Source organism: Aquarana catesbeiana, linkage group LG01 (assembly GCF_042186555.1).
Source record: "Aquarana catesbeiana isolate 2022-GZ linkage group LG01, ASM4218655v1, whole genome shotgun sequence".
Classification (NCBI taxonomy): domain Eukaryota; kingdom Metazoa; phylum Chordata; class Amphibia; order Anura; family Ranidae; genus Aquarana; species Aquarana catesbeiana.
The window spans coordinates 133136136-133208224 of NC_133324.1; the positions used below are offsets into that span (position 1 = coordinate 133136136).

Sequence of the window (72089 nt, forward strand, 5' to 3'; positions counted from 1 at the left end):
GGACGTGAATGGTGGTGTGTGTGTGGGGGGGGCGGCATTGAAGGACTCAGCCTTGGGGCGGCAAAGGGAATAAATCCGGGCCTCTCTCTCTCTCTCTCTCTCTCTATCTAGGCAGTGTCAAGCGGTCTCTCTCTCTGTACAGGCAGTGTCAAGCGCTCTCTCTCTCTCTCTCTCTCTCTCTCTCTACAGGCAGTGTCAAGCAGTCTCTCTCTCTCTCTCTCTCTCTCTCTACAGGCAGTGTCAAGCGGTCTCTCTCTCTCTGTACAGGCAGTGTCAAGTGGTCTCTCTCTCCCTCTGTACAGGCAGTGTCAAGCGGTCTCTCTCTCTACAGGCAGTGTCAATCGGTCTCTCTCTCCCTCTGTACAGGCAGTGTCAAGTGGTCTCTCCCTCTGTACAGGCAGTGTCAAGCGGTTTCCCTCTCTCTCTCTCTGTACAGGCAGTGTCAAGCGGTCTCTCTCTCTCTGTACAGGCAGTGTCAAGCGGTCTCTCTCTCTCTCTGTACAGGCAGTGTCAAGCGGTCTCTCTCTCTGTACAGGCAGTGTCAAGCGCTCTCTCTCTCTCTATAGGCAGTGTCAAGTGGTCTCTCTCTCTGTACAGGCAGTGTCAAGCGCTCTCTCTCTCTCTCTACAGGCAGTGTCAAGTGGTCTCTCTATCTCTCCCTCTGTACAGGCAGTGTCAAGCGGTCTCTCTCTCTCTACAGGCAGTGTCAAGCAGTCTCTCTCTCTCTACAGGCAGTGTCAAGCGGTTTCTCTCTCCCTCTGTACAGGCAGTGTCAAGCGGTCTCTCTCTCCCTCTGTACAGGCAGTGTCAAGCGGTCTCTCCCTCTGTACAGGCAGTGTCAAGCGGTCTCTCTCTCTCTCTCTCTACAGGCAGTGTCAAGCGGTCTCTCTCTCTCTCTCTACAGGCAGTGTCAAGCGGTCTCTCCCTCTGTACAGGCAGTGTCAAGCGGTCTCTCCCTCTGTACAGGCAGTGTCAAGCGGTCTCTCGCTCTCTCTGTACAGGCAGTGTCAAGCGGTCTCTCTCTCCCTCTGTACAGGCAGTGTCAAACGGTCTCTCTCTCTCTCCCTCTGTACAGGCAGTGTCAAGCGGTCTCTCTCTCTCTCTACAGGCAGTGTCAAGCGGTCTCTCTCTCTCTCTCTACAGGCAGTGTCAGGCGGTCTCTCTCTCTCTCTACAGGCAGTGTCAAGCGGTCTCTCTCTCTCTCTACAGGCAGTGTCAAGCGGTCTCTCTCTCTCTCTACAGGCAGTGTCAAGCGGTCTCTCTCTCTCTCTCCCTCTGTACAGGCAGTGTCAAGCGGTCTCTCCCTCTGTACAGGCAGTGTCAAGCGGTCTCTCGCTCTCTCTCTGTACAGGCAGTGTCAAGCGGTCTCTCTCTCCCTCTGTACAGGCAGTGTCAAACGGTCTCTCTCTCTCTCCCTCTGTACAGGCAGTGTCAAGCGGTCTCTCCCTCTGTACAGGCAGTGTCAAGCGGTCTCTCTCTCTCTCCCTCTGTAGAGGCAGTGTCAAGCGGTCTCTCTCTCTACAGGCAGTGTCAAGCGGTCTCTCTCTCTCTCTCTCTACAGGCAGTGTCAAGCGGTCTCTCTCTCTCTCTACAGGCAGTGTCAAGCGCTCTCTCTCTGTACAGGCAGTGTCAAGCGGTCTCTCTCTACAGGCAGTGTCAAGTGGTCTCTATCTCTCTACAGGCAGTATCAAGCGGTCTCTCTCTCTCTCTCAACAGGCAGTGTCAAGTGGTCTCTCTCTCTCTCTCTCTCTCTACAGGCAGTGTCAAGCATGCTCTCGCTCTCTCTCTGTACAGGCAGTGTCAAGCGGTCTCTCTCTCTCTCTCTACAGGCAGTGTCAAGTGGTCTCTCTCTCTCTCTCTACAGGCAGTGTCAAGCACTCTCTCGCTCTCTCTCTCTACAGGCAGTGTCAAGCGGTCTCTCTCTCTCTCTCTACAGGCAGTGTCAAGCGGTCTCTCTCTCTCTCTACAGGCAGTGTCAAGCGCTCTCTCTCTGTACAGGCAGTGTCAAGCGGTCTCTCTCTACAGGCAGTGTCAAGTGGTCTCTATCTCTCTACAGGCAGTGTCAAGCGGTCTCTCTCTCTCTCTCTACAGGCAGTGTCAAGTGGTCTCTCTCTCTCTCTCTACAGGCAGTGTCAAGCACGCTCTCGCTCTCTCTCTGTACAGGCAGTGTCAAGCGGTCTCTCTCTCTCTCTACAGGCAGTGTCAAGTGGTCTCTCTCTCTACAGGCAGTGTCAAGTGGTCTCTCTCTCTCTCTACAGGCAGTGTCAAGCACTCTCTCGCTCTCTCTCTCTACAGGCAGTGTCAAGCGCTGTCTCACTCTCTCTCTCTCTGTACAGGCAGTGTCAACACTGTCTCGCTCTCTCTCTCTGTACGGGCAGTGTCAAGCGGTCTCTCTCTCTCTCTGTACAGGCAGTGTCAAGCAGTCTCTCTCTCTGTACAGGCAGTGTCAAGCGGTCTCTCTCTGTACAGGCAGTGTCAAGCGGTTTCTCTCTCTCCCTCTGTACAGGCAGTGTCAAGCGGTTTCTCTCTCTCTCTCCCTCTGTACAGGCAGTGTCAAGCGCTCTCTCTCTCTCTGTGCAGGCAGTGTCACGCGCTCTCTCTCTCTCTCTCTCTGTACAGGCAGTGTCAAGCGGTCTCTCTCTCTCTCTGGTTCAATGGGCCACTTGACTGAACTTGCCCCCCAGGCCTAAGGCTGCCAGCCCTCCCCTGGGAAGAAGGTTTACCTTCCAACATGACAATGACCCAAAGCACACAGCAAAAATGACCACACAGTGGTTGGAGGAGAAAAAGGTGAATGCCCGTGCATGGCCTATTCAGAGACTAGACTTAAAGTGTTATTCCTTTTATTGAGGAAAAAAACATTCCACCTTGAGTGATCTATGTACAGTGCAAGGATTTTAACAAACTTTGTTGCATATTCCAATCTGTTGTTATTCTGAAGAAATCCCTGTGTGTTTCTTTGTGTCCATGTGGAAAAGTGAGTCTAATAGGAGTGGTTTCATAATTATCAATCAGCTGTCCACCTGCAGCGCACTAATGAGGAAAGTGGCAGGGTCTGTATCCCTTTAGATGTGTTCCTATTGGGAGTATCTCACCAAAAATGACGTTTTTGTTGCAGGGGATGCCTGGAATCTGATTTGTATCTTAGTGTAGACTTATAGGAATATCAGTGAGCCAATCACACAAGCAGGAAATTATGTTTCTGGGGGGCATTCTGTGTACAGAACACCTCCAGGTAGTGATATTGCATTGCATTTTCAGAAAATTACAGCGGCTGCAGATTGAAAAGGAAAGGTCATTTTTAATAACATTTAATTACAATATGGATTGTGTTGCAATTGTATACGCTATATTATTTTCTCTTTGTTTGCTATTTTTTTACCCTTTAAACTAGGCTTGCACCAATACTAGTATCAGTATTGGTGCTGATACCGAGTATTTGCACAAGTATCAGCACTCATGGAAATGCACCGATACTTGAAACCAATACTTTCAGGCTCGGTTCTTTGAGCTGTCATTGGGTCTCCCCTGTTGACAGCCGAAGTCTTAAAGAAGTCTGGTAATTGGAGCTGTCAAAAAAAAAAAAGCAGCCAGCAATGTTTATTAACAACATTGTTCAGCCAAATAAAAATAAACATTGTTTCTTTTTGTATCTTTCTGCAGATCAAAGGGATGAACAAATGTTCCTCTTTTTAACCCCTTTTTTACCCTTAATTTACTCTAATCAGCCTTAATTAACTCCCTATTCTCCTCCATTTAATTAATATTTTCCTGCTTTTTTTTTTTTTTGGTGTTCACGTCTATTTTATAAACGATAAACAATTAAAACTTTTTTTTTTTGGCTTTGTTAGTGAATATTTTTTTATATATGTATATTAACATATATTTACACATTTCACTGACAGCTGAAGTGAAAACAAAACAATTGCGGTAGGTATCGGTAATTGGTATTGGCGAGTACTAAAAAAAAAGTATCGGTACTCGTAAAAAAAATGGTATCTGTGCATCCCTACTGTAAACCGCATTGAAAACCCGTGGAATGACTTGAAGACTGCAGTCCACAAATGGTCACCATCAAATTTACATGAACTTGAGCGGTTCTGCAAAGAAGAATGGACAAATATTGCAAAGTCTAGATTTGCAAAGTTAGTAGAGACATATCCCAACAGACTAAAGGCTGTAATAAAAGCAAAATGTGGTTCAACAAAGTACTGACACAAAGGGGTGATCCTTTTTCCAACTCAGTGATTCAATGTGATTTATTTTTCCTGACATGTTGGTGTTATATCTTTCTCTTGGATGTTATAAGTTTCAATAGTAAATACAGCTGAATAAAACAAAAACTGCCTTCATTTCAGGCTGCAAAACAACAAAATGTGATTATTTTAAAGGCGGATGATTCTTTTTAATACCCACTGTATATATATTTTAGCATGACTGCATAATTTAATTGAATAGTGCTTGCTCTTAGAATCAGGCATAAAGATAATATTGGTGCTTTGTTAGAATGTGGTGCTTGCACAGTAATTATTCTTTGCTGATATATGATATATAGGTGCATAACAACTATGCTTACTGTAGATCTGTGAATAATGAAGCTGGCTTACCTAACAGTTAACAGGGAGGATTTTTTCTGCGATATGGTGGCTGGTGTCAATGAAATCTTGTTGCATTTTATAAATATACCACTAGGTGTCGCCAATTCATTAAAAAAATGTAGATATACAACTTATTAGTAGACAGCTTCAGCCATAGTACAATGCTAGCCACCATGAATTGGCAGGATCATTTTGTCCATTCTATTGAACAGATATACCAGAATGCTTTCAAAAGTATATTTAACAGACCCACATGTATGTGAAACTTAAAAAAATATATATATTTATTGTATATATGGATCTTAATTATATGTTATGTAAGTAAAAATAGCACCTCTGGGTATTCCTCCTGCATACCTAGTGATACTTCAGTTCTCCTTTTCATTATGACTACAAGCATTGAATCAGATTCAGGCTGGAGGAGACTATGTATACATGGTGTGCCTGTATCCCCTTTTTACACAACCACACTAGCCCCAATAATTCTGCACAACAGAAACTGGCCATGCAAACCTATACTCGGAGATATATATGTATAAATGAAATTTTAGGTGCTGAAATTATTGATAGTATGTTATTGTCACCGGAGCACCAACACAAAATTGGTCAAAAATCAGTGTGCTTACCTCGTATTATTCATTGCAGGACCTGAAGGCTGGGCAGAGCACTTTGTCACACATGCGCACTCACCAGAATTGTAAGGATTGGGGAGTGGGGGGCAAAAAGAAAGGTGACTACAGTTTTTAAATTCTTGTATGAGCAATAGTTTTATGCGGTTATAATTTTTGTCTGTTAGATTGTTTTGCTTTGTTGATTTAATATCTTTTATCCACTTGACCTCTGGAGGATTACCCCCCCCCCCCCCCCCCCCTTCATGACCAGGCAGTTTTTTGCAATACGGCACTGCATTACTTTAACTGACAGTTGCGTGGTCATGCAATGCTGTCCATCAATCACATTTATATCCTTTTTTCCCACAGCACTCGCTGTTCGGCTTCTGCTGTGACTAATCACAGCAGAAGCGCTCCATTGGCACACGCGCCCCCTGTGGGTAAATGCAGAATCACACATATATATATATACACAGAATGTCCACCCTGTAGCAGTGAATCTGCTATAGGGCAGTCTTGAAGTGGTTATATACAGGCGGTCCCCGGGTTACAATCATCCGACTTAAAAACAACTCCTACTTACAAACAGAAGGAGACAACAGGAAGTGAGAGGAAATCTACCACTAGGAAGAGAAATTCTCTCCTGTAAGAGTTAATATGGGAAAAAGGTGTCTCCACTGATGCGTTATCACCAATTCTCATTTCTCCAACAACCCAACATTTTCAAAATCCAATTGTCACAGGGAAAGAAAGTGATGTGAAATCTTCTTTAGGGGGCACAGACAGTAAAACAAATGTTACAGGGGTGTTACCTTTCTCTATGCTATCCAAAAAACGTTAAAACATTTTTTTTTTTGTCTGGAGTACACTTAAAAAATGTACCTGTTCCAACTTACAAACATATTCAACTGAAAGCGGAGTTCCACCCAAAAATGAAACGTCCGTTTTAAGGGAGGGTGACCCCCTGACATGTCACATTTGGCATGTCATTAATGTGGCATGTCATTTTTTGGGGGAGGGAGCCGGTACCCTCTTTTTCGTGGGTCCCAAGTCCGACTTCCTCCCGGCACACCGCGGCACCGGAAGGAAGATCACTTCTCCCGCCTCCCTCTCGGCAATCATCTGGGACATGTCACAGGTTACCTCGTTGCACTACAAGAGCAAACTACAAGTACAAAGTGCACTTGGAGGTGCAGTCGCTGTAAATCTGAGGGGAAGATCTGAAATGAGGGGAAGCTCTGTTTTCCTTGCATGTCCGCCTCGGACAAATAACACTGAAACAGGTTGGGTTTCCTGAATTTCATATGATTCATTTTGGCCTCTTACTGTGAGACCTTTCGTATGATTCAGAAGCTAGCTGTATATATGTTATAGCATGACCATATTCTTTATCTTTTTATAACCAAGATTTTATGTGAAGTATGTCTGTATAATAAAATTTTTTAATATTTTCTTTTTTCTAAGAGTTTCCTACTTGGTTTTATCCCTCGCCCATACAATCCCTGGGGCACACTCTTCCATTTTTTCTCCAATAATTTGGGATGTGGCTTGAGTTCCCTATTCATAGACTGTTCATGATTTTTTTTATTAGATTTCTTGAGCTTGGTCACTTTTTCTTGATGTAATCTGGTAAAATGGACATTTCAAATTCCAAATCAAAGTAGCTTATGGGGCATAATTATTGCCGTGTGTCCAATAAACCCTAACATTGGCAGCTGCCCAAATCAATGTATTACTAGCAACGAAAAAGGGGCACGTAGATAGAGAAATACACTGAACAAAGCAAAAATTCCCCAGCACTCAGTTCAGTTAGTCAACAGAAAAAAATAAACATTTAGAAATAAACTGAAGTTTTTGTTGCATCATACATTACCAAAAAAACATAAAGCCACTCTGCCACACACACACGTTTATATACAGTACCTGTATATACACACATATTTATATACCTGTATATACACACATATGTATATACCTGTATATACAGTATCTCACAAAAGTGAATACACCCCTCACATTTTTGTAAATATTTTATTATATCTTTTCATGTGACAACACTGAAGAAATGACACTTTGCTACAATGTAAAGTAGTGAGTGTACAGCTTGTATAACAGTGTAAATTTGCTGTCCCCTCAAAATAACTCAACACACAGCCATTAATGTCTAAACTGCTGGCAACAAAAGTGAGTACACCCCTAAGTGAAAATGTCCAAACTGGGCCAAATTAGCCATTTTCCCTCCCCGGTGTCATGTGACTCGTTAGTGTTACGAGGTATCAGGTGTGAATGGGGAGCAGGTGTTTTAAATTTGATGTTATCACTCTCATGCCCTGTACACATGGTCAGATTTTCCGATGGAAAAAGTGCAGATTGTGTTGCCAGAAATTCCGATCGTGTGTGGGCTCCATCGGACTTTTTCCATCGGAATTTCCGACACACAAAGTTTGAGAGCAGGATCTAAAATTTTCCGACAACAAAATCCGATCGTTTAAATTCTGATCGTGTGTACACAAATCCGACGCACAAAGTGCCACGCATGCTCAGAATAAATTAAGAGACGAAAGCTATTGGCTACTGCTCCGTTTATAGTTCCGACGTACGTGTTTTACGTCACCGCGTTCAGAACGATCAGATTATCCGACAACTTTGTGCGACCGTATGTATGCAAGACAAGTTTGGCCCAAAATCCGTTGGAAAAAATCAGATGGATTTTGTTGTCGGAATGTCCGATCAATGTCCGATCGTGTGTACAGGGCATTACGCTCTCATACTGGTCACTGAAAGTTCAACATGGCACCTCATGGCAAAAAACTCTCTGAGGATCTGAAAAAAAGAATTACTGCTCTAGATAAAGATGGCCTAGGCTATAAGAAGATTGCCAAGACCCTGAAACTGAGCTGCAGCACGGTGGTCAAGATCATATCGGTTTAACAGGACAGGTTCCACTTAGAACAGGCCTCGCCATGGTCGACCAAAGCAGTCGAGTGCACGTGCTCAGCATCATATCCAGAGGTTGTCTTTGGGAAATAGACGTATGAGTGCTGCCAGCATTGCTGCAGAGGTTGAAGGGGTGGGGGGGTCAGCCTGCCAGTGCTCAGACCATACGCCGCACACTGCATCAAATTGGTCTGCACGGCTATTGTCCCAGAAGTAAGCCTCTTTAAAGATGATGCACAAAAAAGCCCCCAGTTTGCTGAAAACAAGCAGACTAAGGACATGGATTACTGGAACCATGTCCTGTGGTCTGATGAGACCAAGATAAATGTATTTGTTCAGATGGTGTCAAGTGTATGTGGCGGCAACCAGGTGAGGAGTACAAAGACAAGTGTGTCTTGCCTACAGTCAAGCCTGGTGGTGGGAGTGTCATTGTCTGTGGCTGCATAAGTGCTACTGGCACTGGGGAGCTAAAGTTCATTGAGGGAACCATGAATGCCAACATGTACTGTGACATACTGAAGCAGAGCATGATCCCCTCCCTCCGAAAACTGGGCTGTAGGGCAGTATTCCAACATGCTAATGACCCCAAACACACCTTCAAGATGACCACTGCCTTGCTGAGGGTAAAGTTGATAGATTGGCCAAGCGTGTCTTCAGACCTAAACCCTATTGAGCATCAGTGGGGCATCCTCAAACTAGAGGTGGAGGAGCGAGGTCTCTAATATCCACCAGCTCAGTGATGTCGTCATGGAGGAGTGGAAGAGGACTTCAGTGACAACTTGTGAAGCTCTGGTGACCTCCATGCCCAAGAGGGTTAAGGCAGTGCTGGAAAATAATGGTGGTCACATAAAATATTGACACTTTGGGTCCAATTTGGACATTTTCACTTAGGGGTGTACACACTTTTGTTGCCAGTGGTTTAGACATTAATGGCTGTGTGTCGAGTTATTTTGAGGAGACAGTAAATGTACACTGTTATACAAGCTGTACACTCACTACTTTACATTGTAGCAAAGTGTTATTACTTTAGTGTTGTCACATGAAAAGATATAATAAGATATTTACAAAATTGTGAGGGGTGTACTCACTTTTGTGAGATACTGTATATATATATATATATATATACACACATACTATGCCCAGTGCTGGATTAAACTCTGTGGTGGCTCCTAGGCAGTTGTAACATTGGGGTCCCCCTCGCAGGCTTCTGGAGGTTTCTTGTGCGCATGCTGTAGTGAGATAACATTAAACTAATGTGCAGGTCGGCTGCTAGATGGAGATGACCATCACTACTGTACATTACACAGACGTAGGTTGTACCAACATTTTTTTTACAATCTGATAACTGAAAGAAGATAAGAGGCCAATAAGTTGGCTCAATGACACCTGAATTCCTGCACTGCGGAAAGGCCACACAGCAAAGGTTCCACCCGGGAGCTGAGTGAACCAAGGCGGGGCACACAGAAGGAGCCCCCTCTGCAATGCCCCTTGTTAGAAAGAGATCACCACCAAAACCTAGGAAAAGCAGCAGCCAAGGTGATGGCTGCAAACACCCAAAAGTTTTACATCTGAAAAAGGAAAGATGTGAGCGTGTCCCATATGAAACCATGTTAAATGGGCTGTAGTGTGTAATATTCATTGTAATATTCATTCACGATCAAATCAATATTATTTTGATCCGTTGGTGCGGGGCCCTTAAACAGTATGGGGCCTATAGACTGATGTCTAGTCTGCCTTTGCTTTCTTTCATTTATCTCCCCTCCTCTGGGTACTCTACTGCGCATGCACCACACACAGCATTATGAGGAGGGCTGGCTGTCTCTGCCTGGCCTTTGCAGCCAACGCCCTAATGGCATGCTGTGGTGCATGTGTGCCAGTGGCGCCTGATGCTCACTATTTTTTGGGGGGGTGGTACAAACAACACTACCCACACCCCCGCGGGAGACACAGGCGGTGGCGATCACCCCCCACCCTTCCGCGACAAATAGTGGAGGTCACCCAAAGAGTGCCTTACCTTGTGGAGGCATGTAAGAGGCACAGCGGCAGGGAGAAGGAAGAGCCGGGCCGCACCGGTGAACACACAGATATTCTCCTTCTGGCCAATTGGAAACCAGAAGTGTGTCCTGTGACACGATTGGCCAGGGAGTCCGAAGACTCCCCGGCCAATAGGGGCTATCTGATTGGCCAGGAGGAGAATGAGGAAGAATAGCGAATATTCATTCGCTAGTGTCACACAACTGGGTGGGATTGGAGCGCAGTGCTCTGCGCCCCGAGGCCACCCTGTCTTGAAGTCTATTAGAGCCTCTGGCTCTAATCATGTGCATCAAAAAAATACACCCTCGTCATTGGAATCCATAGTCCAGCATCCCTGCATGTAGATCAGGGGGCCAGACCCATGGATGGGGGGGGGGCAACGCCCCTGATGGAGTGGCCACCACTGGGCTGGCTGCAAGACATCAAAAGAGAAAACCGGCCCCTTATGGTGCCAGAATAAGATGGGGCATGGAACTGGGAAGCAGCAATCCCTACAGAACATTGCTGGATTGCGGGGAATGTGGGTATGTTTTTGTGTGGAGGACCCAGCAGACAGAAGAGAGGGTAAAAAGGACAGGGGGGTTGTTTTATTACTTCCTTTTATTCCCTCATTTTTTTGTTAGCCCAAACCAAACATAGGAACATTATGGAAAGACGGTCCAGCCCAAAAGAAACATTTGATATTCTTACCAAACACATTGAAAGTTGCTCATCAACTATTGCTGACCTTTGGGTAAACTCAAACTGACTATTCTGTTTATACAGTTGGCAAAATTAGATTAATTGCCAGGAAATCGGATTGATACGTGTGATCACTAATAAAGTAATACTCAATAAAAACAAACACTGAATGGTACATTACTTTATTTGAGTAAATGCATCAGAGGATTTGAGACAAAAGGTATGCAGTATATTAAATAGACACACAATACAAAATGTTCTGAAAACAAAGTATTTACATACTGTATATTTACAGAAAACCTGTGCAAACATAAACCTTTCATATACACTAAATACAATGTAACAAACAGTCAGTAAAGACAGTTGGTGATGGGAAATAATGATGTGAATACCTGATGTATAAAACGTTCAGATTAACGGAATTACAATACATTGGAGGACATTTAAAAGGAGGGGAAAAAACGTTTCAATGCACCATAAATAATATGCAGTTTTAATAATGAATATTTTAAAGCAGTATTAAACCCAAAACCAAACATTTATTTTATTGTAGCTTACCAATTATTTTTTTTTCTTTTCCCTGTGCTCCTTCATCCAGAGTGGGGGCACCCTAATACACCCTTAATTACTGGCCAGATCACCAGGTGAAAACAGAACGGAAAAGACCTAAAAAAGAAAAATGAATGCAGCCACCACATCTAATGATTGGTAAGCTGCAATACATTACATTTTTGGTTTGGGGTTTATTACCACTTTAACTTCCAATGAAGTTTTTAGATTCAGTACCTTTTTTATACTGTACATTTCCTTGATTTTATTAAGAGTCACAACCTCTTATCTCAAAGCAGAAGAATGGAAGATAAATTACTTAACAACACTGGGGTTCAAAAGTCAGTCCAATCCTCATTATTCTAGATCAGAAAAAAAGGAAATGTTAGAATACCACTTTCCATGGACCTCCAAAATCTTTATTATTCTGGGATCCCACATAAGTTGTTTCACTTTAAGAACAGTTAAGAAGTAAGAAACTACCTTGCAAGCCCAAAAATACATTCATTGGAATCCCGGCTAGCAGGTTGCACAGCTAATTCTATTTATTTCCTGCCCTTATTTAGTGGTAACATACTAAGCAACATAAAGATAATTTCACATGAGTCACAGTTTACCAATGCCCTACTGTCCTCCAATGTCTTTCACAGACTCATGCCACTAACTTCTACCTACACCAGAGGGATTTAGGAGCAATGCAATTACCATAACAGTAGTAGGTTTTTGGATTGTGGGAGTAAAACCGATCACCTTGTGGAAACCCAAGCAAACATGGGGAGAACCTTCAAACTTCATACAAGGCATGTCAGGTTGAAAAAAAAAAAGTACTTTCCAGACCAGTACTTCCCAATTGTACTGCTCAGTGGCTGCTAACACTTGTTTAAGACCCCTTTCACACTTTACCGCTGTGTAAGCGCCACTTTTCGGCCACTAGCAGAGCGCTTTTAACCCCCTGTGATGTGGCGCTTCAGAAGCGCAGCCCATTCATTCTAATGGGCAGGGCGTTTTGGGAGCGATAAATACAGCGCTCCCAACCCACCCCAAAGATGCTGCTTGCAGGACTTTTCAGAATGTCTAGCAAGCGCACCGCCAGAGTGTGAAAAGTCACACTTGAATGAATGGGAGGGGGTTTTCAAGCGCTTAGCAGAGGCTATTTCCAGCGGTAAAGCGCCTGAAAACCACCCCAGTGTGAAAGGTGTCTTAGGGTTCTTTTCACTTAATCACTCCAGAGTTTATACACAGATATTGATGATTACTACACCTGCGCTGCCCCAATGGGAGCAGATACATTTATACACATACTTTATTAGTGGTCCATTAGAAGAGCATGCATGTGCTGCCTTGAGATTAAGGTGCTCTTCAGCTTCTTGTACCTACAAGGGTGGTCAGATGTGCATGCATGATTGACAGCTTTAAGGCATCAGAAATAAGAGGGTGGAGGAAATGAGTGGACCTGGTGGGTGATTTGTCACTGCTTAAAGGGTAACTCCACTTTTCTGGGGGGAAAAATAGCCAATAAAAAAAAATAAAATAATACAGCATATACAATTGTGACACAAGTCACAATATGGCTGTGTACAGAACACTCCCCAGGTATGTAGTTTCCTGCTTGTGTGATTGGCTCACTGATTTTCCCAGAAGTCTGCACCAAGTCAGATTTTAGGCATCCCCTGCAACAAAAATGTCATTTTTAGTGAGATACTCCCAATAGGAAATCAGGTCTAAAGGGATGCAGATAACTTGGAAACCATTCCCATTAGACTCACTCTGAACATGGACACAGACAAACGCACTGGGATTTCTTCAGAATAACAAAATGTAGGAATCTGCAACAAAGTTTGTCAAAATCATTGTAATGTAGATGTAATGTACATAGATCACCCAGAGGGCAATGTTTTTTTTCTCAACAAAAGTGGAGTTACTCTATGGTGGAGTGGAGGCAACAACAATTGTAGATTTTCTGACTTCACCATAGACAGCAGGTCAGTGGGGGCTACATCAAGCCACAAAATCCAGATTTGATGATCATCATCTAATATCTTTGGGTCCCTTAAAGTAGATGTACATGGCTCTCTGCTCTGACCCTGCCCTTCCTCTCCCCCACGCTCACTAGAGGGGTGGGAGCGGCCAGCTCAGGCTCTCAGAGGCTTGCTGAAAGCCAGAGCCAGGTGCCAGTCCAGGCATTTGGGCCAATCCTGACCATATATTCGCAATCCTTCCCAAGCCTGGACCGGCTCTGTGACATCAGCTGACAGCGAGCTTTAGCCCGCTGTCTGCTGTAAACACATCACAGGAGTGCAAAACAAACTACACTGATCCACAGTAGAAGTACAGACACACTAGCTTTGGCTGTACTTCTCCTTTAAGATAGGCATAGCTTCATCATTGAGCACATTACCTGGGAAGTAATGTTGTCTAGAAATCCCATTATGGTAGGGATAGCTTTATCATCGAGAAGGGGAATTGGGTAGTAAAGGGGTTGTAAACCCTCACGGTTTTTCACCTTAATGCATTGTATGCATTAAGGTGAAAAACCTTCTCTCATGCTGCAGCCCCCAGAGCCCCCCGTTTTACTTACCTGAACCCAGTCTTTTTCTCCCTGGGGACAAGCACACCAGCTCTAGCTGGTGTCTCATGTCCTGATTGGATAGATTGATAGTAGCGCAGCCATTGGCTCCCGTTTCTGTCAATCAAATCCAATGATGTGGGCACAGGGGACAGGGCCGAGTCCGGCATTCGTGTCTGTGGACGCAAATGCTGGACTCGGGAGCGTGCCCACAAGGTAACCCCCTCGGGAAAGCGCTTCTACTAGGGGGTTATCTGATGCGAGGAGGAGCCACGAGAGCCACCGGGGTATCCCAGAAGAGGATGTTCAGGGCCACTCTGTGCAAAACGAGCTGCACAGTTGAACTAAGAATGATATGTTTGTCATTTAAAAAAAAACGATCCTTTACAATCACTTTAATGTTCCATGTAAACCCCCATACGGTAAGGATAACTTTATCATTAAGCGCAGGAATTGGGGAAAAAATTTCCATTTGGAAGTAGGCTTATCTTCAATTCAGCATTCTTATCTTGCAGAGACCAGCTCTGAAGTGGATTCTAAAATCTACACAGAACATTGACACAATGCCATCCCAGAGAGGACAGAGTATGTGTGGGCTATAGATACATTTTGTACCTCATACTGTTTATAATACAGGAAATAATGATATAAACACCAAGCCACAACTACGTGAATAGAAGATAAATGAGTACAGCAGGATACAATACAATACGTGGTTTGTGGTTTTCATTTTTCATTAATAGTCATAACATATAGAAGAATTTGCATTAATTATTACTCGGTCACAGCTTCACATAGCTTACATTACAATGCCTCGCTAGATACATTTCACACAATAATATTTAGAAAAGGTGACAGTGAAACATGTAACTTTACTAAGAGACACTCATACTGTACACAACACATGATATATTTTCTGTATATTCATAGAGAAAAAGTCCTTCATGGAAAGTTTTGAAGAAAGAACATGAGGTTGATTAGGTAAACTTTGATTCATATACAGTCAGAGCAGTTATATAAACTCACTTTTCAGGGTAGCTGTGTTAAACATTATCTGAAAGGTGTCATATCTATTTGTAATTACTGAGAAGGGAAGGTTCAGATTTTCTACTGTTGTCAATATAAAAAAATTTGACTTGGGATGCAACGCTGGTAGGAGGGGCTCCCATATATTTTTATACTGGCTCCACAGAGATCAAATAATCAGGAGCCCATTTTACCAGTTCCCAATCACTGGTAGTTGACCATGAGATATCGGTGACAGGTCGGCCAAGGTTATGGGGCACCAACTGAGTGCGCTCCAGAAGATGTTAGTGACACATATACACTAAATTACCAAAAGTATTGGGACACCTGCCTTTACACACACATGAACTTTAATGGCATCCCAGTCTTAGTCTGTAGGGTTCAATATTGAGTTGGTCCACCCTTTGCAGCTATAACAGCTTAAACTCTTCTGGGAAGGCTGTCCACAAGGTTTAGGAGTGTGTCTATGGAAATGTTTGACCATTCTTGCAGAAGCGCATTTGTGAGGTCAGGCTCTGATGTTGGAGAGAAGGCCTGGCTTGCAGTCCCCGCTCTAATTCATCCCAAAAATGTTCTATCGGGTTGAGGTCAGTCACTGGTTCCAGTGAAGGGAACTCTTAAGGCGTCAGCATACAAAGACATTTTGGACAATTTCATGCTCCCAACTTTGTGGGAACAGTTTGGGGTTGGCCCTTCCTGTTCCAACATGACTGTGCACCAGTGCACAAACAAAGTCCATAAAAACATGGATGAGTGAGTTTGGGGTGGAGGAAGTTGACTGGCCTGCACCGAGTCCTGAACTCAACCCGATAGAACACCTTTGGAATTAATTAGAGTAGAGACTGCAAGCCAGGCCTTCTCTCCAACATCAGTGCCTGACCTCACAAATGTATTACTGTAAGAATGGTCAAACATTCCCATAGACACACTTCTAAACCTTGTGGACAGCCTTCCCAGAAGAGTTAAAGCTGTTAAAGCAGCAAAGGGTAGGCCAACTTAATATTGAACCCTATGGACTAACATTGGAATTACATTAAAGTTCATGTGCGTGTAAAGGCAGGCGCCCAATACTTTTGGTAATCTAGTGTATGTGGTGGCTGCGCATTAAGGCCCATCAGCTGTGCTATGCATAATGCTGTTGTAAAGGGTTTAAAGTACCTGATGACTTTAATATTGGACTTAATGGTTCCTGCATTCTACATCCACTCCAGTATACTAGCCCAATGTTTATATATAGTTGTGACAATTGGAAGGATGAAATGCAGATTTCGTGCTAAAGTGTATCTAAACATAGAAACAAACGTGTAATGCCCTGTACACACGGTCGGACTTTGTTCGGACATTCCGACAACAAAATCCTAGGATTTTTTCCGACGGATGTTGGCTCAAACTTGTCTTGCATACACACGGTCACACAAAGTTGTCAGAAAATCCGATCATTCTGAACGTGGTGACGTAAAACACGTACGTCGGGACTATAAACGGGGCAGTGGCCAATAGCTTTCATCCCTTTATTTATTCTGAGCATGCGTGGCATTTTGTCCATCGGATTTGTGTACACACGATCGGAATTTCCGACAACGGATTTTGTTGTCGGAAAATTTTATATCCTGCTCTCAAACTTTGTGTGTCGAAAAATCCGATGGAAAATGTGTGTTGGAGCCTACACACGGTCGGAATTTCCGACAACAAGGTCCTATCACACATTTTCCGTCTGAAAATCCGACCGTGTGTACGGGACATAATACATAGCAGCTTTCTATTCGTTTTTTTTTTTCATGCTATGGACTTTTTTTTTAGCAAGTACAGTCTTATTAGACATGTATTGTCTTGGTCACTTCTTGCCATCTCTCTTGTGCAAACTACTAGCCCTATCAAACCACCAGGTAATGGAGAAGAACAAAGGCAGGTATACAGTGGGGCAAAAACGTATTTAGTCAGCCACCAATTGTGCAAGTTCTCCCACTTAAAAAGATGAGAGAGGCCTGTAATTGTCATCATAGGTATACCTCAACTATGAGAGACAAAATGTGGAAACAAATCCAGACAATCACATTGTCTGATTTGGAAAGAATTTATTTGCAAATTATGGTGGAAAATAAGTATTTTGTCAATATCAAAAGTTCATCTCAACACTTTGTTATATACTGTATTTATACTTCAGTATATAAGCAAATATCACTCCTAATGGCAATTCAGTCCTATTTTTTTCTCCATCAGACACTATTCTGGTTTCCCCATTCTGCTTGATCCATTACCTTTTGGTACTATACTTCCCTACTAGCATAACTTTAAATAGTCTGTAAACTTTAAGGGGAACAATAGTCTTTAAAGCTTTGTAAACATGAGATAAATGTAAATAATTTGTTACTAAAAGAGTTTCTATGTTTATTTCATAATACATAGCATACAGTAGAGTAGTGCACATGTAGATGAGACCAGGCATCTTTGTTAACGGTTTGATACACTAAATAGCTCTTGGTAGCCAAACTAGGACAGGAAGCCAGTTGTCTTTGTCCACGCTTTTTAAATGAAAGTGATATGGTAGTGCCCTATTAATTCATATGGTGTGACTTTTACTGCACTTAAAATCACTTTAACACCATTTTGAAATGTATCAATGCTCGTTATACCATCCTTACAGAGCCCCTATTCGTTTAAAAAACAACATGTTAAATAAGTTCAGTTCCTAGACAGAAAATAAGACTCATTCAATATGTTTATTTCATGAAAGTAGTTCTTATAAAAGTGAGGTAAATATTAGGATGTGGCTGATAGCTTAGCAGTGCATCCATGCCCATATTCTCTTCTATCATCATTAGCTAGAAGACTCTTCTTACACATACACATAGTGGAATATGGAACCTCCCTAGGGTTGTTGTCCCTTGAAAGACTAGATGTTCAGAAATCTAGAAGCTCCTTTCTGAAATATCTTACACAGGTGTCCCCTAGGAGGCCCAAAGCTAAATCCAGAATACAATCTCCCATTACACATTCCATCTGGCCTGGGAACACAGTGGAATCCCAATGGGAAGTCCTTCATCTGTAGCCTAAGAAAGGTATGCTGGGTTAACCATCTCACCCTGTCACCCACAAACTAGGGTAAGGGGAATGACATATGATGATTGTAATAGGTAACTGTAAAATTACTCCTGCTTCAAAATTAACTACATCAGCCTTTCTCAGCCTTTTTAACACAGAGGAACCCTTGAAATAATTTTCTGGTCTCAGGGAACCTGTTTATAATGACTAATTCTGCAGCTTACAGTACATTAGCATGATGGTGAGAGGGAAAAATGCTCCTTACATTTGGTGTCATTGGGAAGAATACCCCCATTACAGATAGATAAAAAGATATTTGCTGTCGGTGGTTACTTATTGGAGAGGCAGAAACAGGTCATTGCTCTAGGAATCCCTAGCAATCTCTTTAGGAAACCTAAGGTGCCATGGAACCCTGGTTGAGAAAGGCTGATCTACACTGAAAGCACTTTCTTAACACAAACTCCAACTGGGTGGTTTTTAAATACATTTTTTAACCTGATCTTTTGTATTAAACTTATCTACACAGGTGTGTTGATCATGTGAACTGAAAACATCTGATCTATAAGGACCAGCCCAAGCAACACAGTCACATGAAATAAGTTATACTGTGCATAAAGGAAAGTGCAAGTCTACAACTGTTCAGCAAAACCAGGTAAGTAAAATTTATGTCAGAAGTTTTCGGTAGATGCTATTTTTTGCACTGCTGACGCCTGTCTCATTTTTGCCTGATGTGCTCATTAACTGACCACTGCTGCTTACAGGCTCAGCTAACTTCTTGCAGCACACCAAACTATACAAGTACTTTTGACATTGGGTGGAGCCATAGTAATATATAATCGGGTCCAGACAGCAGTTGATACTGCTAATGCAGGCACAAAGGATGTAGGCAAAATACAGAGACTGGTTGGCTCCATGACTGAAGTACAAATAATGTATTAGGAAGATGAGATTGCTGGGCCCAAAGCACATGATGAAAACACAGAGCACCACAATGGCCAAGACTAAGGCTCGGGTCTTCTTGCATGAGGTCCCAATGCTTTTACTGCTCAAGCTGCGAATGATGCCAATATAACAGATTGTTGTAATGATTAATGGTAATACAAAGAAGACTATGATGAAAGTGGTAAAATAGTACAGGTAAAAACCCCTGAGGTCCTTCAGGTCTTGTACATCATGGCAGGTGGTGATGCCAAATAAGGCAACATGTTTAGTCTGCTCACTTATTAAAAGAGGTGCACTGCTGGCAATGGATACAATCCAGATGAAGATACAGACTAGCCAGGCTCTACCCATCGTGCGCCAGGAAAGAGAATGCATTGGATAAACAACCGCTAGGAACCGATCCACACTGATACTTGTCATGAGTAGGATGGAGCAGTACATGTTAAAGTAAAATGCTGCAGTGACAAACTGACACATGGCAGGTCCAAAATGCCAATCATTTCCTGCAAATCGGTAAGCAATGTTGAAGGGAAGAACACTGACGAAGAGGACATCAGCCATGGCCAGGTTCAGCATATAGACAATGGCTGGCTTTCTGACCTTCATTTTAAACAAGAATATGATGACAGCCATGACATTGAGAGGAAGCGCCACAACGAATACCAAGGTGTACATCGATGGTACAAATCTGGTCAATAGTGGGCTAGTCAGATACAGATGAAACTGCTTTGTAATGTTTGTTACTTCCTTAACGTTACTGCGGGTGCGAGGCTGTGTGGGCTCCATTCCTGATTCTTCTCCAGATGCATCTATGGCCTCATCCGGAAAATCGTCAATGTTATCTATTGCATCTTCTGGAAAGCCTTCATCAACATATTCATCAACAGACTCTCCAGGATTGTAAAAAGTTCGTGGATTGCCACTGTTATTACCTGAAATGAATTAAGGATAAGTTAATAAGAATTGAAAAGAATGGGGGTCCATTCCAATCATAGAAGAATATTACATTAAAAAAAATATAATAATAATAATTATCTACAGTGTGAGTATAGTCACTTTTTTTTTTTAGTTGTAGTAGAGGTAGGAAGGACCAAAACCCCTGTCAGTTTATTTTTTGCTATTTGTGTCTCACTTGGGGAAATTTGCCTTTCTTTCCTGTCCTGGAGAAGCAACAGGAATGAGAGAAAATCTCACCAAGTGGTTTGGGCCCCTTTCCACACGGGGTGGGCTCCGCTGGAGTTGGGGAGGGGGGGATCTGTCCGCTGATCCTGGCTGAACAGGCAGAAGGCTGGTCCATGTCCACTCACGCAGAGCGGACACAGACACAGCCCGCTGTCCTCTATGGGTGGTTGGATGTAAACGGACTTGCCAGATCAATGGGGAACTGACCCCCATTAGTCTGTTTTTAGCGGACAGGATCAGATGTCGGTGGATGTCAGCGGACACATGTCCATTGACACCTGCTGCACCATAGAGGGCAACGGATGGTCCAATAGGGTCTGCCTGAAAAACTGACAGTTGGAACCTATCGGTGGGCCGTGTGAAAAGGGCCCTAAGACACTTGTCATAAGACTAAAAAGTTCACCAGTGTTCCACTGACAACTCTAATATTTTGGATTTCCCCTCACTTTCCATCTTGACAGAGGTCACTAGGACAATAATAGTAAAAAGGACTAATAGAGGTGAGTCTCCCTAATGAGGGCACAGACAGCAATAAAAAATTCGACAGGTGTTCCAATCCCTCTCCACTCTATCCAAGAAAGAACTTTTACTTTAAAGCGGAACTTTACCAAATAGGGGAAGTTCCGCTTGCTTGCATCCTCCCCCCCCCCCCCCTTCTCTCTAACAATTGCCCAGTTATTGGGGGGGGGGGGTTCCTGGTTTTGACAGGTATCCACTCCCACTTCATCAGGATTGCTGTGGCAATCTGAGCAGAAGTTGCCGCCTCTTCCCGTGTAGCCTTCTGGGACACATCACAGGTCCCAGAAGACTGCAAGACCATTCACAGAGTGCAGCACTGTTGGTGCATGCGCATTGTGAAGCCGGCTGTGAAGCCGCAAGGCTGGGAGACTGGAGCTCTTAAGGCCTCCTCCCCGGCTCCTGTTTGTGAAATTGAGCTTTTGGGGAGGAGGGGGTACCCTATTTTGACAGGTACCTGGTCCCACTTCAGAAGTTCTCCTTCCCTCTTCCCTCCTGAAGTCTTCTGGGACACATAACAGGTCGCAGAAGACTTGGGAACCAGTCACAGAGTGCAGCGCCGCTCGCGCACACGCAGTGGACACCCGGCTGTGAAGCCGCAAGCTGTCAAAGCCGGGTGTCCACAGTAAAGATGCCGGCTCCGGCAAGGGAGTACACAGGGAGAACACGACTGGGGTGAGAACACCGCTGGATCATGGGACAGGCGAGTGTCTGTTTATTAAAAGTCAGCAGTTACAGTTTTTGACTGGAGCTCCTCTTTCAGAAAGCTTTGCTTTATCTGTAAAATTCAGATATCATACAATCCATCTACTGTAGAGAACTTGTGCAGCCTGATAGGAAGCAGTTAAACGAATAAAGGAAGTAATGAAAATAAATTCACTTTCAAAATACAATTTGATTACTGTACATACCATGCAAGGAATGTGTGGACTGTTGAACCTTTACTTGACTGACAAACAGTACTTCCTGTATATCCTACGGGGCTTACAACTGTTCTTTCCATACATTTAACACTTTTCAATGTAAATACATGAGTGTCTGCCAGGTCTTCAAATAGACCAACATACGGAATCCCACGTCATTCGATTTACAAAAATGACCTGCAGGGCCCCGCAAAATGAAATCTGAACTCTAGACAGCTAAGTACACAGATGGAATACATATTTTCCTACAATATTGGACAACCTAATTGTCTGCCATGAACTACATCTAAAAGGCATGCAGACATGACAACTTTCCTCATTAGAACACAGAGTGCAGCAGGGGATTATAATGAACCAGACCCTCCCATTTGGCACTCATCATTGTGGGGCTTTTTGTTCTGGGCCACATATGAAAGCCAGAATCATTGACTTCAGTGAAAAGCATTAGGGATACGGAGGATCCCTGGGCAAACACCACAATACAGTAGAATCATTTTTTTAATTGCATTGAGACACTGAGAGTTCCATCTAGCAGCTGTTCTACAAATCTCTATATATAATACAATACCACAAATATGGAATACCAAGCTGGTAAAAATGTGAAAGCTATATAAAAATGTACTACATGTCAAAATAAAAAGTAAACCTTGTAAAAAAGCTTACAACATGGACTATTTAAAGCTACATGATACTCTCCCTTTAGCCTGTCCTCCACGCAAAGCCGCTTGCAGATGTGCATGCATCCACCTTGGAGCTGTGTGCGAGCTGTCCATTGAAGTGGATTAACAAAAGCAGCGCTCACACGAGCAAAATTGCATGTCAAATTTTGACATGCGGGCAGAAGCGGGAGCCTTTGCCTTTGGACCAGTGCACTCCGTGTTGCCCACATGTCCAATTTTGACATGCAGTTGTGTCTATGCCGGTGCTGTGCGTGCATTGACTTCTAAGGGCAGCCTATATATATTATATTATTATTATTATACAGGTTTTATATAGAGCCAACAGGTTGAGCAGTGCTTAACAAAATAAAGGCAGACATTACAGTTACATTACAATTTGGTACAAGAGGAATCAGAGTGCTCTGCTCATTAGAGCTTACAATAAAAAGGAAGGGTCGATTGATACAAAAGGTAATAGCTGTGGGGAATGAGCTGATGGAGGAAGTAAAACAGTGTTAGTTAGAAGCAGGATAGGCTTCTTTGAAGAGAAGGGTTTTCAGGGATTGTCTAAAGATGGATAGATTAGGGGATAGTCGGACAGATTGGGGTAGGGAGTTCCAAAGGATGGGAGAAGCTCTGGAGAAATCCTGGAGGCGAGCATGTGAGGAGGTGACAAGGGAGCTAGAGAGCAGGAGGTCTTGGGAGGACCGAAGAGAGCGGCTTGGTTGGTATTTTGGGACTAGGTTAGTGATGTAGCTGGGGGCAGAGTTATGAATGGCTTTGTAAATTATTGTTAGTACTTTGAATTTTATTCGTTGGGTGAGTGGAAGCCAGTGGAGGGATTGGCAGAGAGGGGTGGAGGACACTGAATGGTTGGTAAGGTGGATGAGTCTTGCAGCGGCGTTCATTATGGACTGAAGGGGGATAGTCTATGTAAAGGTAATCCAATGAGGAGGGAGTTGCAGTAGTCAAGAGATAACCAGGGAGTGAATTAGAAGCTTGGTGGTGTCATTAGTTAAAAAGGCGCGTATTCTGGAAATGTTGCGGAGGCTAAGGCGGCATGAATTGGACAGGGATTGTATGTGGGCCTGAAAGGACAGTTCAGAGTCTAAGGCAGTGGTTCTCAACTCCTGTCCCCAGGACCCACTAACAGGCCAGATTTTAAGTATTACCTTGGGGAGATGCAGACTAGAATACTGCAATCACTGAGCAGAAAATTATATCACCTGTGATGTATTTCAGTTATCTTGCAAACCTGGCCTGTGAGTGGGTCCTGAGGACAGGAGTTGAGAACCACTGGTCTAAGTTTATCCCTAGCACCCTGGCATGTGGGGACGGACTGATAGGTGTGCCATTGATCTTGACAGAGAAGTCAGGGGAAGGGGCACGTGGGGGGAAGAAATATTAAAAGCTCAGTTTTAGATAGATTCAGTTTGAGGAAGTGATTTGACATCCAGGCTGATATGTCTGTTAGTAAATCAGTGATGCATGAGGAGACTGATGGAGTGAGCTGAGGGGCAGAGAGATAGATTTGGGTGTCATCAGCATATAAATGGTAGTGGAAGCCATGGGAGACTATCAGCTGACCCAGGGAGGATGTGTAGATCGAGAATAGTAGAGGTCCAAGAACAGAACCTTGGGGGTCCCCAACTGTAAGAGGAGTTGGAGAGGAGGAAGTGGAGTTGTAAGTGACACTGAAGGTGCGATAAGATAGGTAAGCTTCGAACCAACTGAGAGTGCAGCCATGGAGACCAAGCAAATTGAGTTTTTTGAGCAGGAGGGGGTGGTCAACTGTATCAAAGGCAGCGGAAAGGTCCAAGAGTAAGAGTACGGAATAATGACCGTTGGTTTTGGCTATTAGTAAGTCATTTGTGAGTTTTAGGAGGGCAGTTTCTGTGGAGTCCTGTGGGCGAAATCCAGACTGAAGGGGATCAAGAAGGTTATTCTCAATGAGGTGGTCGCTCAGTCGGTTGTAGACTAAACGTTTGGAGGCAAAAGGGAGTAAAGAGATGGGTCTTAGGTTGTTAAGATTGGTGGGGTCTAGTGAGGCCTTTTTTGGTATGGGAGTGACTAGTGCATGTTTTAGAGGGTTGGGGAAGATGCCAGTAGAGAGTGAGAGGTTGAAGATATGAGTTAAAGAGTGTAGGATAGAGTCAGATGGTGACAGTAATATATGAGAAGGAACAGGGTCCAGGGGGCTGGAGGTTAGGTGGGCGTTAGAAAAAAGTTTAGTGACTTCCTCTATAGTAGCTGGGTTAAAAGAGGGAAGTATTGATTGTGCAGGACGACAAGGAGTGTAAAGTGAGGGAGATATCTGTAGAGCGGATATCTCGAGACAAATTATCTCAATCTTATTTTTTAAGTGATTAGCAATCTTCTGGGCAGTGAGTAAGTTAGTGGGTGGAGGTAATGGAGGATGAAGTAGAGTGGTAAAGGTAGAAAAGACGTTTCAAACGTTTTTTGAGGCTTCTGGTATTGTCTGTCTGCCAGGGTTGTAGCGGTCAGGGCCTGATTCTGTGTGTAGTGAGGTGGGCGAAAGTATCCAGGGTGGATGACAATGAACTGTTGTAGACAGAAGTGGCCAAGTTGGGGCAGGATAAGGATGAGATTTTGTCGTAGAGACAATCTGTAGCAGAAAAAAGAAGAGAAGGGTTAAGATGGCGAAGGTTTCTACGGGTAATAGTTTGGTAGTTGGAAGGTAAGGAGGAGGAAGACAAGGACAGAGTGAAACTAATAAGGTGGTGATCAGAGAGAGGAAAAGGAATATTGGAGAGGTTGTGCGGAGTGCAGGTAGGGGAATATGAGGTCAAGGCAGTTGCCAACAGAGAGAGTAGAAGCGTGTCCATTGTTTTAGGTCAAAAGAGGAGGTTAAATAGTACTTGTTGCTTAATTGCTTATCTGAATGAGCCCTTAGGTGAATGCCACGCTCTCTGGTTACCTCCTAGGCACCAATTAGCTGACACAGTTACCGGTGGCTAACAAAAAACTAATTACAGCCAATCATGGAGGTCACATGATTATAAACCCTGCCCCCGGCATATGAAACCTCTTAAAGGGCCGGGAGGCCCCAACGCAAAGGGGTTAAAAGCATTGCTTGATTTTTCGGAACCAGAACACTGGGCAATATTGATTCGGCCTGTGCCTCATTCCCCCCCCCCCCCCTTTGCCTGCTCTGTTCTCAGGGGCTGGCCATAGTGTCAGTGAGAGAGAAAGAGTCCAAAAGCAAACAGCTGCTGCTGTGTACTCTTAAACTCATGATGCTTTGAGACACCACTGTCAAATGTGAACCCTGTAATAAAGTGTATGTAAACTCAATCACTAAAACCTCTTCTTATATGCTTTAAAGCGGTTGGTATAGGTAAGCCTATAATAAGGCTTACCCACAGGTACAGTAGTGCGCCGATATCACCCTCCGTGCGTTTCTTCACTAGCGAGTGCCATGCTTGGCGGCTCCTGCGTGCATGCGTGGGAGTGTTGTCACACGACTCCAGCCAGTCACAGAGCCTGAGTCCGTGGCCCCGGAAGGAAGAGGAGCGAAGATGGATGTGGCCTCCAGCGGGGACATTGCGGGCTTCGTTTGAAGGTAAGTGGCACATAATGTGCTAGTATACGATGCATACTAGCACATTATGCTTTTACTTTGCAGGGAGCTAAAAAGGAAGTAAAACCCATCAGAGTTTACTTCCTCTTTAACATATTAATATAATTTTAAAAGCCATTCTTAATAGTTTTAAGTTGCAGCTGTCATTAAAATTACTGTCTGTAATAGGGTGACAATGCTGTGTACCTGAAAGATGGTGACAACATGCGTCTGAATTCAAAATATAGCAGCTTTTTTTCATTATACACAGTGATTTAGCAGGCTAAGTGCATTCAGTTAAGAGTTTACATTGACTGTTGCCCAGTTATAGATTTCTCTTTGTGGAATAAATACCGTACTTGTTCCCTCTGCTCATGTCCTCACAGTCCAGTACATAAAATGATTTACTGTTTGATAAGATCTATTCAAGTGAATGTGATTACATAGGAAAATATTAGAATCGTGCCACATACACAGCACACCTTTGTTTGTCCTGTACAATGTTCAGTCTGGCATTGTAAATGTTGCTATCAGGATGATGTGGCTCCCTGCTACCAGATATTATGTGACAGTAAGGGCAGTTCACGTCAGGATCACACAGGAATGTGTGCCACGTCCCTGTGCGATTCCTCTGAATTCCCGTGTAGTGTGATTCATTTGAATAGGCTGAAATTGCACTGGAACACGGAAAAAAGTAGGACATGCACTACTTTTAAAAAATGTGCCACACCAAACCGCAGGGTAGTGTGTTAACATGTGATTTGGTACCTGCAAAACGCACTGTGTTTGAAATCTGCGTTGGGGTGCTTTTTTTTTTTGTCCCATTGAGATTTCCCTTCACTTCCTGTCCCATAGCTGCAACAGCAAGTGATGGGAAATCCCTGGTAGTCACCAGGGCAACCAGAACTAGCATTCCCATTGGATTTTTTTCCCCCCTCTATTCCTTTTCTGGTGAACACTCAAAATTTGGGATTCACTTTCACTCTGGGTGATAATGGTCGCCAGTGACCAGAACGGTGAATCTCTGCATTCACACCTGGGCTCTTCCTCAATGCGTGACAAAACAAAAAAAAAAAAAACTCCATGCGTTTTACCATGTACTTCATGGCCCCCCTAGGACGGGTAGCAGATGCACACTTTGCCACGTGTTTGTCACACAACAAAATACTCTAAAACGCGCACTGAAAAAAAAACCCAACGCTTCACCACCAAAAATGTTCTGGAGCTACTTTGGGGCATTTGTCAGGCGTAGGGCAGCCCATTCAAGTAAATAGGCTGCCCTAGGTGTATGGTTGCCACCTCATCCCTTTAAAACCGAACACATATTAATTATACAGGTTCTGTGGCTGATTAAGGTGGTAATTAAACTCACTTGGTGCCTTATCTGCATTTAATTAGCCTCAGACACACCATATCTTCGATCACGGTAAAGAGCCTATGACGTAGGCACTTTACCATGTGATCAGCTGTGTCCAATCACAGCTTATCACATTGTAAATAGGAACTGCCGGTTATTGGCTTTCCTTTCCTCAGGCTGACAGCGCATGAGAAGAGGAGAGCCGATAAGCTGCTTTCCTCAGTGGGGACATCTGCACTGATAATCAGGGTAATAATTATCAGTGCAGGCCCATCAGTGATGCCAGTCAGTGGCCATCAGTGCCGCATATCAGTGCCAACTCATCAGTGCAGCCTACCAGTGCCCGTCAGTGCAGCCTCATCAGCGCACATCAGTGAAGGAGAAAAATCACTTATTTACAAAATAAAAAAGTTTTTATTAGTTTAACCACTTGCCGACCGCTGCACGCGGTTGTACGTCCCTACTTTGGGGACGGATATCGTTATGGCAGCAGTTAGCTGCCATAACCCCGGTATCCCCGTGTTCGGCCGGCGGTCGGCTACAAGATAAAAGTGGTCTCTGCAGCAGATTCGCCGCAAGTTCACTTTTATAGGTGGCACCGCGATCCGGTGCCCACTGCCGCTCACCGGAGCCAGCGGCAGTGGCGGAGGCGATCGCGTCTGTCCCCTTGCTGGGTATGGAGATGAGTGAGGGGAAGATGGCCCCCACCCGTCTCCATACCATAGCAGGGCGGAAGCGACGTCAAAACGTCACTTCCGCCCATACGTCTTAAAGGCACATTTTTCTGTTGTCATTTTTTCAAATGACAATTTTTTTTTTTTTTATCGCATTTAAGTCCAAATATGAGATCTGCGGACTTTTTTATATTATATTATATTTCACAATATAAAAAAAAAAAATTGGGCTAACTTTACTGTTGTCTTATTTTTTTATTCAAAAAGTGATTTTTTTCCAAAAAAAGCGAGCTTGTAAGACCGCTGCACAAATACGGTGTGAAAAAAAGTATTGCAATGACCGCCATTTTATTCTCTAGGGTGTTAGAACAAAAACAATATATAATGTTTGGGGGTTTTAAGTAATTTTCTAGTAAAAAAAAAAACTGTTTTAAACATGTAAACACCAAAATCTCAAAACGTGGCTGGTCCTTAAGTGGTTAATTGTTGGTCTTTTTTTGTTTGTTTAGCAAAAAAATACAAACCCAGTGGTGATTAAATACCACCAAAAGAAAGCAAGCTCTGTCTCAAAAAAATGATAAAAATGTTGTTTGGGTACAGCGTTGCATTACTGCACAATTCTCATTCAAAGTGCGACATCGCTGAAAGCTGAAAATTGGCCTGGGCAGGAAGGGGGTAAAAGTGCCCAGTAGTGAAGTGGTTAAAGACCTGCCATAGCATTTACCAAAAAGTCCTTCCTGCTCCAAGTCATTACATTGTAGGAACCATCTTTTCCCAGAGACATTTGACATTTTCCCTGATGCTCCATACTTTTTTAACACCTTGGTACATCAAGCAAAGTGACAAATTGTCATGTACCCTGACCCGGGGGCACCAGAGACTGTGCATCCCCCCTGCTGAAAGGAGCTATTTATGAAACTGAACACACGAGGATTGATTTATGGAAACTGCCGCAAGACTGGATCTGACACCCCTCTGGGGTCTGAGTTCCAATCTCACCAACAATCTGCATGGAGTTTGTATGCTTTCCCTGTTTTTTTTCTCCCACAACTCAGAACATTTGGTCAAAAGCATGAGGGAAGGCTTTTATTGTCAGGGGTCTGAAAATTAATTAAACTGATAGTGTCCCATAAAATGTCTGTCCCTAATTAGACCTCTAACAATAAAAGCCTGTTTTCCTCAAATATTTGTCCACAGGGAAGGACAGTTCAAAAGGTGATGCTAATCGTATTTCATTGCTTCTATGGACATTGCTATAGGGCTGTCATCTGAGGGCATTTACCACTAAAGTCATTTTGGGGACATTCATTCGATTTTCTTATCATTAATGGGGTTGAATCAACATTAAATTTCAACTCCGGCGAAGGGAAAAGGCTGGCCTGTGTAGTCTGACCCAATAGAAGAGCTACTGTACCTCAAATTTCTGAAAAAAAAATCAATGCTGATAGAAAGGTGTCAGAACACACAGTGAATGGCGATTTGTTGCAAACGGGGCTGCATAGCCACAGATTGGTCAGGGTGCCCATGGCAACCTGCGTCCATGACCAAAAGCACCTACAATGGGCAGGTGAGCATTAGAACTGGACCACAGAGAAATAGAAGAAGGTGGGCTGGTCTGAGGAATTCAGGAATGGTTTGAGGAATATAATAATGAATTTAAGGTGTTGACCTGGCCTTCAAAATCTACAGATCTCAACCCAATCGAGCATCTGTGGCATGTGCTGGATAAACAAGTCTGATCCACACTCCGCAACTTACAGGACTTAAAGGATGGGCTACCGACAGCTTGGTGCCAGATACCATAGCATACCTTCAGAAGTCCAATGGAGTCCATACCTCAACAGGTTATCGTGGGTGATCATAATGTTATGGCTGATCGGTGTACACGTGATGATAGGTCCACTTTAACTACCAAAACTGCAAAAAAAAAAAAAAAACTTCTAAACTCATCTAAGCCCTAAATTACTGCATTCATGACTTTTAAGAAAGTCAGTATATAGGGAAAATATGTATATATATATATATCTATATATAGATATATATATCTATATATAAAAAATAAATAAATAAAGTTTAACAGCTTAGCGACAGTCCACCGTAGATATACTGCGGCAGGGTGGCCGCTCTGTGCCAGATCACGTAGATAGTACATGATCTGACACTTCCGGGTCTGGGGCGCGCGCGCCACCAGCGGCCCACTCCTGCTATGATTGGACACAGCGGAAGCCAATCAGCAGGTCCAGTGGAGAGCCACTGATCGTTCATGAGAAAGGCAGAACGGTGGTCTGCCTATGTAAACAGGGCAGATTGCTGTTCTGTGAGAGGGGAATGTGCTGATCCTGTGTTCCTGACATTCCCCCAGTCAAAGCACCCCCCTTCCACAGTTAGTAATCACTCCCAGGGAACACATTTAAAACCTTTGATCGCCCCTGATGTTAACCCCTTCCCTGCCAGTGTCATGTGTACAGTAACAGTGCATATTTTGTTTAGCACTGATCACTGTATTAGTGTCACTGATCCCTAAAAAGTGTCAGTTAGGTGTCCGATTTGTCCACCGCAATATCGCAGTCCAGCTATAAGTTGCTGATTGCCGCCACTACTATAAAAAAAAAAAAAAAAACAAATAAAAATATCCCATAGTTTGTAGACGCTGTAACTTTTGCGCACACCAATCAATATACACGTACTGGAATTTTTACTACCAAAAATATGTAGCAGAATACATTTTGGCCTAAATTGATGAAGAAATTTGATTTTTTTACATTTTTTTATTGGGAACGTTTTATAGCAGAGATGTAAAAAATATTCTTTTTTTTTTTCAAAATTGTCGGTCTTTTTTTGTATACAGTGCAAAAAATAAAAACCACAGAGGTGATCAAATACCACCAAAAGAAAGCTCTATTTGTGGGAAAAAAGGGACATAAATTTTATTTGGGTACAGCGTCACACGACAGCGCAATTGTCAGTTAAAGTAACGCAGTGCCGTATCGAGCCGAGCCGACTTCAGTGGGCCGACATCGCGGGCTCCCTGGACAGGTAAGTTTCCTTATTAAAAGTCAGCAGCTACAGTATTTGTAGCTGCTGACTATAAAAATAAAACTTTGAGGGTGGTACTCCGCTTTCAGGTGAACCTTTCCCCCACAACATTAAAAATAAATGGTGCATGCACCTCTGCACGCTGCTTGCAAAACCTCTGTTACTCATCTGTTAAGTCAAAGATTAACCCAGTCATTCACATTTAAATGATGTACACAGTTTGGCCTCACAGCTGCACCCTGGGAAGGCTACATCACCAGAGATTTCGTCTGCAAACTGCAAGTTTTCACCAAATTTTTTAAAGATTTGGGGAAATTTTGCCAGATCTTGAGGGCAAAATTAATTTAAAAAAGGGGAGAGATTAATCTGAATTACTGAAAATGGCTGCAGGCATAAAAGCAATAGACACAAACGCACACAAGGTATTCAAAGAATGGTGTTTGATAACATTTTTAAAGGTGCCTTTATTGTACATTTCTGGGTGAAGGTCAGCTTTAATGGAAAGAGTTTCTTATAGAGAAAAAAAAATGTTTTTGATTTGCAATGCGGTGATCTGAACAGCCTACACCTACCTCAAATAATTTCTGATGCCTTGTTTACCTACAATAAAAAATACACAGCGCATCGCTAGTGATTTTAAAATGTTTTTTTGGGTGTTTTACAAGCAATGTACTGTATAAGTGATTTTACGTGTATATCAAGGTTCAGGACTTGGGCAAGGGTAGGAGAGCAGTTCTAGAGGAAGAGATTTTCAAACGCAAAAACCTACAGAAACGCACATATGCATTTACAGGCGCACCCACTGAACTATATAGGGGCAAAAACACCTGAATATGCTAAACAAAAGCTCATGTACTTTTGGAGGGTAGGGTGACTGGGAGTACAAGTGTGAATAGGGACTATTAGGAATAATTGGATTCGGCATGTTGAGTGTAGTCAGGCATTGGGAGGTAAATTACAAGGTAAAAAAATGCTCAAGTTATTTAGGCTCCTTGCACACAGGGTCGTCCAGGTGCAGTGCGTTCCTTCCAGCATTTTAGTGCACCCAGGAGAGACAGGTGTCCATAGAGGCACTGTACTGAGTGGTACCGGTGTTTAGAGCCCTGTACGTTCAAAGACGAATGCATAAAACGCAGGTCTTCTTTGTTCTGTACATTCGTCCCTGAACACATAGGGCCCTAAACATGGGCACCAACCAGTAGTGTTCAGCCCCATACAGCTATAGCCTGCCATAGACTTAAGACAGACTGCAGGTAGCAGAGCTGGACACTGCACATGTCCCACCGGGCACACTAAAATGTTGGGAGGGACACCTTGCGCCTGGATGGCCTTGTGTGCAAGGGGTCCTAAGCATGGAACAGTACCATCAAACATAAGACTACATTCACATAGGTGTATTACAGCATACGCTTGCGCAGGAGCCCCAGTTTACCTGCATGGGGACGCACAGGTATTCTGTGCATCTCCGTGCAGGCAGTTCCTTTCATGTTGATTTTAATTGGGATGCAGTGGCTGCACGGACACAGCTGCTGCTCGCAATCTCCAAGTAGGTGCTGGTACACGGCCCAAACGCAGACAGTGTGGGTTCAGGGCTGTGCATCCAGACACTCAGGGATATGAAATTGAGAACAGCAGCTTTGTTTGTACAGCCACTGCATCCCAACTGACAGAAATGGGACTACCTGCATGGGGATGCATCAAACACCTGTGCATCCCTATGTGGATAAACAAGGCCCTCACAGGAGTGTATGCTGGAGTGTGCCCATGTGAATGAGGCCTAATAATAAACTAGTGTTAATAGCGTCAGTTTTGTATGTTTTTGTCTGTGCGCCATTCCTTTAGGTGACTAAACTTGTAAGATTTCACCTCATGGGCATCCAATCAATGGCACCTTGGATTTTTACTTTTACTTTTAGGAAAGGGACCTGAGGTAACACTTCACCCTATAGCCTGCACTTCAGTTTACACATCTGTGCTTCTGACTAAAATGATCCTTCTGGTGTGTTCTGGGAACTTTTACAAGCTAGCCGTGTAAAATGAGGAGCTCCAGTTCTGGCTCCAAGGAGATGTTTGATGTCCATCCATGAAGTCACAGGAGTGGGAGGACAGGGGCGGAATGTGCTGGAGGAATGCCAGGATAGAAGCAGACAGTCCCAGGAGAAAGCTGTCCCATGACGTCATCCCTCCAGAATGTTTTGACGCCTATGAACTCTGACCCAGAGCTGATTACTGCTGTGGAGACATTCTTCTGTTATGGATAGGAAAGCAAGACAAAATACCCTTAGCAGGCAGTATAACCAACAAATGACTCACAGCACATGTGGCCTATACACTGGGGAAATATCAAATGGAATCACACTGACAATGGTCGGAGGTCAATAAGGAAAGGCCAATATGTAATGGCCACACAGAAAGACTCAATAATGGCCTCTATGGTCCATGGACACAGGTGAAGCCGCAATGCTGTGACTGCATGTCCCACTGAGGAGAACCTGGGGGTCCCTCCACACTGACCCTTATTTTCCTTGTTGCAATCAGCTTTACTAAAAAATGACAACGCATCTAAAACCAAATATGCTGGAGCACATGTTCCTGTACTGGTTATTCTTGCTTTTTTTAAATACTCTTCTTTTTACTTAAATTAAACCAGCATGGTGTGTACTCAGGCAATTCATCTTATACAGTGATAATGCTAACTAAAACTACATGCACACGGCCCCCAGGAGGCACAGGTACAGCTTCCAGCCCCACTGCCAAAAGCATGGTAAAGTCTAAAACCCCGTACACGCGATCGGATTTTCCATCGAGAAATGTTGGATGTCAGGCTGTTGGCGGAAAATCCGACTGTGTGTATGCTCCATCGGACAATTGTTCTTGGACTTTCCGCCAACGAATGTTGGCTAGCATGTCTTCATGTCTTCAAAAACTTTACGCCAAACAAATGTGTGTTGTCGAATTTTCCAATCGTATGTACACAAGTCCGTCGGACAAAAGTCCAAAGTGTAAACACGCATGCTCCAAAGCAGAAGCGGTTGGTCTTGTAAACTAGCGTTTGTAATGGAGAATTAACATTGGTGATGTGGCAAATTATGAAATCTCCAAATGCAGCGCACAATTCTCTCCTTCTTTAATGGAATAATAATGAAGCTACTTTGCTGGTGATACTGATGGAGTTATTGCAAACAAATTTTCAAAGGCCTTTTTTCTAGTGATATCAAGAATAATATTATTATGGTTTTTTGTTTTTTTTTTATTTGTGCAAGTTACCACACAACACCATTATCCCGCAGTTTTTAAGAACAAAGATACAACTATGTTGGTGTCCCTTGTTAATTTTACATTGTATTTTTTAAAATGTAACTGCCTACTCCCAAACTGTCATTTGAAGTAAAACACATAGCCAAGTATTATTCTACACAATTTTTTTATTGTGCATTAAAAAAAAATTAGACATGCTATCTGCCAATAGAACTTAACCAAAAAGTGCATTCTATGCATCCAAAAATATAGAAAATACACCAAATCAAATCATTATTCAAACAAAAAAAAATGTCAAAGCAATAACTCCAAGGCCAATAATAAATAACACCTTATCTCCTCCAATTCCGCAACATGTCTAGTTGACGAAAGGCTGTTCAGAAACTAACTAAAAAGCATGAATTGAAAAACGCAAAAAGAAAAGCGAGAATCAACACCCACCAATCATCTACTAACAGGAAATTAGCAGAAGGAGCCCAAGGGGTGGCACCAAAGAGCTGAAAAACCACATAGTATGTCTAGTACGTCACTACGTTTGTAATTGTTGGCCAACATTTGAGACCGTGTGTATGCAAGACAAGTTTGAGCCAACACCTTTTGGACAAAATTCCACGTTGGCCAACAATCCGATCGTGTGTACGAGGCATTAGGCCTAGCACACAACATGGGGATGATTTACTAAAGGCAAATAGACTGTGCACTTTGCAGTTGCACTCTGCAAGAGCAGTTGCGCCAGAGCTTAGTAAATGGGCAGAAGCTCTGCTTACTTCAATCATTAAAATCATGTGCAAGCAAAAAAAATTGTTATCTTTTTTTTTTTTTTCCTTGCACATGATTGGGCATTCTTTACAAACTGAAGCTTTGCCTTATTTACTAAGCTCTGGAGCAACTGCACGGTCTATTTGTCTTTAGTAAATCAACCCCAATGAGAAAAATCAGATGAACTATCGTCCGATTTCCCATGAAGGTGCTTATCATGATGTAACTAAGAATGCTATTAACTTGTACGAAAATTCTCAAACGACAAAGGCAAGCATAGCTATGTACTAACGTAATGTGATTATTGTCACAGGAAAAAATGTGCAGCAGCGCTTTGCGGTGGTTTTAACCCTTTCTCGGCCGCTAGCGGAGGGTAAAAGCGCCCCGCTAGCGGGCGAATACCTCCGCAAATATGACGGTAAAGCGCTGCTAAAATTAGCGGTGCTTTACCGCTGACGCCGCCCCCGCCCCAGTGTGAAAGGGGCCTTAGGGCTGTTTGTGTTCAGGGACGTATGCCTAGAATGCAGAATTCCTTCAGGCCTCTATTATTAGGCTACTTTGACATTTGGGAGTGTCGGCGGTAAAACGCCGCAATTTTTAGCGCCGCTTTACCATCGTTTTAGCAGAGGTTTTCGGCTGCTAGCGGGTGCTTTTAACGCCCACTAGTGGCTGAAAAAGGGTTACAACCGGCTGCAAAGCGCCACTGCAGCGGCGCATTGCCGGCGCTGCCCACTGATTTCAATGGGCAGGGGCGCTTTAGGAGCGGTGTATACACCGCTCCTACCGCGCTGCAAAGATGCAGCTTGCAGGACTTTTTTTTAACCATCCCGTCAGCGCACCGCTCCAGTGTCAAAGCCCAAGGGCCTTATCACTGGAGTGATAGGAGAGGCTCTTTCAAGGCACTTTGCAGGCACTATTTTTAGCGTTATAGCACCTGTAAAGCGCCTCAGTGTGAAAGTAGCCTTATTATTATTAATATTATAATATAGGATTGAGACTAGGTTCACATTATTGCGATTGTTTGCGGGTATTGCAGCGATTCCCGCACCCGCAGTCAAAGCGCGCACCTCGTTTGTGTGGAAGAAGAGATATGCTGGCTGAACAAAAATAAATAAAATGTGTATGGCCAGTTTAAGAAGAAGTTACATTCTGTGGAGACATCCTCTCACTTCCTGTACTGTCTCCTAGACAGGAAATGAAGACAAACCTTCCTAATGGGACACGGACAGAAAAAAAATATGGCTGGGGTTTTAATCTTACCCTATCCAAAATGAAAGTGTAAAAATTGGTTATACTTTAGGAACAAAGGTCTTTTGGTCCAATACCTACAATCCTCTTTAAACTATTTTACTTTTAGCTTTTAAAGCTATGATCATTCATACAACTCTATATCTAATATAGCAGACCAGCTCATTCGGTTGTCACAGACATCCTCAGTCATCTCAAATTCATGAAAAGTCCCTGGCTGTCATTTATCTACTTGTGCTCAAGGTCATGTGGGCATTGCAGTGGCGGAGCATTGAATGCCCTGGCATGGGGCGGTCCCACACTGCTAGATGGGAATAAAAGAAATCTGGATTTCCGAGAAACCAGGAACAAAAGGTCCTGAGAACGCAGCCAATCCTATTGTGTTTGCACTAATCTCTTGGATAAACCATTTTGTTAGTTGAATAATAAAGCTGATCAATACACACACTGCAAAACAACCAACACAAATAAATGACTTATATTAGACTCGTACAAATGTACATGGGATAGTTCTGGCTATAAAAAACAAAAAGGAAAACTGACCATCGTGTTTTGTGGAGGACAGCAAGTATCAGACACTACCATGTTTTGTGTGCCCTGTGGCATGTTCTCCTTCTCCACACATCAGGAACCATGGTTGGTTGTTCAAATGAACAGAAACTTTCTAGTTGGGTAAAAAATTTGAGCTGGGTCCAAATACACAGACTGAAAAGAGGACCGCATCTTCTTCCATCAGAAACCAGAAAGATCTGCCGGACTTTCATCAGCCACAGGCAGAGAGATGATAGAGAATTTATACTCAGGGCTGGTTCACACCACAAAAACGCACTCCAGATCCATTCCAGATGCATTTCTGCATGTGTGTTTTTATCGCGTTTCTTGGCCCCTTCCTGTGCGTTTTTAATGCATTTCTGGATGTATTCCAGATGCTTTCTTCTTTTTTTTTCCTGTTTTTTTTTTTTCAATGTACTGGGGTGCGCTGCGTTTTTGATGCGTTCCAGTGCATTCCGGGGTGTTTTTGATACATTTTTCACGTTCCAGTGCAGTTTTTTCTTGAACTGGAAAGCCCTAGAACCTACTTTTTGATGCAGAAAAAAAACGTACTGGACTGCATGTGGTGTGAACTAGCCCTTAAACTGGACATATAGTGTAAAGATAGATAATGGAAGGAAGGAAAGGAAAAGAAAAAGAGGAAAAGGAGAAAAAGAAAAGGAAGAACGGAGGAAAGGAAAAAAAGGAACGGAGGAAAAGGAGGAAAGGAAAATGAGGAACAAAGGAAAAGGAGGAAAGGAAAATGAGCAACGGTGGAAAAGGAGGAAAGGAAAATCAGGAACAGAGGAAAAGGAGGAAAGGAAAATGAGGAACAGAGGAAAAGAAGGAAAGGAAAATGAGGAACAGAGGAAAAGGAGGAACGGAGGAAAAGGAGGAACAGAGGAAAAGGAGGAACGGAAGAAAAGGAGGAACGGAGGAAAAGGAGGAACGGAGGAAAAGGAGGAACGGAGGAAAAGGAGGAACGAAGGAAAAGGAGGAACGGAAGAAAAGGAGGAACGGAAGAAAAGGAGGAACGGAAGAAAAGGAGGAACGGAGGAAAAGGAGGAACGGAGGAAAAGGAGGAACGGAGGAAAAGGAGGAAAGGAAAAGAAGGTAAGGAAAATGAGGAATGGAGGAAGAGGAGGAAAGGAAAAGGAGGAAAGGAGGAAAGGAAAAGGAAGAACGGGGGAAAAAGGAGGAAAGGAAAAGTAGGTAAGGAAAATGAAGAACGGAGGAAAATGAGGAACGGAGGAAAAGGAGGAAATGAAAAGAATGAACAGGGGAAAGGAGGAAAGGAAAAAAGGGAAAAGAAGGAAAGGAATGAAGGAAAGGAAACAAAGTAAAGGAAAAAAGGAAAGGAAAAGAGATAGATAATGATAATATACACACAGATGAATCGATCGATTGATAAAACACAGATGAATAGTGACGAGAGATAATGTATATATAGATGGACAGACACATATACAGTATATAGAAGATAAATAATGTACATGTTTATTAACATCAGACGTATATTTAGTGTACTGTATACAGCGGATCCTTAGCAGCCATAATCTGCCCTGACACACAAACATTTACAGATTCCCTCTCACTGAAAATGTTGAATGTCTAAATAAAAAGACTGTTAGGGGGAACTGTGTCTTCTTCCATTAGAAACCAAAGCGATCTGCCACTTTAATCAGCCATAGATAGCGAAAAGGATGACAGATAAAGAATACCTTAATGGACAGTGACATATATAGGAGGACAATGTACTCATCAGCACTTCTCCACCATGGTTCCTCCAGAGGTTACTAGGGGTACCTTGAGAAATCGGCAATTTCTACCTCTCAGATAAGTTCCCACTGACGCCGTTGCTCTTTTAAGCTATTTATAGGTGGTAATTCTTCCCAGTGACCATCCCACTAATGTATCACGAGTAGTAGATATAGACATTATTATCAGTGGTTCCCTGATTCTGGAAAGTTAGTTCAAGGTTTTCTCTGTGTTGAAAAGGTTGAGAAAGGCTGCTGTTATACGTAGAGGAAAATCTAGATAGATAGATAGATAGATAGATAGATAGATAGATAGATAGATAGATAGATAGATAGATAGATAGATAGATAGATAGATAGATAGATAGATATGGATTTGAGGTCCCCCATCTGAACAGTGTGAATGGATGCGGCTGGCTATTGTATTTTTGGCTACTATATACCCAAACAGTGGCTGGAGCTGATTGGTTGCAGTCACAGTTCAACAAAGTATTTTTGCCTGGCTCCTTCAATTTTCAATGGAAGTTCTTTGAGACGTGTGGTGTCCTACCTATCGCTTGGATTTCATCCAGAACCTGCTGAAATTTGAACGGTGTATGGCCATGTTATGGTGAGATGTGATCATACACATGCATGGTGTACAGACCCCAGATAGGATGGATGGAGGATGGGATCAGGACTGTAGAAGGAGCTCTGAATTCATCATTCCTATTGTCTCTGCACCGGACCAGCCTGGCCTTGTCCATCATTTCTATGGACAGAGCTGATGAGTGGTCTACCAAATGTGGGGAAGAAGTCTCAAGCAGCTCCATCCATAAGTGTACAGTCAATGTTAGAGAACCTGTACACACAGCAATATGGACAGTCGCTGTATATGTGGAGCTCTGATCTGCACCCTGATAGGTCCACTGAGGGTCAAGTCAGACTTTGCAGAGTCCTGGCTTCTCCCAGATGCTTCTCCTAAACCAAGGATTAGGGTGACAACCCAAACAAGTCAGCAACATCATCCCCCATAGGGGATCAGAGGAAGAATAGAGGGAGGAAAGGAACATTGATTGTGTCACAGGCTATAGATCTAAACATATATCTTCTCTGGGTGTCACTTACCTCTCCTTTGCGGTGTACATTGCACGGCACAGAGCACGATCACAAGTCCCAGCCAGCAGAGGACTGATCTCCTTGTATATTCCATGATTGTGTATGAAGTCCGGCTATAGATCCCAGCAGAAGTTCGCTCTGATCTCTCTCTATACGTTCAGCAGCTCCTTGTGTGTGCGGGAGAGAGGGGGAGAGGGGGGGCGTGTCCTGACCACACTGCTCCTCCCCCAGGCCCCACACACAGGGAGGTCACAGTATGGAGGGGGCGGTGCAGGGAGGGACTGTCCTTTAGCTCAGAATTCAGGAGGGGCGGGGACTTTACTTTCATTTTCTATCACTTTCAATTGAAACAATAAGTATAGAAACAAAGCAGAGCTCAGAATGGAAAGTTTATATTCTCATTTCTTTACATGACTCCATTTATTATCAGCACTTCTATAGTGCTGACAACCTCACATCAGCCCCTTCCCTCCAATCTCACGTATTTATTAGGAGAAGTATAGACAGTGGTGGGGGGAAGGACACATAAATCCAGGAGAATAGATAAACTCTCCATAGATAATGTCCTGACTGGGATGTGAACCAATCATCTCAGTGCTGCAAGGTAGAAGAGCTAACCACTGAGCCATTGTGCTGTCCATATACAGAGCATCCGGAAAGTATTCACAGCGCTTCACTTTTCCACATTTTTTGTTACAGCCTTATTCCAAAATAGATTAAAACTTCCCATCCAGACCAATTCTGACATTTCTCTCCTACATGTAAAATTCATCATTCTGTTGCTAGAAAACGACATAGAACCCCCAAACATTATATATGTTTTTTTTTAGCAAAGACCCTAGAGAATACAATGGCGGTCGTTGCACAGCAATTTTTTTAACAGGTTTTTTTTGGAAAAAAAAAACCTTTCATGCTTTAAAAAAAAAAAAAAAAAACATTAAAGTTAGCTTAATTTTTTTACAAAATGTGAAAGATGAAGTTATGCCGAGTAAATAGATACCTAACATGTCACGCTTCAAAATTGCACACGCTCGTGGAATGGCGCCAAACTTCGGTACTTAAAAATCCCCATAGGCGACGCTTTAAAAATTTTTACTGGTTACATTTTGAGTTACAGAGGAGATCTAGGGCCAAAATTATTGCTCTCGCTCTAACATTCGCAGTGATACCTCACATGTGTGGTTTGAACACCGTTTTCATATGTGCTTACGTTTGCGTTCGGGGACAGGGGCGATTTATATATATTTTTTTATTATTAATTTTACTTGTCTTTTTTAGTTTGACACTTAAAAAAATAAAATTCAATTTTAATCACTTTTATTCCTATTACAAGGAATTTAAACATCCCTTGTAATAGGACTAGGGCATGATCGGTCCTCTTTACAGTGATATATGGGGTCAATAAGACTCCACATCTCACCTCTAGGCTGGGAAGCCTGAAATAAAAAAAAAACAAAAAAAGGATCTCGGCTTCCCAGCCAAAGTAGCGCCATTTGTTTGAATTCAGAGGCCGGGCGAGACGTCATAACATCGCGTTCGGCCTCTGAACGATCATAGAGACTCCGGCGACCATCTGGTCTGCCGGAAATCTCTATGGTAAACATCCGGGGCCAGCGGATCCGTTCTCTGACTCACCTATGGAAGCGGTGAGTCGGTAGAAGCACAGGAGGGAGGGGCGTCCCCTCTCGCCGCCCGTAAGAACGACCAAGCGGCGGAACAGCCACTATGATCATTCTTATGGTGTAGGGAATCGCCGGCTGAAAAAGACAATATTTGAATGATGCCTGTACCTACAGACATCATTCAGATATACCCACACAAAGTCAAGGACATCATATGACGTACCTTGGGCGGGACACACCTATTTTTGGGTAGTTTCTCCCATTCTTCTTTGCAGGACCTCTCAAGCTCCATCAGGTTGGATGGGAAGCGTTGGTACACAGCCATTTTCAGATCTCTCCAGAGATGTTCAATCAGCTTCAAGTCTGGGCTCTGGCTGGGCCACTCAAGGACATTCACAGAGTTGTCCTGTAGCCACTCCTTTGTTATCATGGCTGTGTGCTTAGGGTCGTTGTCCTGTTGGAAGATGAACCTTCGCCCCAGTTTGAGGTCCAGAGCGCTCTGGAGCAGGTTTTAATCAAGGATGTCTCTGTACATTGCTGCATTCATCTTTCCCTCCATCCTGACTAGTCTCCCAGTTCCTGCCGCTGAAAAGCATCCCCACATCATGATGCTGCCACCACCAAGGTTTCATTGTCGGGATGGTATTGCCATGGTTTCCTCCAGACATGACGCTTGCCTTAAGGCCAAAGAGTTCAATCTTTGTTTCATCAGACCAGAGAATTTTCTTTCTCATGGTCTGAGAGTCCTTCAAGTACCTTTTGGCATACTCAAGGCGGGCTGTCATGTGCCTTTTACTGAGGGGTGGCTTCAGTTGTGACCAAGGAGCACTGATGGGTGGCACTGATGGGCACTCATAGGTGGCACTGGTGAGCACTTATAGACGGTACTGATGGGCTGCACTGATAGATGGCACTGATAGGCAGCACTAATCAGGAGGCACTGACAGGCAATCACTGATGGGCATAGAGTGCCATCCTAATGGGCACTGATTGGCATTCCTGGTGGTCTCCAGTGGGCATCCTCGATGGGTCTGCACCTATAATGAATGCACTGATTATCGGCACAGACCCCCTGTCAGGAGAGCAGCCGATCGTTTCTCCTTTACTCGCATCTGTCAGTGCAAATAGAGGAAAAGACAATAAATGGCTCTTCTTGTTTACACTGTGATCAGTTGTGATTGGACACAGCTGCTCACATGGTAAAGAGCCTACGTCAGAGGCTCTTCACCAGGATCGGAGCTGCGGTGTGTCAGACTGACACACCACACCACCAATTGCCGCACTGCATGTCCCAGCGGGTGCTCGCTAGCGGCTTATCCTGCTTGTAGTCCAGTTAGGTAAATACAACCACTTTCCGGCCATCATTCTGCTATATGGTGGGCAGAAAGTGGTTAAACAATGGCAGGTAACATACCTTTATGCAGGAATTTCCAAATTGGTATTCTTGCCCAAAAAAGATCCCAACGCGTTTCGATTGCAATTATCAAAATCTTCCTCGGGGGAATAGGGACGTCTTTACCATTTCCAGACCGCAGACCGTGTATGTACGTCGCTATTCTGACGTTATATACCCTTGGTTTGGCAGCAGCTAGATGCCATAACCCTGGTATATTTTTACACAGTGAAATTGCGCATATTCGTGGAATGGTGACAAAATACGATATTTAAAAATCACCATAGGTTTAAAAATATCTACAGGTTAGCAGTTTAGAGTTACAGAGGAGGTCTTGTGTTAGAATGATTGCTCTCGCTCTAACAATCATGGCGATACCTCACATGTGTAGTTTAAACACCATTTACATTTGTGGGCGTGACTTACATATGCATTCGCCTCTGCGTGTAAGCACGGAGGGACGGGGTATAACATAGATTGATGCGCTCTGATACAAAGTTCAATCAATGTGAGAAAAGATTTTTTTGTGCTAAAAAACCAATGTGAAAAAATTGCTACCAAATCGCTAAAAAATCGCATATATATAAAATCGCAAATATATGAAAAAATCGCAAATATTTAAAAACTGTGTTCCTCCAGTTATACAAATCCACTGGAAGTGGTGCAATATCTCCAAAGTAAACTAAGCAACAATTGTGTATAAATATACTAAAAATGCATTTACAAATAGTAATCAATCCAAATTAGTGCCAATAAATAAATAAATTAGATATATTCCCTGTGATAAGTGTTGAATCCTCCGTAATAAAAAATAAATAAATGATAAACTTACTACATATACAATTGATGAGTATAAATAGATAGATAGTGCCAATAGAATCTGATTAAATATAGATGATTAAATTCATGAGATAGGATAAGTAACAGGTGACAGTTCAATCCTCAGTAATCTGGGATATCTGGATTTCTGCAGTACTTATACTTATTTGTTCACCCTCTGAGCTATTTCTTCCACAGCCACAATGAATGGTAATTTTCTCAGTATCAAGTGGTTTTATGTAAAATAAACAAAGAGAGAAAACATTGCGCAATATTGTTACAATAAAAGTTCACAGGCAAAACAGCACAGTGATAAACTCACGTGTGCCTGACTTGTTTTAGGCATGCAGATAAGCAGATAGGCAGATCTCAGCTGGCTTGTAAGGACAAGGCTTGCTACGCAAGCTGCTGCTGCTTGATACAATGTATTCAGCAGACTGTGTCCTAGGCTCCTCCCATGCCCACGGAGGGACGGGGTACTTTAAATTTTTTTTTTGTTTATTTATTTTATTTTAATTTTTTTTTTTTACACTGTCCCTTTAAAAAAAATTCTGATCATTTTTACTACTGTCACAAGGAATGTAAACATCCTTTGTGACAGTAATAGTCAATGACAGGTCCTCTTTATGGAGTAATCTGGGGTCTATAGGACCACAAATCCCTCCTTTGCACTTAAAAGCATTCAAAACTCCAAGTTTGGCCATTTTGAATGCTGTTATCTTTTTAAATTTGGCACCTTTAAGTCTTCAGTAAGCCGTAAATGATGTGCACCTCCCTGACTAATGCCGCGTACACACGGTCGGACTTTTCGTCTACAAAAGTCCAACGGACGCCGACGGACTAAAGCTGGCTGGTAATCCGATCGTGTGTGGGCTTCTCCGGACTTTCAACTGACTTTTTTAGCCTCAAATCCGACGGACTTTAGATTTGAAACATGCTTCAAATCTTTACGTCGTAACTACGACGGACCCCGAAATCCGCTCGTCTGTGTGCTAGTCCGACGGACAAAAACCCACGCTAGGGCAGCTATTGGCTACTGGCTATGAACTTCCTTATTTTAGTCCGGTGTACGTCATCACGTACGAATCCGTCGGACTTTTGTGTGGTCGTGTGTAGGCAAGTCCGTTCGTTAGAAAGTCTGCTGCAAGTCCTCCGAAAGTCCGCCGGAAGTCTGTCGGACAGGCTGTCGGACTTTTGTAGACGAAAAGTCCGACCGTGTGTACGCGGCATTAGGCTTTTCTCCCCCAATCGGTCAGTTTGGCCGCACTAGGAAGAGTCCTGGTGGTTCCAAACTTCTTCCATTTACAGATGATGGAGGCCACTGTGCTCATTGGGCCCTATAGCCCCGGTTCACACATAAGTGATGTGGGAACCAGCGTGATTCCAGTGTTGGTTCCCGCATCGCATCTCCCTCACAGGCAGTTCACACTGCCCTCTGCAAATCGCTGTGTCATTACAAAGTTAACCACTTGCCGACCAGCTGCCGCAGTTTTACTGTGGCAGAATGGCACGGCTGGGCGAAACGATGTTATGTTACGTCACTTTGCTCTGGGGCCACTAAGGGCACGCGAGTGCCCGGCAGGTCATCGCGCCTGATCCCGCGATCGCTCGTGACACAGCGAGAACTGGAAACTGTGTGTGTAAACACACAGATCCCGGTTCTCTGAGGGGAAAAGAGACAGATTGTGTGTTCATACAAAGTATGGACAGTGATCTGTCATCTCCCCTACACAGTCCCATCCCCCCTTGAGTTAGAACACACACTAGGTAACACATTTAACCCCCTGATCGCCCTCTAGTGTTAACCCCTTCCCTGCATTTTTATAGCACTGATCACTGTATAAATGACAATGGTCCAAAAATGCGTCAAAAATGTCCAATGTGTCCGCCATAATGTCGCAGTCACGATAAAAATCACAGATCGCCGCCATTACTAGTAAAAAAAGAAGAAATTATAATAAAAATGCTATAAATCTATGCCCTATTTTGTAGACGTTATAACTTTTGTGCAAACCAATCAATATAGGCTTATTGCGATTTTTTTTTACCAAAAATATGTAGAAGAATACATATCAGCCTAAACTGAGAAAAAAATAGCTTTTTAAAAAAAAAAAAAAATGGGGATATTTAGTATAGCAAAAAGTACAAAATATTGTGTTTTTTCAAAATTGTCGCTCTTTTTTTGTTTATAGCACAAAAAATTAAAAACGCAGAGATGATCAAATACCACAAAAAGAAAGCTCTATTTGTGGGAAAAAAAGGACGTCAATTTTGTTTGGGTGCAGCGTTGCACGACCGCACAATTGTCAGTTAAAGAGACGCAGTGCAGAATCGCAAAAAAAAGGACTGGTCATTCAGCAGCCAAATCTTCCGGGGCTGAAGCGGTTAATGACACTCCCAGACTGGTTCGCAGATCGCAAAAACTGTGAGTGCAAACTGTGAATTTGGACAGGAGTTAGATCACAGTGTGAACGCCCATGCAATCCGATTCGAGTGCGGGGAAAAAAAAAAGGTTCCTGCACTATTTTCGCACAAATCCAATGCGAGTTCAGCCATATAACTGTATGGGTGAACTTGCATTGCACAGACATTGCATGTACTCTGCACAGCAATGCGGTGTGAATCACATGCGATGTCTGACATCACATATGTGTGAACCCAGGCTCAATGCTGCAGACGTTTTTCTGTACCCTTTCCCAGATCTGTGCCTCGATACAATTCTGTCTCGGAGGTCTACAGACAATTCCTTGGACTTCATGGCTTGGTTTGTGCTTTGACATGCACTGTTAAGTGTGGGACCTTATTTAGACAGGTGTGTGCCTTTCCAAATCATGTCCAATCAACTTAATTTACCACAGGTGAAGTCCAGTCAAGTTGTAGAAACATCTCAATGATGATCAGTGGAAACAGGATGCACCTGAGCTCAATTTTGAGTGTCATGGCAAAGGCTGTGAATACTTATGTGTGATTTTTTTTTTTTTTTTTTCGTTTTTTTTATTAAATTTGCAAATATTTCAAACAAACTTTTTCATATTGTCATTATGGGATATTGTTTGTAGAATTTTGAGGAAAATAATGAACGTAATCCATTTTGGAATAAGGCTGTACTGTAACATAACAAAATGTGGAAAAAGTGAAGCACTGTGAATACTTTCCGGATGCACTGTACAGCATCATCCATCCACATACACCACATTAGTCATAACTTTATGACCACTGACAGGTAAAGTGGAAAACATTATCTTGTTACAATGGCGTCTGAAAGTGGGTGGGATATATTAGGCAGCAAGTGAACATGTTGTCCCTGAAGCTGATGTGTTGAAAGCAGAAAAAAATGGGCAAGCGTAAGGATTTGAACAACTTCTACAAGGGCCAAATTGTAATGACTAGAGCCGCCCTTTTCAACCAGGGTGCATTGAGGTTTCTCCAGGGGTGCCTTGACAAAATACCTAAAAAATTACCCAAACATTGTATACAAGCCAGCATTGTGATGAAGCCTGCTCTTTAGTTACACAAAGCCACAGGTTTTCATTGTGCACAATTACAACCTTCTTGCTGCCAGCATCCTACCAACCAATGACATCAGGTTGATAAGGAGGATGTTAGTTACCTGCAGAGCACCCTTGTTAGCCCCTCCCCCCTGCCCCTTTCTATCAGTGTTGGGGTCACATTAGCTGAGTGAGGGACAAGAGAAACATTGGAATACTAGTCAGTAACACTTTGCAAAACTGTATTTGCTTTGAAAGAATAAATCACCTATTGGTTTTCCTACATGTGTGGATGACCTGGTCATTTTATAAATAGCCAACTCCTATCCTCATATTGATTAGTGGTTTCAAATTAATAACTACTGCAGTAGGGAACAGACAGCAAAGATACACTCCACATCTTTCCAAATAACTGTTCTGCCGTATTATGACGCAATTGAAGGTTTTTATACACATAATTAGGTAGGTATCACATTAATATTACAATTGTACTTTTATGGTAACAAGGGGCGTAACATAGGCAGACTAATTCTAATCAGGACTTGAAAGAATGCAAACATGCGCTGAAAACATTATTAGTGCCGTGTGCACAGTGAGGGCAGTGTGCAATACGTACAAAATAGAATACAATTATATACAGAACTTACAAATTTCCTTTACAGTGGATGTTGCTGCATTAGGTAAAACCAGGGCTTTTATTTGCCGGGACGTGGCAGAACGCCGTTCCAGCACTTATGACAGGCAGCTCTCTCTGCTCTGACCTGTCATAACACACACACTAGCGCTGCACAACCAGGGCTGCTGCCTTCGGGTTCTTCGGGTCCAAGCACAGCAACATACAGCTGCTTGTGTTGATTCAGGAGGCAGCTTCTGTCCCCGCTTCTTCTCACATTGTAGCATGGAGCAGAGCAGCCCCAGCTACAGTTCTGACAGCTCCTCGATCGTCTGAAAATCCAGCGCATACCACATGGACTGGAGAACTGGTTGGCAGTGGAAGAGGTGAGGGCGTTCTGGATTAAAAAGGGGGGGGAGAGAGTGAGAGACCCCCAGAGACTTAGTCCATGGAGAGAGGATAACTGTGAAAGAAGGGGGGGGGTGATTGTGCAGCGAGGGGTGGAAATTTGTACAGAGAGGACAACTGGGAAGGGAGCTTTGTACAGAGGTAAGAGCTGCAGGTTGTGTAAAATGAGAGCTGTGGGGGGGTTTGTGCAGAGGTGAGAGTTGTAGAGGACCTGGGGGGGGGCAGAGGTGGGTGGCAAAGGTGAGAGCTGTGGATTGGGGTGAACTTTAGATGGGGGTGCAGAAGGGGAGCAGAAATAATATGGATGGAGGTGAAGAGGTGAGTTGTGGACTGGGTGTGTAAGCTGTAGTTAGAGGGTGCAGACGTGTGATGGGGGAGGGGGAGGTGAGTTGTGGATAGGGGTATAGAGTGGAGCTGTGGACAGGGAAAGAAGAGGTGAGCTGTGGATGAGGGTTGCAGAGGTTAGGTGTGGATGGGGGACACAGAGGTAAGCAAAGAGATAAGCAGAAGTGAGGATTTGATGGGTAGTTTTTAGGGGATACTTGAGGGGGAAGACCAAGGAAATTTGCTGGAGAACAGTAAGACCCCTTTCACACTGGGGTGGTGTGGGCGTTAGTGGTAAAGTGCTAAAACTAGAGGCCCTTTACTGCTGTTATAGCGGCGCTTTGGCGCCACTAGCGGGGTGCTTTTAACCTCCAGAAGGGGTTAAAAAGGGGTTAAAAGCGCCCACTTAGTGCTGCTTTGAAAGCGGCGTTCATTCATTTCAATGGGCAGGGGCAGTGGAGGAGCGGTGTATACACTGTTCCCACACCGCCCCAAAGATGCTGCTTGAAGGACTTTTTTTCCTGTCCTGCAAGCGCACCACCCCAGTGTGAAAGCACTCGGGCTTTCACACTGGGGCTGCAGAAGAGGTAGTTTTCAGGAGCTATTTTTAGCACAAAAACGCATGTAAAGCGTCTCAGTGTGAAAGGGGTCTAAAGCATACAGAGTTAGTGACCAAGAGTATGTAATGTATGGCACAGTGTGCTGGGTCCAGTGGTGAGAATTTTGTAACACCTTGTACATTATATACTCAGAACTGCTATACTCTGTTTGCTGTGCTGCATATTAAAGGCCTCGGTATGGTACTCCTGAATGCTGTACTCTGTACAATGGGTTTTGCATTACATACCCCTGAGCCCTGCACTCTGTATGCTGGACTGCATATTACATACACTTTACCTCTGCTCTCTGTGTGCTGAGCTCTGTTACATATTCCTGATCCCTGCACTCTGTACACAGAGCTATATGCTCCATATTTCTGAGAACAAGGGACGCTTCACATTGAATGTAAGTACTATCCTGTTTCCTGATTTGTTTTTCTGCACCTTGTGTGATATGCACCGCTCACAACTGCACACAACAAACTCCTGAGCCCTGTGTGTTATAGAGTCCTGTACTTTGTGTGCTACACATTCTTGAACCATGTGTGATACGCAGTTCTAAGGCCTCACTTATTACAGTTATTTGGCACCGTTGTACTTCTCTCCTCTAAGGAAGGTGTGTCTGGGGGTGGGGTTTGGGAGTGGTTGTGGGCGGGGATTTGGGCAGGGAGGGTGAATTCCTGCACCTATTTTCTGAGAAAAAAAGCCCTGGGTAAAACTATTATGCCCTGTACACACGGTCAGACATTGATCGGACATTCCGACAACAAAATCCATGGATTTTTTCCGACAGATGTTGGCTCAAACTTGTCTTGCATACACACGGTCACACAAATTTGTTGGAAAATCCGATCATTCTGAACGCGGTGACGTAAAACACGTACGTCGGGACTATAAACAGGGCAGTAGCCAATAGCTTTCCTCTCTTAATTTATTCCGAGCATGCGTGGCACTTTGTGAGTCGTATTTGTGTACACACGATCGGAATTTCCAACAACGGATTTTGTTGTCAGAAAATTTTATAGCAAGCTCTCAAACTTTGTGTGTCGGAAATTCCTAAGGAAAATGTGTGATGGAGCCCACACGGTCAGAATTTCCAACAACAAGGTCCTATCACACATTTCCCATCGGAAAATCCTATCGCGTGTACAGGGCATTGGAATAGTTTTTACATTTTAGAATGGAGCGCCTCAAAACTGTCCATAATTTTGGAGGGTGCCTCGAGATTGTCCATCATTTTTAAAGGGTACCTTGACTGAAAAAAAGTAGAGAAACAATGGACTAGATGACTGGGTCAGAGCATCTCCAAAATTGCTGTTGTGGGACAGAGCTGGACTGAGAGAGTAAAGGGGGGCACTGTGTTTAGAGAGAAAAGGAGGGGGGCATAACTGCAATGTGATGGGGATGGGGGCTGTGATTGCAAGGGGTACTGTGATATAAAGGGGACTGCAATGTAATCATTACAGAGCAATCCCCTTTATATCACAGTGCCAGTTTACATTGTAGTGCAGAGGACTGACTGCGTTAATATCACGTCACCAACTGCCCCCTTAACCAGTCTAAAATGCCCGGGCCTATTTTTTTGTCCTAGTCCAGGTCAGTTGTGAGATGTTCCCAGTTTGCAGTGGTCTTACCAAAAGTGATACAAGGAAGGAGAACCTGAGAACCATTGACAGGGTCATGGGCAGCCAAGGCTCGTTGATGAACCTGAGGAGCTACTGGAGCTAAAAAAGTTTCTGAAAAAGTTAATGCTGGTTCTAATAGAAAGGTGTCAGAACACGCACCCCGATAGCAAGCAATTGAGCTGCATGTTTGAAAATGACCTGCTAACCTATTGCTGGACTTGCCAGGCTTCACAAGTTTGTTGCACAGCTACAGCAAGTCCATATTGCACAATTCCAGATCAGCTTTTTTTGCAAACGTTCTGCAAGTCTGCTGCAAGTTCTGCTTTAGTTATGTTGTGCAATAGTCCTCCCACCACAGGGGTCACTGTGGTTGAATTTTGATGCTGTAGACTTGGAGCTCTTGCTGTAACCTCACCACTGTAACTTTGCTCTTGCTTATCACGCAAATTTGTTACAAATTGGAAACTAGAACTTGTGCTTCAAGTGCTCTGCAAGTGTATAACTTGACAGTGAAAACGTGCAGCAAGTTAGCAAGACTACCAATTCAATACTGTTACAAATTTGTGGCAAGTCATACTTGCTATGTGGACAGTACAACACAGTTTGTTGTGTATGGGGCTGTGTAGCTGCAGACCAGTCAAGGTGCCCGTGCTGATCTGTGTCCACAGCCAAAAGCACCTATAATGGGCACGTGAACATCAGAACTGAACCACAGAGCCTGGTCTGATGAATTCAAGAATGGCTTGAGGACACACAACAATGAGTTTGAGATGTTGACTTGGCCTCCAAATTCTCCAGTTCTCAATCCATAGAGCATCTGTGGAATGTGCTGGAAAACAAGTCCAATTAATGGAGGCCCCACGTCCCAACTTACAGGAGGTAAATGATCTGCTACTGACAGCTTGGATCCAGATACCACAGCATACCTTCAGAGGTCTAGAGGAGTCCATGCCTCAATGTGTTATCATTATGTTAAGGCCGAGGATACATTTAGGATACATTTAGACAGGAGCCAATTTACCTGCCAGCATTTCTGTGTATTATGGGAGGGAACCCACACAAGAACAGAGAGACGGGGTGAGGACGCCATTGTGACCCTGTGACACTACACCAATAGTTGGGGGCAGGGGTTGGAGATTGGTAAAAACACATCTCAACTATGGTTTTTTACCTCTGCCTGCCCCCCCAAACCACAAATGTAAATAAGCCTTTACTGTCCTGAGCACCCCTATAAGGCTGCTTTCACACTGTTGCAATGTGGTTGTGGCCCCTTACACACGGGGCGCACGCCGCCAGGAGTCAACTTGCTCAGGAGGGAATTTGTCTGTTGATATGTCTGTATGTCTGTATTTTGCAGAGTGAACACAGACACAGCCCGCACTCCTCCATGGGTGGTCGGATGTAATCGGACCACCTCTCTGTTTACACCTGACTGCCACCCCATCTGTCTTTTTTTTAGTGGAGTGGATCAGATGTAGGCAGGTGTAAATGGACACATGTCCGTTTACTCCCACTGCTCCATGGAGGGGAATGAAGGGTCCAATCGGGTCCACCTGTAAAACTGACAGGTGGACCCGATTGGTACGCTCATGTAAAAGGGGACTTACCTGCACCGTGGGTGCAGCGCACTTGCAGCTTTCCTGTAGGTTGGCTGGGATTTGCCACAGACTTCTATTATATCTTGCAGGTGTGTTGTACTTTCTGAAAGTGCACCAAAACTCCTGTATTCAGGATATACTGTAATAGAAGTCTATGGCTCAGTACAGCTATCCCGCAGGACTGCGCTATACCCGTGGATCAGTGTGAAAGCAGCCTAATAATCCTTTTTTTTTTTAAAGTGCTAATATGCCCATTGAAAAACTATGTGATGTTTATTAAACTGACCTTTTTGTCTTTCAGCTTCCGCCGCCATCATTAATGCGTTTAGAAAGGTTCCTGACCCAGGTGAAGTGATACCAAGTGCACTTTGCCTGGGACAAGAACCTGCACTACAGAGGAAGCATCGGCATATGCAGCTCCTTCTCCCTCTGCAGCCGCTTGCTTACTCCAGAGCAGGGAGTAAGCAAGTTTTGCTTTTTGTTTTTTTTTACACTGTCCCTTTAAAAGAAAAAAAATTCTGATCATTTTTACTACTGTCACAAGAATGGATTAAATGGCCAAACAAATGGCCCCTTTATTAATTCCAAAAATAACAACTTTATAAAAATAACCTTTTTATTTGAATATATATATATATATTATATATATCTATCATGTATAAACATATATAACCCAACCAATTAACTAACTGCTATGTCTGAGGTTCCTGAAAGAAGGTAATGCTATCTCACCGGCTGACCACCACTACCACAGCATCCTGGATCCCACCAGCACAGGGACAAACAATTATCACCTTCTTGCACCATACAGCTCAATGACCGATAGCCCAAATTTCCAGATAGGGAAGGTACCCATACCAAGATAGGTCCCAACCCGTACCACACTATATATATATAGTATCTCACAAAAGTGAGTACACCCCTCCCATTTTTGTAAATATTTTATTCTATCTTTTCATGTGACAAGAATGACACTTTGCTACAATATAAAGTAGTGAGTGTACAGCTTGTATAACAGTGTAACCACTGGGAACAAAAGTGAGTACACCCCTAAGTGAAAATGTCCAGATTGGCCCCAAGTAGCCATTTTCCATCCCCGGTGTCATGTGACTCGTTAGTGTTGCAAGGTCTTAGGTGTGAATGGGGAGCAGGTGTGTTAAATTTGGTGTTATCGCTCTCACTCTCTCATACTGGAAACTGGAAGTCCAACATGGCACCTCATGGCAAAGAACTCTCTGAGGATCTGAAAAAAGAATTGTTGTTCTACATAAAGATGGCCTAGGTTATAAAAAGATTGCCAAGACCCCGAAATTGAACTACAGCACGGTGGCCAAGACCATACAGCGGTTTAACAGGACAGGTTCCACTCAGAACAGACCTCGCCATGATCAACCAAAGAAGTTGAGTGCACGTGCTCAGCATCATATCCAGGGGTTGTCTTTGGGAAATAGACGTATGAGTGCTGCCAGCATTGCTGCAGAGGTGGAAGGGGTGGGGGGGTCAGCCTGTCAGTGCTCAGACCATACGCCACACACTGCATCAAATTGGTCTACATGGCTGTCGTCCCAGAATGAAGCCTCTTCTAAAGATGATGCACAAGAAAGCCCGCAGACAGTTTGCTGAAGACAAGCAGACTAAGTACATGGAATACTAGAACCATGCCCTGTGGTCTGATGAGACCAAGATAAACGTATTTGGTTCAGATGGAGTCAAGCGTGTGTGGCGGCAACCAGGTGAGGAGTACAAAGACAAGTGTGTTTTGCCTACAGTCAAGCATGGTGGTGGGAGTGTCATGGTCTGGGGCTGCCGGCACTGGGGAGCTACAGTTTATTGAGGGAACCATGAATGCCAACATGTACTGTGACATACTGAAGCAGAGCATGACCCCCTCCCTTCGGAGACTGGGCCACAGGGCAGTATTCCAACATGATAAGGACCCCAAACACACCTCCAAGATGACCACTGCCTTGCTAAGGAAGCTGAGGGTAAAGGTGATGGACTGGCCAAGCATGTCTCCAGACCTAAACCTTATTGAGCAACTGTGGGGCATCCTCAAATGGAGGAGCGCAAGGTCTCTAACATCCACCAGCTCCATGATGTCATCATGGAGGAGTGGAAAAGGACTCCAGTGGCAACCTGTGAAGCTCTGGTGAACTCCATGCCCAAGATGGTTAAGGCAGTGCTGGAAAATAATGGTGGGCACACAAAATATTGACACTTTGGGCCCAATTTGGACATTTTCACTTAGGGGTGTACTCACTTTTGTTGCCAGCGGTTTAGACATTAATGGCTGTGTATTTAGTTATTTTGAGGGGACAGCAAATTTACACTGTTATACAAGCTGTACACTCACTACTTTACATTGTAGCAGTGTCATTTTTTCAGTGTTGTCACATGAAAAGATAGAATAAAATATTTACAAAAAAGTGAGGGGTGTACTCACTTTTGTGAGATACTGTATATACACAAACCACAATTCCGATCTTCAGGAAACAGAGACCCCTGCCACAGACGCCCACTAGTGACCCCTTGGCGTGGGGGCGACCCGCCACAGCCGTAAGGCTCGTTGTAGACCTTCCTGGAGCCCCAGGAACCACATATCAATGCCCACTGCGGACAGATGTACCCCATCACCCCTCAAAGGCCAATGTCACCCTCCAACTCGCAGTGGCGAACCACCAGCCCCCCATTACGGACCACAAACTTAACTTTGAATCTGGCCTTATTTATGCGCTCCACAGACCGAGCCCCTCGCCAGGCCACCCTCCCAATGATGTCTGACCACATTATCACTGTGTCATGGAAGGACGTACAAAGTCGGAGGAAATCCCACTTCACATCCCTAATGAGCTCTCTAGAAGCCCTGAGGCAAAGGTTGTTGCCCCCCACATGCAACAACAGTACATCCGGGGGCCTGTCCTGTTGGGCGTATTCCTAAACTTCAGGTAGTACTCTGGGCCACAACATGCCTGGGATCCCTACCCACCGCACCGTGGCCTCTACCCAGGGGAAATCCAACTGTCTACCCTCTGGCATAACCAATGTCCGTTTTGCCCCCCCAGTACACATAAGAATGGCCCAGGATTCACATCAGACACACCGGGACTGTAAGACAGAAACAAAACAGGAACATAGACAACAGAAACCAATCACCACACACACAACCCACAATACACTGCCCCAGAAACAGCCCACAGAACAAACAAAACACAGACACTGGGAACACCAGAAGGGACCTACCCCCCCCCCACCACCACTCTTTACAGCAGGTGAGGGTGGACGTACAAACGGAACCAATGCACTTCCCAATGCGCTGCAGGATTTGATCATTCAAACCCCAGCGCAATGCCTCTGTCGCCACCCCAATTCAAAATGAATGAGACGAATAGTCCTTCACAGAGAACCCCCCTACCTCCAGGCATCATTTAAACACTGCCACAAATTGATACCTGGACAAAGGCAACCCATCTTTGTGAATAAACAGGGGCCCCCGACCAGGAGGCCATATCACCGACCACTCCCGGAGCAATGTGACCGGGCATAGCGCCAGACCAGGAACACTCCCCAATACAACCCTGACCCCTTTTCCGAACGGGTCCGTCTTAGATTTGCGAACAAGCAGAGTAACCGACTCACCATGACCCAACACGTCATAGACATCTAGACCGCCCATTACCGATTTGGAAGGGCTGACCAATTCACCCACTCTTAACGCCCCGAAAAAAGCCACCACAAAAGCCGTCTTAAACAGCTGAACTTCAAAAGGTGAAAAACACACTCAGGGCAACACCCCTACTAATACCTCCAACATACCCAACGACACCGGCGCCTAGAGTCAGGCCTGGAGAGCCCCTTCCTGTAACTCCTCAAAGACTTACGCACTATAAAATCCTTGGTAACGTCCTCGACTCCACCCAATTTAAACAAAAATGCCAAACCAGCCATCTTGGAATTTAAAGACGCAACGGACACCCCTTCTTTACAGTTCCTTCCCAAAAAATAAAGCAACGCATTAATTCTATCGTCACTGCTGTCACAACCACTAATGTCACTTACCAGCTCTTGCCACTCCCGCCAAACCCGCTCATATGACCGCCAGGTGGATTCTGCTACCGACCGCCGAACCAACGACATCACGACACCAGCACGAGCTCCCATAACAAACTGGGGCACGGAACCCACGATCAGCTCTGCCTCCGGAGCCAACCGGCGGAAAGTGTCCCACTGCAAGCGAGAAAGCGCATCAGCCACCTCATTCTTGACCCCCGAGATAGGCACAGCAGACATAACAATGTTCCATGTTAAATACCGTAACACCAAATGACGTAACAAGCAGACTACCGGCAAGGACAATGCCAACAGAGAGTTAATCGCATGTACCACCTCCATGTTATCGCGATGAAAACGAAGCCTCCGATCCTTGAACTCCTCCCCCCAAAGTTTCACTGCCATCATTATGGGGAACAATTCCAACAACATTAAATTCCTGATCAACGCTGACCCCGCCAACTCCTCTGGCCACCCATCTGCGCACCACCGCCCTTGAAAATAAGCCGCAAACCTACCGACCCTGGGGCATCCGTGAACAGCTCAAGTTCCCTCGCCTGTACCGCAGGCCCCAGCTAGAACGACCTACCGTTTTACTGCTGCAGAAACACCTCCCATACCTGCAAATCCTCCCTATGGTCCCTACCTATTCGAACAAAGTGATGCGGGGCCCAGAACCCCGCCGTAGCAGGCGCCAAGCGTCTGCAGAACACCCTCCCCATAGGCATAATGCGGCACGCAAAGTTGAGTTTCCCCAACAATGACTGCAAGTCCCGCAACTTCACCTTAGACCGGTGAGCCACTGCCACCACTGAGATACTCCAGCTTATCGCTTGGTAGCTGGCACTCCATAAGATCAGTATCAATAATGATACCCGAAAATTTTAACACCATCACAGGACCTTCCGTCTTATCCTGCACCAACGGAACACCAAAAACTTGGAAAACATGTTGAATAGTGGCCAACAAAATAAGACAAGACCAATCGTCTGGAGGGCCTATAACCAAAAAATCATCTAGAGTGCAAAATCGAGCGAAGACCCGAGAAATCCTTGACCACCCACTCCAGAGAAGAATTGAACAACCCAAAATACGAACAGGAGATAGCACAACCCATAGGCAGGTATCTGTCCATAAAATATTCTCCCTCCCAACAACACCCCAACAAACACACACTATCCGGATGCAACGGCAACAAACGAAAAGCCGACTCAATGTCGGTCTTTGCCATCAACACCCCCCTACCAAACTGCTGAATCCACCGCACAGCCTCATCGAAGGATGCATAGGACACCGTACAAAGGCCAGGATCAATCGCGTCATTCACCGACCCACCCTTCGGGTGGGAAAGGTGATGAATAAGCCAAAACTGATTCGGTTCAACGGTGAAACCACCAAGTCGACCACTAGCGGCCCCGCAAACGGATCCAGCATCCTGCCCAAAGATACCTCCTTCTGCAGTTTACTAGAAACCACGTCTGGATGTTCATACACTGATCACAGGTTGGCCAAGACAGGAGGGACGTCCGCCAACTCGTTGGGAATCGGGAACCCCTCCTTAAGGCCCAACCACAGCATATGGCCGCCCCTCTGTTCGGATACCTACTTAGGTACGGCGCCATTTTTTCCACATTCACTGGCGTCATCCCTTTTTCCAGGATAGCCCGGCTTCGTCCCCTTAATTTGGACAAAGGATGGGCACCTCCGCAGCCTGGCGAAAACAACAGGATCCCCCGAACTTGTAATTGCCTTCATTGAACTGCCAACAGAACCCCTTGCGCTTTCCGGCCGACGACAAAGAGGCCTGGCCCCCCCCCCTCGGCCCCCCCATGAAAGAGCTGTGGCGCGACCCTGGCTTGTGTCATGAGTTTCATCCACAAGCCAATGTCCTTGTGATCTCATCGCAAGGATGGTCTCACAGCCTTCCGTTGCCGGAACTGCTCATCGTAACACAGCCACGCCACGCCACCCCCCATACACCCTCTGGGCCTCACTAATGGAATCCAGATAACAGAATAAAGCTGAACAATTCTCCGGCGCTTTTTCCCCGATAACGCTCCCCAGTATGTTAAACGCCTGCATCCAATGTGCAAAAGTGTGCGGGATAAGGCGATAACGCCGCTTCTCCTCTTCCTCCTTTTTGCTCTCATCTGGCTTGACCTCATCCAGATTAAATTTCTCGAGTGGCAGCAGTGAAAAGGTTTCCATGTAGTCACCCTTCCAAATCTTCTCCCTCACCTCTGACTTTAAGTGAGCACCAAGGGGGCCCTCGTAGCAAACGTAGACCTCACATCAAGCCGCGTCTGCCAGACGAACTCCGTCTGCAGCCATACCCCCCCGGAATGGAAGCCCCGTCCGTACTCACCAGGGAAACTCCAGCCACAGCCGGGGTAGAGGCGCCCGCCCCCGTACTTACCTGCGGAGCCCCCCTACCGCCGGGGGTGCAGCAAACGCCACGGGCGCCACCGCTGGGACCTGCTAACTCCCCAGGACCGCTAACAGGGTGACTGGCAGGGAAGTGGCGTCAGGACCCCCCGACCACCCATGCCACTACCGGCGAGATCGCAGCGGAAGGGGGCACGGCCGCGATGCCCCTACTCACTATATCCCTACAGCCCATTAACAGAGACGCTATTAATTGCTGCAGCAACGCATTCCCGGAGCCCTTGACGCCTGAAGACCCAACCTCCACACCTGACGCCAATACCGGCTGCTGCCACTGGCCCACCCCTAACCGTACTACCACATAGGACAGTGGGGGGGAGGGGACACAGACAACAAAGACACAGGAGAAGAAATAGACAAAGAAACAGAAGAGGATTTACCAGGCTGCCCATGGGAAACCGACCAACCAACCGCCATTCCGGATCCCCGCAGATGCTCCGACAGGCCCAACGCTGCACCAGGCACTTCTGTATCCGAGTCCGTGAGTTCACCTTCTGAGCGTTGGTCCTCCTGGCCAACAGGGGACGCTGTGGAAGCTGAAGGAGATGATGTCATCAATAGGGGCCCGGTGGTCCACGCGGCTCTCCACCGAACTCCTCCCACGCGGGGCCCTCTGCTTGCCAGCAGATGCCGCTCTGGTACCGACGCCATCCCCTCCAGGACCTCTGCTTCTTCCAGCGATGGCCATGGCTGCCCTAGGGCAGGGGCCCGCGCCAGCTCCATTCTGTCTACCGCGCCGGGCTGCCGCCGACTCCTCTTCCACTGCTGCACTAGGCCGCAAGGCTGCAAATTGTAATGACTAGAGCCGCCCTTTTCAACCAGGGTGCATTGAGGTTTCTCCAGGGGTGCCTTGGCAAAATGCCTAAAGAATTGCCCAAACATTGTATACAAGCCAGCAGGTGGATGAAGCCTGCTCTTTAGTTACACAAAGCCACAGGTTTTCATTGTGCACAATTACAATTTGTCCAGAGAGGAGAACTGGGAAGGGAGCTTTGTACTGGGAAGGGAGGTAAGAGCTGCAGAGGGCAGAAGGCAGGTTGTGCAAAGTGACAGATGTCCAGGGGGGAGGGGAGGGCAAGTTGTGTAAAATGAGAGCTGTGCAGTGTTGACAACCTACCAGATTGAAATTTACTGGCACAACACCCAACATTTACTGGCACAGCGAAGTTTTTACTGGCATTTCCAAAAGTTACAAAATTAAACTTTTAAGTGCAAATTAGAGTATTTAGGCTACAAACATATACAGTATGCAATTAACAATATGATTTAACTGCTTGCCAACCAGCCGCCGCAGTTTTACTGCGGCAGAATGGCACAGCTGGGCCTTTTGGCCACTAGGGGAGCGCACGCCAGCAGCGTTTGCCAGACCCCGAGGACCGCCGGGCTCCTGCAATCACTCGTGACAGAGCGAGAACTCGGATCAGTGTGTGTAAACACATAGATCCCGGTTCTTTCAGGGGAGAGGAGACAGATCGTGTGTTCATATTACGTATAAACACCGATCTCTGTCTCCTCCTAGACAGTCCCACTCCCCCCCACAGTTAGAACACACACTAGGGAACACAATTAACCCCTTGACCGCCCCCCTAGTGTTAACCCCTTCCCTGCCAGTGACATTTACACAGTAATCAGTGCATTTTTATAGCACTGATCGCTGTATAATTGTCAATGGAGTCAAAAGTGTCCGATGTGTCCGCCATAATGTCGCAATCCCAATAAAAATCTCAGATCGTCGCCATTACTGGTAAAAACAAAAAATAATAATAAAAATGTCATAAATCTATCCCCTATTTTATAGACGCTATAACTTTTGCGCAAACCAATCAATATACGCTTATTGCAATTTTTGTTTACCAAAAATATGTAGAAGAATACTGGTGGGAACACAATAGCAGTTGCTACCCAGTCTATCAGTCTGAAGGTCATGTGTTTGTGTCATTGCAGATCTAGCCAACACTACAGATTCCGGTAGAGGTTGTTGGGAGACCTTAACATTCCCTATGCTTGGTGAGACCACCTGTGTGGTCATTTGAGTCGGTAATGAGCCTCATTACTCACTTGGATGCATTTAACAATTGGGAGACTGGATCTATTTTCACCACAACTTTTGGATTAGCTTCTATATCATGTTTATGGACTTTTTTTTTTCTCTTATTCATTTGCACTGTTTGTGATGGGACTTTTTATAGATTTGTTTTTCATTTATGGTGATTAATAGCACTTGGATGCTATTCAGTGTTTAATTCAATTGATTTCACTGATTTAACACTTGCATCTTTCTGGTAAATTAATATATCACTATTCTGTGACACTGATATATGATTTTATGTTTTTTATATTGTGCATTCATTTATGTTAAATATTCCTATGTAATTTTTCATTTTTTGAAAACTGCTTTAGTTTTTCTTATGTGGTTTCCCTTTGTGATTTTTCACATTACTGTTCAACTTATTAATTTAGTGCTGCGTCGTTTCTTTATTATTTCTTTATTATAAAAATACATATCAACCTAAACTGAAGAAAAAATTATTATTTTTGATAAAAAATGTGGGATATTTATTTAAAAAATGTGGGATATTTATTATAGCAAAAATTAAAAGATATTGGGGGTTATTTACTAAAGGAAAATCCACTTTGCACTGCTAGTGCACTTGGAAGTGCAGTCGCTATAGATCCGAGGGGGACATGCAAGGAAAATAAAAAACAGAATTTTAGCTTGCACATGATTGGATGATAAAATCAGCAGAGCTTCCACTCATTTCACATCTACCCCTTAGATTTAGAGTGACTGCACTTCCAAGTGCACTTTCAGTGCAAAGTGGATTTGCCTTTCGTAAATAACCCCCATTGTGTTTTTTTTTCAAAATTTTCACTCTCCTTTTGTTTATAGCGCAAAAAAATAAAAACCGCAGAGGTGATCAAATACCACCAAAAGATAGCTCTATTTGTGGGAAAAAAAGATGTACATTTTGTTTGGGTACAGCATCGCACGACCGCGCAATTGTCAGTTAAAGCGACTCCGAATCGCAAAAAATGGCCATTGAGCAGCCAAATCTTCCGGGGCTGAAGTGGTTAAGGTAGATAATAAGGCAAAAAACATATTTCTTATTTTATTTGCGATATAGTAAGTAAGTAGCTCAGGGACAGGACTCAGGAGGGCAAGAAATTAGAATGGGCGGCACTCACACATAAAATTGACTCTCACAGTGACACTGACAGCAGTGTGCAGCAGCACAGATGAGGACGAGATCTCACCGACACAACACGTCCCCTCCTGAGTCACAGTGACATTCTCCATGCCAAATGGTCCCTTCAGTCCACTCCAGTCTAAAGAGCACTGACAGTCCCAGCCTGTCTTGCTCCCATACCGCAGACCCACACGTGGCTCTGCCGCTCTGCTTGGCTCCATTGCACCGCCTCCGCCAGAGCCGCACGATCACACTGTAGAAGGCACTCGGATGGTCTCAGCTGGCTCTGGACCAAGCTGAGCGTCATAGCCATATTTTTTACTGGCAACCTTTTACTTTTACTAGCATTTACTGGCAGGAGAAAACTGCCTGTTTTTTACTGGCTGGCCAGTAAAAATACTGATGGTTGGCAACACTGGAGCTGTGGGGGAGGTTGTGCAGAGGTGAGAGCTGTAGAGGAAGCTGGGGGTGCAGAGGTGGGTGGCAAAGGTGAGAGCTGTGGATTGGGGTGAGCTTTAGATGGGGGTGCAGAAGGGGAGTAGAGATAATATGGATGGAGCGAAGAGGTGAGTTGTGGACTGGGTGTGTAAGCTGTAGTTAGAGGGGTGCAGACGTGTGATTGGGGGGGGGGGGGTGAGTTGTGGATAGGGGTATAGAGTGGAGCTGTGGACAGGGAAAGAAGAGGTGAGCTGTGGATGAGGGTTGCAGAGGTTAGGTGTGGATGGGGGACACAGAGGTAAGCAAAGAGATAAGCAGAAGTGAGGATTTGATGGGAAGTTTTGAGGGGATACTTGAGGGGGAAGACCAGGGAAATTTGCTGGAGAACAGTAAGACCCCTTTCACACTGGGGCGGTGTGGGCGTTAGTGGTAAAGCACTAAAACTAGAGGCCCTTTACAGCTGTTATAGTGGCGCTTTGGCGCCACTAGCGGGGCGCTTTTAACCCCCAGAAGGGGTTAAAAAGGGGTTAAAAGCGCCCACTTAGCTCTGCTTTGAAAGCGGCGCTCATTCATTTCAATGGGAAGAGGCGGTGCACCGCCCCAAAGATGCTGCTTGAAGGACTTTTTTTCCTGTCCTGCAAGCGCACCGCCCCAGTGTGAAAGCACTCGGGCTTTCACACTGGGGCTGCAGAAGAGGCAGTTTTCAGGAGCTATTTAGCACAAAAACGCCTGTAAAGCGCCTCAGTGTGAAAGGGGTCTAAAGCATACAGGGTTAGTAACCAAGAGTTTGTAATGTATGGCACAGCGTGCAGGGTCCAGTGGTCAAAATTTTGTAACACCTTGTACATTATATACTCAGAACTGCTATACTCTGTGTGCTGTGCTGTATGTTACATATTAACCACTTGCTTACTGGGTACCTAAACCCCCTCCTGCCCAGACCAATTTTCAGCTTTTAGCGCTGTCACTCTTTGAACGACAATTGCGCGGTCATACAACACTGTATCCAAATGAAAATTTTAGCATTTTTTTCCCACATTTAGAGCTTTCTTTTGGTGGTATTTGATCACCTCTGGGTTTTTTATTTTTTGTTAAAAAAAAATTTTAAATGACCAAAATTTAAAAAAAAAAAAAAATAATACAAAACCGTTTTATATTTTGTTAATAAATTTTGCAAACAGGTAATTTTTCTTCTTCATTGATGTACGCTGATGAGGCTGCACTGATGGGCACTGATAGGCTGCACTTATGGGCACCGATAGGCTGCATTGATAGGCACTGATAAGGCGGCACTGATGGGCACTAATAGGTGGCACTGGTGGGCACTGATGAGGTGGCACTGGTGGGCACTGATAGGTGGCATTGGTGGGCACTGATGGGCAGCACTGAGGGGCACTGATAGGTGGCACTGATGGGTACTGATAGGTGGCAGTGATGGGCACTGATCGGCACTGGTGGGTGACACTCATAGGCAGCACTGCTAGGTGTCACTGATGAGGCACTGATTGGCACCACTGGTGGGCATTGATAGGTGGCACTCGTGGGCATTGATAGGTGGCACTGATTGCTGGCACTTATGCACTAGTGGGCACTGATTCATGGCACTGTGGGCACTGGCAGGCGATACTGATGGGCACAGATGAGGCGGCTTCGCCTCTTCCTCTTCGGGACCGATGTCCCTTGCACAGAAGCCGGTGATCGGCTTTTTTTTCCCCTCACGCTGTCAGCGTGAGGAAAAAAAAAAACTATTACCGATCTTCTGTTTACATCACGTGACCAGCTGTAATTGGGATTGCAAGGGGCACTGTGATATAAAGGGGACTGCATTGTAATCATTACAGTGCAGTCCCTATATATCATAGTGCCCGTTTACATTATAGTGCAGAGGACTGACTGCGTGAATATCACGTCACCAACTGCCCCCCTAACCAGTCTAAAGTGCCCGGGCCTATTTTTTTGTCTCAATCCGGGTCAGTTGTGAGATGTTCCCAGTTTGCAGTGGTCAGGACTTACCAAAAGTGATACAAGGAAGGAAAACCTGAGAACCATTGACAGGGTCATGGGCATCCAAGGCTCCTTGATGTATGTGACGAGTAGGGATGGGCCGAACACCCCGCCCCCCCCCCCCCCCCAGGTTCAATTCGCACCAGAACATACCGAACAGGCAAAAAATTCAGCAGAGCATACGAACACCGTCTTTGGGACACGAACATGAATAATCAAAAGTGCTAATTTTAAAGGCTTATATGCAAGTTATTGTCATAAAAAGTGTTTGGGGACCCGGGTCCTGCCCCAGTGGACATGTTTTAATCCAAAATATTTTTGGCGTCAGAGGGGGCGGGGTCACCCAGGCATGTCACCGGGTGGCCCCACCCTCAGTTATATAAGAACTGTCATCAAGCTGTGTCCCCAAGTTGTGTCTTGTCATTTTTAACATTTTGACACTTTTTTGTGAAATGGTAGGGGTACTAGATTCCTATAAGCCCCCCCACCCGCAGACCCCCACAACCACTGGGCAAGGGTTTTGGGGATGAGGCCCTTGTTCCCATCAACATGGGGACAAGGTGCTTTAGGGGGCTACCCCAAAGCACCCTCCCCATGTTGAGGGCATGTGGCCTGGTACAGTTCAGGCCTGCGGCCTGCCAGGTTGCGTGCTTGGATAAGGGTCTGGTATGGATTCTGGGGAGGACCCCTACGTCATTTTTTTAATAAATTTTGGCGCAGGGTTCCCCTTAAAATCCATACCAGACCTGAAGTGTCTGGTATGGATTGGGGGGGGGCCTTACGCCATTTTTTTTTAAATTTGGCGCAGGGTTCCCCTTAATTTCCATATCAGACCTGAAGGGCCTGGTATGGATTTTAGGGGGACACCCACGCAATTTTTTTTTAAATTTTGGTTCGGGGTTCCCCTTAATATTCATACCAGGGCCTGGTAATGGACTGGGGGGGGCCATGCTCTTTTTTTCAATGAGTTTTATCTATATTGCGAGACCCGACAATTCATCACAGCCGTGATCAGTTTTGAATAACTTTTTTTCCTTTAGAAATGTCATTTTGCTGTGGTACTGCTCTAAACACGGGAAAAATGTGCCACTTTACAGGCATACTAGAAACCCCCGGCACGATATTTAAATATTCAATTTTTATTGTTTCACTTTAAGCATTAAAAAAATCACTGCTCCCAAAAAACGGCCATTTTTTAAAAATTTTTTGCAATGATACTTGTCCCCTGGGGCAGGACCCGGGTCCCCAAACACTTTTTATGAAAATAACTTGCATATAAGCCTTTAAAATGAACACTTTTGATTTTTCATGTTAGTGTCCCATAGACTTTAACGGTTTTCCAAACTTTCCCCAACACTGCAGAACATCCGAACAACCAAAGTTCGTCCCGAACTTATGCTCGTGCTGAACCGTTCGCCCATCCCTAGTGAAGGGCTACTGGAGCTAAAAAAAGTTTCTGAAAAAGTTAATGTTGGTTCTAATAGGAAGGTGTCAGAACACGCACCCCGATAGCAAGCAATTGAGCTGCACATTTGAAAATGACCTGCTAACCTATTGCTGGACTTGCCAGGCTTCACAAGTTTGTTGCACAATTACAGCAAGTCCATATTGCACAATTCCAGATCAGCTTTCTTTGCAAACATTCTGCAAGTCTGCTGCAAGTTCTGCTTCAGTTATGTTGTGCAATAGTCCTCCCACCACAGGGGTCACTGTGGCTGAATTTTCATGCTGTAGACTTGGAGCTCTTGCTGTTACCTCACCACTGTAATGCCGCGTACACACGCTCGGACTTTCTGGCATACTTGGTCCGGCACACTTTACGATGGACTTTGTCCGCCAGGTGCGCCGGACTTTAAAACGGACGGACTTGCCCACACACGACTGGACTTTCCGGCGGGCTAAATCCGCCCGTCTTTCCGACGGACTTTCGCCGGAGTTACGGCGGACTTTCAGAATGAACGGACTTGCCCACACATGGACAAGTCCATTCATTTTGAACGTGACTCAGGTGTGACGGGACTAGAAAAGGAAGTCAATCTTGCCGCTTTTATCGGCGAGATTGACACCTTGCAAGCCCCGTCGCGGGTCATACCAGGCCCTTCGGTCTGGTATGGGTTATAAAGGGAACCCCCTACGCCGAAAAAACGGCGTGGGGTCCCCCCTAAAATCCATACCAGACCCCGATCCGAACACGCAGCCCGGCCGGTCAGGAAAGGGGGTGGGAACGAGCGAGTGCCCCCCCTCATGAACCGTACCAGGCCGCATGCCCTCAACATGGGGGGGTGGGTGCTTTGGGGGAGGGGGGCCCTGCGGGGCCCCCCTCCCCCAAAGCACCTTGTTCCCATGTTCATGAGGACAAGGGCCTCTTCGCGACAACCCTTGCCGTTGGTTGTCGGGGTCTGCGGGCGGGGGGCTTATCGGAATCTGGGAGCCCCCTATAATAAGGGCCCCCAGATCCCGGCCCCCCACCCTATGTGAATGAGTATGGGGTACATGGTACCCCTACCCATTCACCTAGGGAAAAAGTGTCAATAATAAAACACACTACACAGGTTTTTAAAATAATTTATTAAACAGCTCCGGGGGGGGGTCTTCTTCCGGCTTCGGGGGTCTTCTTCCGGCTTCGGGGGGTCCCTCCGGTTCCTCTTCTCCCGGCGTCCGGTTGGTTCTTCTCCATTCTCTCCGGCCTCTTCTCCCGATGTTCCAGTTCTTCGGCCGGCTCCTCCGCTGTCTTCAGGCCGCTCTTTTGCCAGCGGAGGTCCGGACTTTTGGGCTTCTTGTCTTCTTCCCTCTTCTCTTCTCCGTCGGACCAGCACACAGACGAGTGGACTTTCCGCCAGAAACTGAGTCCGACGGAAAGATTTAAAACATGTTTCAAATCTAGGTTCGGCGGGCTTTTGGGAAAAAGTCAGCCGGAAAAGTCCGCCGGAGCCTACACACGGTCGATTGTCTGGCAAACTCTGTTCCGCCGGACCAAGTATGCCGGAAAGTCCGCTCATGTGTACGCGGCATAACTTTGCTCTTGCTAGAGACTTGTCATGCAAATTTGTTACAAATTGGAAACTAGAATTTGTGCTTCAAGTGCTCTGAAAGTGTATAACTTACGCTACAAAAAAGGATATACACAGTGAGGTGAGCAAGCATATGCCAATCAAATAAACATATATGGTAATAATAATTGGAATTGACCTGCAAAGAAAAACAACATAGGTAGGATGTGGTCCAAATAGCAAATAAGAAATATTGAAAAATATATTAACGCTTCAGCCCTGGAAGATTTTACCCCCTTCCTGACCAGAGCACTTTTTGCGATTCGGCACTGCGTTGCTTTAACTGACAATTGCGCGGTCGTGCGACGTGGCTCTCAAGCAAAATTGACGTCCTTTTTTTCCCACAAATAGATCTTTCTTTTGGTGGTATTTGATCACCTCTGCGATTTTTATTTTTTGCGCTATAAACAAAATAAGAGCGACAATTTTGAAAAAAACGCATTATTTTTTACATTTTGCTATAATAAATATTCTCCAAAAATATATAAAAAAACATTTTTTTTCCTCAGTTTAGGCCAATCGTATTCTTCTACATATTTTTGGTAAAAAAAAAATCGCAATAAGCATTTATTGATTGGTTTGCGCAAAAGTTGTAGCGTTTACAAAATAGGGGATAGTTTTATGGCATTTTTTTTTTTTACTAATAATGGCGGCGATCAGCGATTTTTATTGTGACTGCAACGTTATGGCGGACATTTTTGACACATTTTTGGGATCATTTATACAGCGATCAGTGCGATTAAAAATGCACTGATTACTGTGTAAATGACACTGGCAGTGAAGGGGTTAACCACTAGGGGGCGGGGAGGGGTTAAGTGTGTCCTAAGGGAGTGATTCTACCTGTAGGGGGTGTGTGTCACTACGCTGATCTCTGCTCCCGATTACAGGGAGCAGTGATCAGTGACACTTGTCACTAGGCAGAACGGGGAGATGCTGTTTACATCAGTATCTCCCCGTTCGTCCTCTCCATGAGACGATCACGGGTATGACCGCGGCGATTGTGTCTGCGGGACCGGCGACCCGACTCACGGAGCTCCCGGCCAGCGTGCACGCAATGGCACAGCGGGGAATTCAAATGGATGTACCTGTAAGTCCATTTTCCCAGCCGTGCCATTCTGCCGACGTACATCAGCGTGCGCCGGTCGGGAAGTGGTTAGGTGAAAAATAGTCCAGTGTAACAGGTGATTAAATGGTGAACAAATAATCAATAACAGTGAACATGTTAAATAAAAAAAAATAGCATAAAAATCCTTGTAGCCTCATTAAATAGATAAAGTCTTTGCATGAAAAGTTATTTTCAAATGAAGAATCTGAATTTAGAGACACCCTGTGAGATATCCTCCGTATTAAGAAGCACTGTGAATCCACCACCATATAGACTGGAGGCTTACCTACTAAACAAGCTGTGGAAGCTTGTGGCCTATACCCGGCCTGGGTCTTTGGGTCCTCCTCACACCTCCGATGGTAGCTGAGCAAGCTGTAAAGGCTTGTGGCTTGTACCCAGACCGGGCCTTTAGGTCCTCCCAACGCCTCCAAGGACCGATCTGCCAGGCACTCCTGCAGGCTCTAAGGAAGGCAGGGCTCTGACAGGTGGCCACAAATATGCCACCAATTGAGCATTGAGCCCATATGTAAAAAACAAAAAAGGTTCGCCATGCGTAAAACCAAATGGTTTTTATTGGGTAAAAGATCTATTAACACAAGTAAGCTAAAAAATGTTGCAATAAAATTCAATGTAAGCCGGCCGGCAAAAATACAAAGTACGCCCGTGCAAATGGAGCGTGAGGACAGCGCGGTGACGTCAGCACGTCGCTCCTCTTTGTGGCCACCTATTGGAGCCCTGACTTCCATAGAGCCTGCAGGAGTGCCTGGCAGATCGGTCACTGGAGGCGTTGGGAGGACCTAAAGGCCCGGTCCGTGTACAAGCCACAAGCCTTTACAGCTTGCTCAGCTACCATCGGAGGTGTGAGGAGGACCCAAAGGCCCAGGCCGGGTATAGGCCACAAGCTTCCAAAACTTGTTTAGCTGGTAAGCCTCTAGTCTATATGGTGGTAGATTCACAGTGCTTCTTAATACGGAGGATATCTCACAGGGTGTCTCTAAATTCAGATTCTTCTTTAAAAGATTGGTATGCTCGTGTAAAAGGGGCCTTACCTGCACCGTGGGTGCAGCGCACTTGCGGCTTTCCTGTAGGTTGACTGCGATTTGCCATAGACTTTTATTATATCTTGCAGGTGTGGTGTACTTTCTGAAAGTGCACCAAAACTTCTGCATTCATTTACTGTAATAGAAGTCTATGGCTCAGTACAGCTATCCCACAGGACTGCGCTATACCCGTGGATCAGTGTGAAAGCAGCCTAATAACCCTTTTTTTTTAAAGTGCTAATATGCCCATTGAAAAACGATGTGATGTTTATTAAACTGTTTATTAAACTGACCTTTTTTGTCTGGCTTCCGCCTGCATCGCTAAGGCGTTTAGAAAGGTTCCTGTCCCAGATGAAGTGATACCAAATGCACTTTGCCTGGGACAGGAACCTGCACTACAGAGGAAGCATCGGCATATGCAGCTCCTTCTCCCTCTGCAGCCGCTTGCTTACTCCAGAGCCAGCTCTATCCACTCTGATGCTCTGGGATGGCGGGTCAGCAACCTGCGATCTGGGCTTGCCAACCCCCCATCCCAGAGCATAAGGTCACGGGCCACATCAGAGGGCTCTGCGGGCCACTGGTTGTGCACCGCTGTTACACACTTTTACTGCTTAGGCCCCTTTCACACTTGTGCGACTTCAAAGTTGCGCGATTTTACGGCGATTTTGCAAACGCGAGTTTGCCGTGATTTTACCGCGATTTTGATGCGATTTGGGAGCAGTACTACTTTGTGTAACTTTGGCACAACTTTGGCATTAACCATTCTCAGCTTGTGCTTACAAAGTCGTACTGAAATCTTGTCTATATTATTCAGGTACGATTTGCATGCTACTTGAGGGTTTAACATTGAGGTCTATGGACATCAACTCGCATGGAAGTTGGACCAAAGTAGTGCAGGGACTACTTTGAAGTTGGCACGACTTAAAGTCGTGCCAATATGAATGGTAGTCATTGAAAATCATGGAGAATGACTTGTCATAAGATTTAGCAGTACAAAATCGTGGGACAAGTCGTATAAGTGTGAAAGGGGCCTTATACCTACACTCACACCTTCACATCCATTTGTAATATAATATATTTTTTTATTGCAGATATTTATATATTTATATAATCTATGCAGCACTTTACATACTGTACATTCACATCAGTCCATGACCTCAAAGAACTTACAATCTAAGGCCTTTATCTCACATATATACACATATAGGGGCCAATTTAGATAGGAGCCAATTAACCTACCAGCATGTCTTTGCAGTGTAGAAGGAAACTGGAGTAACTGGAGGAAACCCATGCAGACACAGGGAGAACATGTAAAATCCATGAAGATAGCATTGTGGTTGGGTTTCAAACCATTACAGCTCTATCACGTTTATTCTAATTTTCTTGATATAATTTGGGCTATCCTTATTCGTTAGCTTTTGATGACCAGCACTAATGTTTGCGAAATGCATAATTTCTATTCAGTACCTGTTTAAATTTGTTCAATTGAGCACACAGTCACTGCACTGGTCATATATCGGGAAGGGGAAATAATAACTGGGGAAATTCACTTACTGTATAATAACGAAATCTTACCCAAAGATTGATCAGCCATTGAGTGTTACAATGGCCATGCCTGCGACAGGTCGTACCCCAGTTTCACACTGCTGTGCTGCAAAAATATGGGTTAGTGTTGTATTACATTATAGCACATTTCTGAAATACAGGAAGATGAAACCACACCAGTATCCTGCAGAATAATTACTGTAGGCTTTGTTTTGTAAGTCAGAAAAATAAAGATTCCTACAAATATACTTTACTATACAATATATTATGAATAACATTTCTTTAAAAGTGTGAGTAACTTGAAGCCTGTCTCAGCCAAGGTCCTTTGACCTGGGTTGGGTTCCTCTAACAGTGGCGGGTTGATTTTCTATATAGATTGCATAGTTCCAGCACCACATTACTGAATGACCAGCAGAGCCTCCCCTCTCCTGTCCAAGTAAGTATTCACTAATGCCAATGATCTACTCAGTTGTCTGTAAGGGGAGCATTCTTCCAACTAACCACCAATGCAAGGAAGCATTCTTCCCACTGACCACCAATGTAATGAAAAATTCTTCCCACTAGCCACTAATGTAATGGAGAATTCTTCCCACTAACCACCAATGTAATGGAGAATTCTTCAAACTAGCCACCAATGTAATAGAGCATTCTTCCCACTGACCACCAATGTATTGGAGAATTCTTCCCACTAACCACCAATGTAATGGGGCATTCTTCCCACTGCAAACTTACGACTTGAGCATAAATTTGCAAATGTGTGCAAACAAAACCCTCCGATTTTAATGTGAATTGTTAGGGTTTGCAGGCTAGCTGGCAAGTGTGTTGGGAAATCTTTGTTTGCGATATGTACTACCCTTCCATGTGCACCTTACTGCAAAGGCTAGTTATAGGTTGGGGTGGTTGCCACTTTTTTGTACAGTTAGTTGAATTGGGTGCATGGGCATGCTGGATGCCTTCAGCTGCCATTGTGCTATTGTTGGGCATCCCATGCATTCCTGTGCCTTAAAGAAAGGGGGCTCCCTCCAGGCAAACTTGCCCTTAATGTATTCACTGCTATATATGCTCCAACTTGGGAGATTCTGAAAAATATAGAGTTAGGACTGCAATCACAGAGGTGCCTTGATGTAGGCACTGAAGCTTACACATATATTTGCAAATATGTGTAAACAAAACC

The 72089-nt window shown here is 44.6% G+C and overlaps 1 protein-coding gene across 1 annotated transcript; it reads right to left on the minus strand.

Annotated features, from left to right (window-relative positions):
* Positions 1-11027: 11027 nt before the first annotated feature.
* LOC141134461 (proteinase-activated receptor 1-like) lies at positions 11028-39773 on the minus strand. The gene is made up of 2 exons (XM_073623994.1): positions 39574-39773; positions 11028-19918 (listed from the first exon to the last, which is right to left on the minus strand). The coding sequence occupies exons 1-2, from the start codon at positions 39656-39658 to the stop codon at positions 18708-18710; spliced, it is 1296 nt and encodes a 431-aa protein (XP_073480095.1). The 5' UTR covers positions 39659-39773; the 3' UTR covers positions 11028-18707.
* Between the last annotated feature and the right edge of the window lie 32316 nt (positions 39774-72089).

What these genes read in the sequence shown, in the direction of transcription:
- LOC141134461 (XM_073623994.1), bottom strand. Translation starts at nt 39,658, where the DNA reads ATGGAATATACAAGGAGATCAGTCCTCTGCTGGCTGGGACTTGTGATC. An exon ending in ATGTACACCGCAAAGGAGAG is followed by an intron (nt 19,919 to 39,573) that starts GTAAGTGACACC and finishes AATTCATTTCAG; the next exon opens with GTAATAACAGTGGCAATCCA.